Source organism: Phalangium opilio, unplaced genomic scaffold (assembly GCF_054372755.1).
Source record: "Phalangium opilio isolate 3A_F unplaced genomic scaffold, DU_Popi_V2 ptg000043l_1, whole genome shotgun sequence".
NCBI classification, from domain to species: Eukaryota; Metazoa; Arthropoda; class Arachnida; order Opiliones; family Phalangiidae; genus Phalangium; species Phalangium opilio.
In genome coordinates, this window is record NW_028324167.1 from 2,506,156 (window position 1) to 2,578,244 (window position 72,089).

At 38.4% G+C, this 72,089-nt stretch overlaps 2 protein-coding genes and 2 long non-coding RNA genes across 4 annotated transcripts; 2 read left to right on the forward strand and 2 right to left on the reverse strand.

The window, feature by feature from the left end:
- The first annotated feature begins 18,129 nt into the window (after positions 1–18,129).
- On the forward strand, positions 18,130–18,681 carry LOC149677350 (uncharacterized). The gene is made up of 3 exons (XR_016366416.1): positions 18,130–18,238; positions 18,295–18,422; positions 18,505–18,681. It is a non-coding gene; the product is annotated as an uncharacterized LOC149677350 (long non-coding RNA).
- Positions 18,682–27,737: 9,056 nt separating this feature from the next.
- On the forward strand, positions 27,738–28,562 carry LOC149677351 (uncharacterized). Its single transcript, XR_016366371.1, has 2 exons — positions 27,738–27,998; positions 28,066–28,562. It is a non-coding gene; the product is annotated as an uncharacterized LOC149677351 (long non-coding RNA).
- LOC149677352 (uncharacterized) lies at positions 27,991–30,413 on the reverse strand. The gene is made up of 3 exons (XM_089837300.1): positions 29,834–30,413; positions 29,544–29,720; positions 27,991–29,457 (listed from the first exon to the last, which is right to left on the reverse strand). The coding sequence occupies exons 1-3, from the start codon at positions 30,120–30,122 to the stop codon at positions 28,103–28,105; spliced, it is 1,821 nt and encodes a 606-aa protein (XP_089693426.1). The 5' UTR covers positions 30,123–30,413; the 3' UTR covers positions 27,991–28,102.
- A 709-nt stretch (positions 30,414–31,122) lies between these two features.
- On the reverse strand, positions 31,123–32,829 carry LOC149677353 (uncharacterized). Its single transcript, XM_089837351.1, has one exon. It carries the CDS (start codon positions 32,827–32,829, stop codon positions 31,123–31,125), a length of 1,707 nt encoding a protein of 568 aa, XP_089693477.1.
- Between the last annotated feature and the right edge of the window lie 39,260 nt (positions 32,830–72,089).

Consider the following 72,089-nt stretch of genomic DNA (forward strand, 5'->3'; position numbering starts at 1 on the left):
GACTTTCCAAAAACACCCTGTATATCCAAATAATACCCAGTCAAGTTTTAAAAATTATTTGCATCAGCCGTTAAACTTGAGTAGTAACTATGAAGTTGGGTTAGCGGAAATCATATTTCCAAACCACTGGGTGAATAAAAGCGAGGATTTTAACAAGTTTGAAATTCAGGTCGTAAGTGACTCAAATCGGGGCAATTACGCGGCTGTCCGTGAACCTATTGAATATTAAAAATTAGAGTTACCAGTCCAGCGCTATGGCAAAACCAAAGAGTACGAGCTTCCTCGAGATGTTGTCGATTTGTTAAATGATGATGTTAACAGCCACCCGTATTTGAAAGGCAAATTATCTTTTAAATTAGTTAATAAATATACAGAAGGGGCGCGAGGAAATCAACTAGATACTAATTTACCAGTTTACCTGCAAGTTTTAGGAGCTGAAAATATACTGTTTAAAATACCAGGTGATTCACCCCTAGCCACCTTATTCGAATTTAAGCAGAATAATTTCGAAAACGTCCCCTATATATCCAAACTACCTTTATCAAAGCATGCTAAAAATATAACTTTAAATTACACTACCAATTATGTGGAAATCGAAATTGAGAATGTTGGAGACAGTTTTAAAAAAAATTTGATTACAAGTACGTTCCTAAGGCCGCCATTAACAAACTATGAAGTTCCGCCAATAAGAAAAAAACCTCAACCAGAATATAAACCTCTACCGCCATCTATACCTATTTTACCGCGAACTACCCCCTTTTTGCCGATACCCATTGATCCAACTACGCCTGTAGTACCGATGCAACCACAGCCATCCAAAATAACTCCTCCGCCACCACCACCCAAAATAACGCTTCCAAAACAAACCTTCCCAGAGCCTGATCAGCCAAAACCCTACTATCCAGCATTTCCGAAAACTGACCCACCTAAAACGACCACTTCGCCATCAACTAACCCAACCCCTCGAAGTTCGACTAAACCGATACCTCCAAGTTCGGATAAACTAATACCTCCAAGCTCGACTAATTCAGCCCCTATTACAACGATTAAGCCAGCATCTACCACAACAACTAAGCTAACATCTACCACAACAACTAACCCAACATCTACTACAACAACAACAACTAGGCCAACCCCGTCTACTTCAGATCCCTCAAAGATTCTGACTACAGAGCCACCAAAGGCTGAACTACCAAAGTCGAAGCCGGAGACAACGAAGTCCGAACTACCAAAACCAAAGGCTGAACTACCAAAGTCGAAGCCGGAGACAACGAAGTCCGAACTACCAAAACCAAAGGCTGAACTACCAAAGTCGAAGCCGGAGACAACAAAGTCCGAACTACCAAAACCAAAGGCTGAACTACCAAAGTCGAAGCCGGAGACAACGAAGTCCGAACTACCAAAACCAAAGGCTGAACAACCAAAGTCGAAGCCGGAGCCAGATCCCCAGAAACTTCCAGATCACCCGAAAATTCCAACTCCAGACCCATTAAAGCCTGATCTACCGAAACCCGATCTATCAAAAACCACTACCTTTGAACCACTTACGCCTACCCCCTCGCCAACGGATGTTGAGGAAATAGATTTGTTTTCAGAGCCAATCGATCCGCCATCAAAAAAGCCCGAGCCAATTGATGAAAAACCCTTGTTTCCGCAACCGGTTGATCCGCCAGAGAAAAAATCCGAGCCAATTATCCCTGAAGAGCCAGAACCAATTAACCCTGAAGATTACGATAACTATAAGATATTGTTCTTACCGCAAACTTTTAGAGCCAGTAAAACGCCCGAGAAAAACGCCGAAGGGCTTTATCGAGCCGTAGCGCGTTCTTTAGAAAGTTTAGTATTTAAAAAAATTGCCGTAACATATCACACAATAGATAATTGGGGTGATGCTATCATGTATAATTTCAAAACACCGGAATGGATCGAAATTAAATTTTCTCCCCAACTAGCTAAATTACTCGATCTTGACCCCAATAAATACTACACAGGACTCAATCAATCTGGTCCTTTGAGCATGACGTTACAAGAATATACCATAAATGAAAACAATGCGTACCTAGAATATCGAGTCAATAGAACCATAAAGCGCTATACCGCTTGGGAAGAACCCTGGCTTTATTTCTTTTTTAAGGTGTCAGGTGAGTTTAGATCGACAGATGATTATAAGATCTATGAACAAATCGCTGAAGACCTCAAAATAACTGCGCAATTTTGACCCTTTAAGATTGCAACAGGCCGAATTTAGCGTTATTAAACAAGGAGCGGAACGTTATTTTAGAGTCTATTGTCCGGCAAAAATTGAAATGCTATTTCCAAAGGATATGCGGGATATATTAACTTTAGAAGCTGAATACGTTGGTGGGACGTTTCTATCCACTAAACCTTTAGAGCGTAATTTTACGCATTTCAAAACAACTAATGACACATTCGTAAATTATCGCGTTCATGACTCGCAAATGTATCTATTTACTAAGACTAATTTCACAAAAAATCAAAATACCCGCGAGCGAATATACCTGCGATTTGACGGCGACCGGGGCAGTAATTCCCTTCTCTTTACATTTAAAAATTATAAACCAGTTATTGGGGGTTCAAGAATATATGCCTCGCCAGTATTTTAAAATGTACATTCTCAAAACGGCGCTGGAAGATAGATACTATGTTCGTCTCGAAATAGAGCCAGGTGTTCGCGTATCGGTAGCTGGACCAATGGCCCAGTTATTTAACATTCCCGAAGAGGGAGAATTTTTTCAACACAGTCACTCGGGAGTAGCTCTGGTAAATCCCCGATTAAGATCAATAACCCTGACAGCGGCTAATAATTTTTGGACTAGCGAATACGATGTTGATAGATTTCCAGAAGACCCAAATATGGCTGACCAGCGGTATTTACCCGGGTCTCAAGCCAGACGAGTTGATAATTGCGCATGCGAGATTCCTCCCGGGGTATATTATCATATTAGCGATGTTTTAAGTGCAGTGGGGTGGCGTAGCGGTTAGCGCTTTCGCCTCGCAGCAAGAGGATCCCGGGTTCGATCCCGGACTGTGGCACCGGGTGAAAATCTGGGAACAAATCCTTCTGCGTAGAGTTTGCAAGTTCTCTCCCCGCTTGTTAAAGGAGTTTTCCTCCGCGGTCTAACCCGGTTTCTCCTTTCCATCAAAACTTGCAGAGGTTAACGGTAATAGTTAGTATAGGGCGCTGTCGGTTAGCTGTGGCATAGGGGCTAGCCACCACCCCTCTATGCATTGTAAAGGGACCCACCTGTAAACAAGCCACAGGCTTAGTGTGGATATCCCTTCATAGGCAAAGCTTAGATTATTATTATTATTATTATTATTATCGATCCGGCTACGGCTTTGGAAGACGCCAATATTAACAAGGAAGATAATGGTATTGGTCGTCGCGCTAAACGCGTGGCAAAATCAAAGACGTGCGATGTAATAGGTGAATTATTTTTGGATATGTTTAAAACGCCCAAATTCTTGCTAGATATTATCGAGGTGCGAATTAGACTTCATCGAAGCTCCTCGTATTTTGCTATTATTCACAATGAAACGGGCAAAAAGTATAAGATTGATTTAACGGAATGCACTTTGTTTACGCGCGAAATTGAGGTTAATCCCGAACTGCAGCTAGCTCACGCGCAGATGTTAAATTCGGGAATAAACGCTCGCTACGAAGTAAACTCTATTGTTATGAAAAATTTCTTAATAACCACCGGAACGCAAGATTTTATTAGGGACAGCTTGTTTACTGGACAATTACTCTCGCGAACTGTCGTGGCTTTCGTTACTAATAAAAAATTTGTAGGGGAAGCAACTTCTAACCCCCTGGATCTCCAACACTTCAAGCTCGATTTCATGCAATTCTCTTTAAATTCTCAAAATTACCCTGATATCCCCTTTACGCCTAATTTTGACGACAATCAATACGTTAGATGTTACAATTCTTTATTTGAGGGGCTCGAAATATTAGGTCTTGACAGAGGAAATATTATTTCTTACGATTTATATAAGAAAGGCTTTTTTGTCGTTGTTTTTGATTTGAGTAGAGAACATCTCGCTTCGTTAGGTCTAAATTCCATGCCCCAGACTGGTAACTTGCGATTATCGTTAAGATTTAGCTCTCCGCTAACCGAAAACGTCACGTGCATTGTCATGGCCGAATTTCCAAACAACCAATTAATTATATCTAAAAACAGAGAAATTATTTATAATCACCCCAACGTATAAAAGACTAAAGCTTTATAAATACAAAATCAGTCGCGCGTCAATATGCATCAAGTACACACCGTCACGCCAAAGCTAGACATTTGCGTCATTGAGTCAATTGAACCTAAAATTTTAATTCAAAGATCGGATACGCGTACAAAAACTACATTAAAACCTAACGCTTGGTACGCTTTGTTTCGGTTTCAAAATGAACTCACGTCTTTTTTGACGGAAAAATACCTCGTTATCATATTTGGTTGCCCGTCAAAGAGCGCATCAAGCTGGAATGCTTCGTCAATTCGAAAGATGAACGTATAATCGATCTTCGATACTATGAATGAGGCAGCGGCAGTCGTTATTTCCTCAACTTTAGTACCAGCGAAGGATTCAGCCTGAACAAAACAGGATGGCAGACATTGATTGATTTAAAGCCGCTGATTGACGAGGCTCTCAAGGCTAAAGGGATAGCTGTCTGTCGCATGCGCGAATTAATTTTAAACGAGCTCACCACCCCTTTGTTTGACGTCACTTCCACTTGCGCCAACGTCGAGTGTCGAAAACAATTATGCCACTCTCAAAGCTGCTCGGAATTTGACACAAATTTCAGCGATCGAGTCGAACGTAATTTGCACGAAGCGTTGCCTCAACTGGACCGAGAGAAAATTTTGCATCAATTTGAGACTGACCATGGATGGATTGAAGATCAAGGGGATATTTACGCTTATTTTGTCAACAGTTTTGCCGATTTAAAGAATGCCTTGATATATGGCTAGTAAAAAATGTACTGATATATAGTATTTGTTTAACTGATATTGTTTTTTATAAAATACCTTTGTGTGTATTAAATAAAGTTGTTTATTGGGAAACCATTTAGTCGTTATTTACACTTGTTAAGATATGGACGCTAAAATTAGAAAAATTTATTACGATGTGACTAACCCAGCCGCCTATGGATCGATAGCGAGGCTACAAAAGGCCTTACCGTACGTGCCAAAGCAAAATTAATCGCCTTTCTCGAGAAACAACCCGCCTACACGAAACACCGATTTCGGCGCTTCCGATTCAAAACCAATCAGGTGTACGCCTCGAGTATCGATGACGTTTTTCAAGCTGATCTGTTGGATTTACCGAAATTAAAACGTTTTAATAAAAATGTTCGTTATGTTTTGTGCGTCATTGACGTCTTAAGTCGCTATGGATGGACAGTACCTCTTAGAAACAAAACATCTGGCGAGGTTATCGAAGCTTTTAAAAAAATATTTCGAGAGAGGTTCCCTTTAAAAATATACACTGACTACGGTGGAGAATTTAGTTCGCGCAACTTTGATTCCTTCTTGTAACGTCACAATGTGCAAATACATTTTGCCTGGAGTCAGCATAAAGCCAGTCTAGCGGAACGTTTTATTAGAACAATCAAGGAACAAATTGCCCGGGTTATTACGGCCACGGGGAATAAAAATTACGTTAAATATTTACCTTTAATTACTCAAGCCAATAATGAACGGGTTCATTCAACAATTGGAATTTCACCGGCTCATGTTAATATAGATAACGAACCAATCATTTGGAATAAATTGTACGGGAAATCTAACGGAATTAATCGATACGCACCGACCTTTAAAGTTGGCGACCACGTCCGTCTCTCTATAGCTAGTCGGGTATTTAGAAAAACCAGCTCGGCGGCACGTTTACTGACGAAATATTTCGCGTTGTTGATGTCATACCAAGGTCACCACCCGTCTATCGCGTAGCGGATTTGAAAGGAGAGCAGATTCAAGGTGTCTTTTACGGTGCTGAACTACAAAAAGTCTCATTACCTGAGACGGGAGTTGTCAAGACTAAATTATGAAGACTTCGCAAATAAACGCTCTTTTAACTTGGGATAAAAGAACGCGACCCTCCTATTTAGGATGCTTTCCAGTAGATAAACTCCCCCCGCATCCAAAAAGACCCAAATTTTGCTTTATATTCAATAATGAAGCAGCTGGAGAGGCTGGAGAACATTGGATAGGAATATTTTGTAACCATGACACGGTAGAAATGTTTTGCACTTACGGAAAGTCGCCGCGATACTATAAAGTTAATTTAAAACGATACGGGAAACGAGTTGTTTACAATAAACAACAAATTCAACATCCATTTTTTCAACTGTGTGGTCTGCATTGTAGTCTGTACCTAGTTCTTCGCTGCGAAGGCGTGGCTAGAAAGACGATATTAGACACCATCTATGACCAGAATCTTAAACTTAACGATTATGTCGCTTTATTATATTTATCTTTACATTTAAAAAAACATGTACACAGATATTGTTCGAAATAAAAACAATTTTTTATTTGTCTTAATATTACATTTTTTATTAATCAATATCACGCCATTTCCCATGTCGTTTTCTCTGTTCGCCAGGTGGCAACAGTGGACCTAGGTTCTGAAGCTCATTTTTTTTCTTCCGAGGTTTTTTTTGTTTTTTTTTCTGTTTGGCGGAGACGCTATCAAACAGGTTTTTTATGTCTGTTAAATTGTCTGCTTCTGCTCTATTCTCCTGTTCATCGACGATTTCTTCTTGAAAAGCGTCGTCCGGATTTGCATAACCGACAGCCCCTTCTGTTTCTTCCTCTTTTTTCGGCGTAAAAAATGTCTTTTGCAAACGATTTGCCAAAACTTCAGCTTGCCGTTTTACCAGATCTCCAACATAGGTTGGTCCATATTGATGGTAAAATTCTTCTTGTGTTGGTGTCCCAACAGCCGTTTCGCTTTTAAAAACTTTTTGTCAAGGCTCGGTTCGTTTAGGCGTAGTGAAAGAACTGCCCGACGTGCTTGTTGTCGGTGATGACGTTGCAGAGCTCGGCCATGAAAATTGTTTTTTTCGCGGCGGCGTTTTAGGTGTGACCGATAATAGCAACGCGGTGCTAGTCGCCATTGCAGGTGTTACGACTTCAAATTTAGGTAAAGGAATTTGTTTCTCGATACTTAAATATTTCTTAAAGGCGTCTAAATATTTATATAATTTATCGTAGGCATTCAATGCCGATTTTAAAACATCCTCAATCTCTCGGTCCAAGACGGAATGTTCTTGGGCAGCTGTTGAAGTTACGGCGGTAGCCGGTACAAGTACCGTTTGTTTCATAGTTTAGCAGCTATGGCTTGGACAATTGAGGGCAAGATTGCGCCAAGTAGTGTCGTAAGAAAACCACCTGATAGCTGCAGGAGCAACTTTTTTTGCTTTTCTACGACAAGGTTTTTGATCCGAGTTGTCTAATAATTTTCTTGTACTTTGCTAGTTTTTTCTTACGGTCTTTACTCAAATAAATGCCCCCGCCCTTTAAATTCTAACAAATTGTCTGAATGCTCTTTAATTGAGGCGCGCTACTATTGTTTAAGAGGGTTCGCCGTTGTTTACAGCTAGTTTGACGCAAACTCTGTAAATTAGGGACAAATTTGGCAAACTTGGCTGAGGGACGCGCTACGACGAGTCGGGAGCGTTTTCCTGAACGACGTTTAACGCGCGGTTCCATTATTCAAATGACAATTAAATTTAATCGACATACACATACATAGGCGATTCGTGAGGTAGAACACGCTATCTTAATCGTAAGTTTTCCGGAGTTTCTTGTTTTAAATCAATTAACAAATAGCTATAGGGTTCTCTAGTGGCTAGTCTGTACGCGTCCGTAATACGCTTTGGATTATCTGGACTAATTTGTTGCGCTAAATATCTAATAGAGGCAACATCTCGAGGATTTTTCATTATTATAAAATAGGAAGAGTTTTGAGAAATTATCCGCGACTGACTACCCTTGGGAAACAGTTGTTGAGAAATAATGATGACCGTATACCCTACATGATGCGACGTCACGCACACTAAATCGGCAATATGAGCTTGCTTAAATAATTGACTAGCCAAATCGTCAAGTATCAGATAGGAATCGCGATGTGTTTCCCAAAAGTCCGGATCGGCGGGTGGCAATCCTTGAATAAATTGAATTCCCGTAATCAATTGTTTCAATTTTTCGTAGTTTGGTTGCCAGGCCGCGTAGCAGTAAATAACTTTTTTATGAGGTGGGTCAAACATAAGCTGATGATTTTGCAATAAATTACTAAAAAGGCTGCTTTTTCCCGCTTGCGTCGGCCCCACAATTAGAAACTGGGCTGGTGTTTGAAATTTTAAAGAATGCGAGACTGACTCGGTTGGATTCATTTCGAATAATAAACATTTATTAAAGTTGACATGTTATTTCTAATCATTAAACAACATATATTTATAAAATAAACAAAAATTATAAACAAAAATACAATAAACCCAAAAACCCTTAATAAACATAATTAAAAAAAATATAAAATATTTAAACAATATAAACAAAAACCGTCTACCCAGAAAATCCCCTATTAATTAATTGTTTTTTAAAAGTTTTTTTTCAAAGTCCGTAATCCGTTGCCGAAACCGTTGGGCATTCAGGAGGTCAAAGTTTACGCGAGACTCGGAGGGTAGGATGTAAACACGCACTACAGTAGCAAACACGACGGATGGATGCGCACGCGCACTTTTTCGTTTCCCGACCGCTCTTCGTTGGTGGTTGGGCACGTTTGGAGGTCGCAAACATCCGTGCCCTCGCTGGTCGGGAAGTCGGGAAACCCCTGACGCAGTGGTTTGTTGTTGCACGGTTTCCTGGAAACCATCGGACACGATGGACTGTGCTTCCGATGTTCCCTCGATGGATGGTCCGTGCAACGCCACTGGTACAAGGCAATACCGCAAAAGGCGCAGCGCGTCGTCTGTGTTTCTACATCTGCAAGATAGAAACCGTCTTTGGCAAGATTCCCACAAACCCTCAAAAGTATGTCTCCGCCTGGCCTCGTAATTTATGCGAAAGAGATGTTGAAGCGGGTGTTGCCTCTTTGAAACCGTACGGACGACTGGTTCGCAAATCGGCGTTCAACAATCTCTTATTCGAGGTTTTGCGAAATCTTTTGGTGATTTTAACGGCCTCTAGCTGCAGCTTGTATTTATCCCGTTTAAAATTAAAAGGGACATTTACTGTAACTTCCTTTTCCGGATTCATCGCCACACTTTCAAAGGTTTCAAAGTCAAGTTTTTCCAGATTCTCTCGGTTTAATTTTTTTGGCTTCTTTTCCTTTGCTAGTGCGTAACGAGTAACTTTTGGCGCCGGTACTACAAAAGGAAATTATATAATCACCGCCGAGTTCGTCCACCCAGCAACCAATATGATTGCCAGTCGGTATGTCAAACTCTCCCGGTAGATGGCGGTAGATTATCGAGTCGGTGTCACAATACAAGGCTGCGCGGTCTAATTGAAGCAGCATCTTGTTCAATTCGAGTCGCCCGTAGCACGAGACAAAGCTACCCACGATGGCCGACCCCAGTTTATAGTTCGAAACGTAATCGCTTTTGGCTTTGTACGATAAGAGAGCGATCGACTCCGTGATTGGCCGTAAGTCGACTAACTCCAGAGTGTAATCGCTCGCGTATCGTATCAATTCGTAATAATTGTTGATAAAGATGCTGCGATTCATTCCCGTATTCAGAGCCATGCGACCCCAAAGAGAATTTAAATTAATTTTAGCGATATTACGCAGAGAAGGATTTGATTGAATATCCGCTACGGTCAGCGAAAGCTTTTCATTCGTGTTTATATCGGCGATATACGCTTCTTTTTGCAGAGGCGTTTGCGCGTGAGCGGGAAATCCGGAATTCTTCACCTTCAAGGCGATAAAATCAGTCATGTACTGCGCGAAGAAGTATTCCGTTTTTGGATAATGGTAAACTTCGAATATATCGAGGAGTTTATAATCATGCTCCATAGCGGCAGAGACTTCTACCGTAGGCCAGACTGATTCGAAAGCCCGTTCATTGACAGTGTGGTCGCAGATTTCCGCTCGCAATTCTAAACACGTGCGACAGAGGGCGTAAGCTAATTTACCACCGCTGCGAAAGGGAATTAAGGGGATGTGGAGATCTTGGGGAGCCAGCAAACGACAACTCATAACGCCAAAATACCATCCTGGCGATTTGTCAAAATCTCTGTTATAGATAATGGGGTGGCCGCTAGGGTACGGACAATCGCGACAAACTTTCGGGTACAAAGAAATAATATCCTTGTAGAAAATTTTCTCGTCGCCTTGCACGTGGCAGTTAAGAACAAAATTTTCCGTTCGTCCCCCATAGAGAGCGCTACGGGCTGATATTTGAGGTCGAAAAGTTAAACTTTTGCAGAAAGCCTTTGCTTCAGCGTTTTCTTTTAAAAGCTTAGCAAATTGACACTCAAAGATGGAGGTATATTCATAGCCGACCATCTTCTCTTTAATAAACAGCTCTCTATCTAGAGTCCGTTCGTACAGAAATCTGTTTCTGGCTTTGAGTTGGGTATTGTAGGCATTAGGTTTTTGGCATGGACAACCGTGAAAGTAGCAACCGTGAAAATCGTAAAATTTGGGCGGAGTTTCACTATAGCCGTCAACTAAATAGCGACCCACCCGATATTCACCCCCATAGCTTAAAGCCGTTCGCAATTTTATATCCTCTGTTTTTTCCACCCAAGCGAGATATTTTAAGCTAATCTGACTGTGATTTAATTTTGCGTTATAGCCGTTAGAAGGAACAATGCCCATGCTGTAAGGTTTATAGTAATTGTTAAGATAGATAGTGGTTAAATCACCCGCCAAAGTAATATTTTTTAAGCAAAAAGGGTCTAATTTTGTTAGATCAACGTAAATTTTTCTAAAAGCTTCGACGCCTTGTCTAGGGACTCGGACATCTTGAATGCAATATTTAATAAGCTCCTCTTTGATGTTAAAATAGATCCTTCCATTGACGCGTACCAAGTTTGAAAATCCCGATAATCATTGGCCTTCATTTGAGCCACGTTAAAGTACGAAGTCTCAGGGATGACGCCAATGTAATTGAGATTTTCTTCGGTATGAAAATCAAATGGAAAGAATCCTTTCGCCACATCGCCGAGGTTAAACATGCTGGTGAAGTTACGCAAAGGCTGACTAATATAATTAAAGCTATCGAGAAATCTAATTTGCGGTCCCTCGAGATGAATCATCAAAATTTTACTGCCGTCAAAGATAACGGCAGGTGTGACGTGTCTATGAACTAGAGCGTTAAGAATTAAGAAGTTATCAAAAGCTTTCGCGTAATGAGCTACTACTTGCGTGTTAGTAAAGCGCGGTTGATACGTTTTACGTTTTTGTCCAGTTAAAACTACCTGCTCTACGCTAAATAAATAATTTAAAAATTGCTCGACGCAATTGGCACAGGGGCCAGGAAAAAAGTAGCGGTGGCATTCGTCGCAACGTTTTAAAACGTCCTCGTTGGTTAAATGAAAAGCTTCTCCTTGCCACCGAAAACATATATAGGGTTTTGTATCCTCGGGGTATTTATGCTCTTTTAACAATTCGTATTTGTAAAAAGATTTCAAGCATAAATCGCAAGAAATACAACCGCCCAACATGCCGTGCCAAAATTTCGCGGGGTGGATATGGTCGCCAATTTTTAATAGATAGATAAATTTAGGAGCTTGGGGTCCTTTGAAAAATATGGTAAAATTATTCGCAGCTTCAACTATTACGATCCGATAATGGGGAGCTAAATAATTTTGAAATTTTTGAATATCTTCTAGAGTAACGTAACCCTCGGGGACTCCGGCTTTTCAGTGCAAGATTTTTGCAATATTACCCACAAGGGTGCTATTACGTTTCAGTTTTTCAAAATTGTTCTGGTTAAAGGGCGAACCTTGCTTATTTTGTTGATAAAAATTGCGATCGGCCATCTCTTTACCCAAAACTAAACTCCGAGCAAAACAGAGGTTATCATTGTTCTCCATAAAAATAAATTGGTTATTTTGTTTAACGAAATAATCCAAATTAACCAACGTTCTATTTTTAATGGATTTATAATAAGTCCCTATATTTGCATCCAAGTTTAGAAAAATTATGTCAAACTGAAAATCTTCCCCATTAAAGACAAAGTCCCGGCTAGATCGCGTTACTCAATAGATTGTGCGCATAATTCACTTACTAGTGAATTTGTCAATTTTTATAAATTTAATATTTACGGGGGTTGTCAATAAGGGGGAGCTTAAAACAAATCGAACTCGATTATACCCGGGGTTCTCGGTTACTAATTTGCGTATAACTTCGTCGAGAATTTTTCGAAAAATTCGAAAATAATCTCTTGTTGGGATGTCTTCCAGATTTTTGAAAGCTATACGCAAATCGATTTGTTTACAGAGCCACTTGCGACTCGTTTTGTCTATTTGCCGCTTAATTGTGTAGTACCGTTTTACCTGGGCGTGTTCCTCCCTCTCACTACCCTCCGAGTCGCTGCCGCTGCTGCTGCTCGAACTCATTTTTTAAATCTCTATCAGAAATAAAAAAAATTAGAACAAAATTTTGGTTTGTAAATTTATTGTTAATAAGATACTTACTTTGCTGGGCGGCTGCTGTTTGGCTTCTTCGTCTTGTTTGACGACCTCAACAAGCTTCTTGAAGGCGTTAAGGAATTTAACGCCTTCTTTGTTGTTTTTTTAAGACTGTCTTCAGTCTTTTGTGATCGCACTCCCAGACCTTATCAGTCTGGGAGTTTCTAATGTCCGGAAACTTACAGACCGCGACGTCTACGTAAAAATCCCCCTGGCGTGGGGGGACTTTTGTCTCGAAGTACTGCCCTTCTTTTCTGAGGCGAAAGGAGCCCTCAATACCACTGGACCCAACGATGTTTTTCTGCAGGACTTCCTGCACAAATAACTCGTCGTCCGAGTCTATCAGTATCTCCGGGGCAGCCGGTGTTAGAAAATGGCCTAAGGAATGACGACCGCTACTCGGTCCTGGTCGAGCACCGGGAGACGTTGACGGTGAATCGATAAGTGACTGGGAGAGGGACTGTGATTCCTGATACTTGTTCATTGTTGATAGTTCGATTGTGAAAATCCAATGCCCATGCTCGAGCTTTTATACCAAAATCTCAGGGCCATTTTTTTAGAATACAGGCCCAGACATGTTTTTTTTTATAACACAACCTTATTCTATTCTTATTAAGAGTTTAAAAAAAAATAATTATGTCTGATACGCTATTTTTTAATTTAACCTAAAATACATTTTTTTATTGCGGAGTTGATACTAAAGATTAAAGAGGACATTAATATATCTATCTATATAAAAAATAACCTCTATAGTTTAATATTAATATACATTTATTTAGATTTAAATCATGTTAAAAAACAATTTCCGTCCCTCTAAAAGTAATTAGTTTTAACCTTAACTAATAAATTGTTTTTACCTCTCCGTGTGACGTAGTCCAGGAGAGGTTCTGTAACGGCCGTGTCTGTGTGTGTGTCTGTGTGTGTGTGTGTGTGTGTGTGTCTGTGTGTCTGTCCGTTGTTACACCCACGTGACCGCGTTCGCAATTTGCGTATCGGAGCAAACGTGTTCCCAATTTCCGGACCGCATTGACAGGTCACAGAAATTTAGAAAATTGTATTTCTCTCCGTTGGCTACTCTATACTTGAGTTCTCACACCACCATGTTTGGTCTTCGTCCATCCCTCATGGTCACCAGTCTGTACATACTGGCTTCTAATCACCACCATCTACTGGTCTTCGTCCATCCCACATGGACACCAGTCTGTACATACTGGCTTCTAATCACCACCATCTTCTGGTCTTCGTCCATTCCACTTGGACACCAGTTTGTACATACTGGCTCCTAAACACCACCATCCACTGGTCTTCCGTCAACTCCACATAGACACCAATCTGTATCATTGGCTTCTAACACCACCATCCACTGGTCTTCCGTCTATTCCACATAGACACCAATCTGTATCATTGGCTTCTACTCCATTATCATCGTTTGGTTTTAGGATATACGCGGCGATCAGCTAGGGTTTCGAGAAACGTCTAGCCTCCCTAAGGTGGGATCGCCACCAAAGGTTTTCGCAATTGCGCTTTTTCCTTACTATTATAATGGAAACGAATCGTATATATACCCCATAATTTGAAGAAAGTGGGCAAGAGGGGTACCCTTCACTTTAAACGTCAATATTAGCAAAGTTTGAGATGATAATAGGTATAACTTTATTTTAAACGATTTAACTATTATTAATGTTAATTATTGAAGATTAAAATAATTAAAAATAATTATATTTATTTAAATATTAAAGATAAACCTCTCGTGCAAAGAGAGAGATTATCATCGCCTCCTATATCTGCCAAGGCCCGTGCATGCGATATATTTCATTCATTGCCTCCTATCTATCAAGGCCCGTGCATTGCGATATATTTTTCAAAACAACAACCTAAATGGGAAGCTCCTCTCAGAAACATAATAATTTCTTTTCTCTGTATATGAAATGAAAATATGGATAATATTGCGCTCCTTCTTTAATGGTATCAATCCTTGCCTGTCTATTAATATTTTACGAAGTAGTAATACGGTTTTAGCGAAGTCTAGAGAGGATAAACATAAGCGAGATTGTTTCGGAAAAAAAATACTGCTTCCACTAATGGGTTTATACTCCTTGTTACTCTTGTTGTCTGTGTGTGTCCGTCCATTGTTACACTAGTGCGTCGCGTTAGCAGTTAGCCTTGTGTTTATGTGTTAAGAAATCATACAGAACCTTAATATTCCCTTTTTCCATAATATAAAGTGAATATGTGGAAGTATTTTTCGTAATTATGATGCATTTAGTACTTTTGTAGCTTTAAAGCTCTGTTTCATTTTGATATTCCAAAGATTTTTTTTAAAATTGTTATTTGAAATGGCTGTTTATATATTGCTTAAGCTATACTACATCTGTATATAGAATAATCCTTGGTTTAGTGATTTCATGAAGAAAACTAAGACCTAGATTCCGGCGCGTATAACAAGTATTATCCGCAATAGGCTTAGTGAAACAAAGAGTAAATAATTGAGGCCTGAGGTGAAGTTACTGAAGTAAACTCTTGGCTTTGATTTTCGTGTCTGAAATGAAGAGACATCAACGGTTCAGAGTGAGCCGAAAGTTAAATACACTCTTAAATAATAATAATAAGGTTAGTAAAAGGGCTAATGGTAAACGGGTATTAACTACAGACTTATTATTCTCTTTATGGTGCGCATTGACTATTAGTGCGTCTAGCTACAATTTAGCTTTGTTGTTATTTAATGTTAACATTCATGTTGGCAAACTAAGAATATTGTTGAGGTGAGACGAGACGATAGTGTTTACACTGCAAACCAGTTGTGAATGTAGCTTTCAGAATATAGGGTAAACAGCTGAAGCGTAGACTTCATTTCCTGTTCTTTTCCCCATTGACTTATTTCCATGTCTCCAAGATTTATCCTTATTGGATGTAAAATGTCGTCTGCTTTACTGTACATTCGCTATGTTTGGAATAATGCTTCAATATTTCGTAAATTTTTACTTCAAAAAAGTGAAATAATTCCATATCTAGGTAAATACGTTTGTAGTAGTAGACCTCTTGACACGGAGAGGTAATATTTTGGTTTTCCCAACTTGTTCTTATATAAAGCGATCCCGTGAGAATTATTCAAATTTAATTATTCGAAACACACCCAAACAAGCTTTTGCATACGAATAATATTTGTCCCCTCAGGCTTCTATCAAAGTAACTCTTTTTTAACCTTCGCTAAAGGGTTTTTTATATAACACGATCTCGTTTGAATTATTTAAAACACGCCTAGACAACTTTTTTGCATACGAAAAAAAAACTTAGACCTCGGAGAGATTTTGTAATTTTATGCCTATATATCTAATTAACTTTTTGCTATTTATTGAATTTTAAGAATCTTGAAAGTATTGGCTAGACACTATTAGATTTGACCTCGCTAATTTAGTATATAAGCCCCGTGTTTCAAAATGAAAGTTATCACTTGTTTTCTAAAGACTTCAACAGTACCTCTTTAAAATGTCTTTTTCCAACGCCTCTCGTTTGCCCTGCCTGCCTGTCATCAAAATCCATCCGGCAGCGCTTACTCCCCGTCGTGCCACTCCCCAGTCGGCCGGACTGGACTTGTATTGTCCAGTCGATACCGTAATTGATCCTCACTGTATCAAAATTGTGTCGACTGGGTTAGGCGTTATGCAGCCGGCGGACAGCTACGGTCGCATTGTTGGCCGTAGCAGCTTGACGGCCCAAGGGCTTTTTGTCGCCGAGGGGACGATAGGTATGTTTATTAGTTATTTTATAAGGCCCAAAAATATAATATTTCTTAACAATAATAGACGCCGACTATGGGGACCCCTAAAAGTGGTCATTGCCAACGTCAAGGACACCGCCTACACTGTTCGGCGTGGCGATAGAGTCGCCCAATTGATAGTTACGCCGGTTATATTGCTAAGACCGGTGGAAGCGGCGGTAAATATTTTCAAGTTTTTTAATTTAGGTTTCAACATGTAACACATTTTTTATGTTGTTTCTAGAGTCTAACCCCTACATCACGTGGCAGGGGGGGGGTTCGGCTCGACCGGTGTTTAGTCTTTTTAAATGGTGGTGGGATTATTTTTTCATGTAACTAGTTTTGTTTTATATATTTTTGTTATTTTGTATTAATCTTTTGTATATTATAATATCATGTGTTATTAAAAATCTTTATTCGTATATTTGTTATTCTTTTCAGACTTATAATAATAGGCTTATTTTCTAACTCCGCCTTAATTAACCTATCCAATGATATTATCTCTTTACTTACGCTCCGACTAATAAGACAAGTATGAACCAATTAAAACTGCCGCTTAACTCGCTAGTATGTTACATATAGCACGTACTACCTATTTAAATATCATTTACTATCGTAACAGACTTAATATGCTGTGCCTCATTTTCTTTTTTGTTTACGGGTTAATAGTCAACGTTTTGTTAACTCTTTACGAAATTGAGCGGCGAAGCAGAAAACAATTGGAAAATAAACCACGACGCCGTCCTACTGATCTCCCTTCCGAGTCAAATAACGATACGGGGTCAACGTGAAAAATTAACTCATTAAAACATGTATGTTTATCTCTGCTAGTTGTTGACTATTTTGTAATATATATTTTGTATTTATTTATTACACATATCTGTACAGCTTATAAAAAGTAAATATCTGATGTCTTAAAATCTGTGTTTTTATTAACTTTAGGCCTACAGAAAGCTGCCGCCGTATTCTGCAGGCTTAGCCTTCCGCGCCCACTTGGATTCTCGTCGCTCATTGGTCCGTAAAGGAACTGGATTCTGGCTTCTTATTGGCGGCTTAGGTTTCGACTTTCAAGACGAAATTGAATTGCGGATGTCCACCAAATTTGAAATACGGTTTTTCGATTGGTAAATCGTTCAGCGTCATCAATCGGTTAACTCACCGGTGCTTTTGGTTTAGTTTCTGAGGCTGAACGTAGCAGACTACACTTCATCATTGTTAGAGGCGACTTGGGTACACCGGTATGGTTAATATTTTGCTAAGAACGGATGCCTATTTAAACTTTTTGAACAGGTATGCTTTTATTTTATCAATTGCAAATTATCTGTGACAATATAGTTGAATAAAAGTAAACGTTCATTTATAGTGTAAGACGTTTCAGCTCGTGATCGAAAATTATTTCAACCAAGGCTTAGGTGTTATGTAAGTTTAATCATTAATGTGACTTCATTTATCGTTCTGCTTAGGTGTTATGTAAGTTTAATCATTAATGTGACTTCATTTATCGTTCTGCGTCGTTATTAAATAACATGAGCATCGAATGAGCCAACTGACCATTATTAAAGCCATTCAATTCTCATAATAATTATATAATTAATGCAATATAGAATATTAATTATAGTATATAATATTATCCTACTGATATGCTGAAGTGGGTTCACTCAAGGGTAATGAGACAGAAACGTCATTCAGTATAACCATTCAAAGTATCACAGCCCCATAGGCAATCCTACCCCAATGGGATACCATTGACTGTACGTGTGATATAATCAAAGAAAGACATTATGATAGATGGGTTTAAAAGTAAATGTTGCAGTACGTTCAACTGGTAAATATGGTTAATGAAGTGTCTAACAATATAAATGAGTTTTTGTTGTGCTAAAGATTTGGGATAAAACAGTGGTATAATTGACAGTGTCACACGAATGGGCTACTACAGTCAATATTGATAACGTCCACGCTTCAATCTATAATACATACTTGAAATTGTTATAATTAACATCAAATACCATGTATTTACCACTTTATTTAGAAAATATTACAAAAATTTAATAATGTTTTAAGGCTTCACAAAGGTTTGATCTTAATATACAGGATTTGCACATCTGGAGGAATCATACCATTTACACCAGGAGGACAGAAACCCGTCTCTTTTTGTCCTCCATGCAGCCCGGCCTTCTGGTGTAAGTTTCATTTATGCTCCATTTGTGTAAACTATCTATATACAGGATTTGCTGCTACTTAATGTCACCTCAAATGAAGTAACATCAGCCTGCTTGTGTTTGAAGGTACATTTGGATGCAAAATGTTATAAATAAACAATTGTATGACAACGGCAAAAATTTGCTCTCTTGTCATGAGAGTAGCGACAACGTTTCTTCATAAACTGGTCAAAATAAAGCAATATGTTCTGAAATATCGTTCTGTATAAATTTATTATAATTTTAATTTTAAATTAGATTTTTGGTAGAAAGTATGAATAAAACTGATTGAAGCCAACATATTACAAGAAGCTTCCTGTTTCGCCTTTTTCGTTTGCCAAATTGACCATTTAGGCAAATCTTAGATTTAAGTGATAGTAGAGTGTAAGTTTGCCTAATATAGAAGTGTGTCGTCTTTATATGTGAAACTGGAGAAGCTACATCGTCAGTTAAATCGTTAGTTCAAAAGCCAAAATAAGTTGAACGCAATCAATAAGATACGTTTCATTCAAGGTTATACCATAGAGTGTGCGACACTATCGAAACAGGGTGAAGTCTTAATGGTGTCCTTTCGTTCTAGCATTTATATGTCGAATGTCATTCATGTAATTGGTAATCTTCACGATATGTATCACTTATTATTGGTACAAGTACGTGTATTGATATTCGATCAAGGTACTCGATACCAACAATTAGTACTCATCCAGGACTAACAGAAATTAGAAATGCCAAGATTAAACCCGGGAATTATAACCGAAAATCTATTGTTTTAGGCTTCTTCAACCTACAGCAGCGTTTTTACGCTCGTTTTTCTCAGCTTATTACTTGGTGACATGATACATTCTACCCGTGAACTGGAATGGTATATCAGAACAGTTACGTCTTCAATTTCTGTGCATTGGAATCTCTCTTTCATAAAGACAAATAGGCTCTCTAAAGCCTAACCAGTGTATTGCGCACAATATATCTTAGATAGTCTTGCATGGTTCAGCTACACACGCCCCGTTTAATGATAAAACACCTCTGCTACAAGGTTTTTGACGACAATGCTATATTTTATTAAAGATTGTGAAGTTATATTATTAAAATGTAAAATTATACTTCGTCTACCATAAAGTGCACTATCGTTACACATTAAATACTTGAATAAACTTCCATTCCAGAGTCATGTTACCGAGATACAGTACACTAACCCTAAACATGTGGGAATTGGGGAAAATAGTCTGCTATTTGAAGGTTCACGAAATAGATGGCGTAAAGAACCTAAACATAGAGGTTAAAGGTTATTGCACTGACCTTTGACGATAACCGACACAAAATGCTGACATTACACCGTACGTTCAGTGTCAATTGAAAAGCTAACTGAACTGAACCACTATCTTTCCTTGCTTGCATGAACATCCAATCTCAGCCCAGAATCCAATTTCGCCTCGAAACCTAAGCCACCAATCAAAAGCCAGAATCCAGTTCTCCATGGACCAATGAGCGACGAGAATCCAAGTGGGCGCGGAAGGCTAAGCCTGCAGAATACGGCGGCAGGTTCGGGCCAGCAAGCTAAGGATGACGTCAAGGTTGAATATAGCTTTTAGTTTTGGTTTAAGTTAAGAAGGTGATGTCATGAAACTAACAGGCAGGAGCTCGGGCTAGTCCAGACTTGTCTGGAAAGTTTGGTTTGAGTCTGGTGGATGAGGGTCTGGCCGCCATCTTGGGGTGGCGGCCATCTTGGATCTCTGCGAATCTGTACAGTCCCTACTACTATAGCAGACGATGTTTTTGGTGGACTATATCTGGCACCAAAGTCTGCTCGGAATTTTTTTTTTGTAATAACGGACTAACGGTGGATACTGAGGTTCGTCTTATCCGATCGCGACATAAATATACACAATATAATTAATTACTTTATTCAAACAGCTGTAACCGTTGGTATTAAGATAAAACTTCATTTTGTGACTTCAACCCACTAAATAGTCAATACCCAGGTAAGCCAAGGCTTAATTAACAATCTGTGCCCACTGGAATGATTGGGGTCGGGTTTTCAAAAGATGAAAGCAAGGTTTTAAAAGATGCCGAAACACAATGTTATAAATGTGTTTTAGGGCCAAAATATTCCTTATTTCTTTTGAATTAATTGACTGCTACAAGAGGTTGGAAACGAAATCACCGTCTCTTACTTTTTGGGTTTTAAAAGATCGTGAGTGATTTCTTTTCCCAACCTCTTGTAGCTATCATTTAATTCAAGAAGAAATTTAGAAAAAAATTGGCACTGAAACACATTTTAGTTTTTTAATAGTGTACATACGTTACTCGCTGGGTTTTTCATTATCAATTTTAGTCCCAAAAAAGATTAAAAAGCCGTTGAAATCCATTTTTAAACTCTAATACTCGTTAAGCCTAGGCTAATTATAAGCAGACGATGCGTATTTTTAAAAAGAGTTTCCAGACGCGATTTCCCAGATCTCCTTTCGAGACTTTGCAGCCACGCTATTGGTTGGAAAATAAAGCTCAAATTTCCTACGAGTGGTGGCACTGGCGTAATGATTTTGGTTAATAACCGTGACGTAAGCGGGTGCCATTGCCCTCTATATTGTGGAAGCTAGCGTCCAAGACTCCTTTGTCATCTGCTCCTGGTTCTCGTTGTATAAGGACCTGAACAAGGTATAAAGTGCTCAACAGTCAACGTGCTTTAATAGACGATATAGAGACTTCAAAAAAAAAAAACTACCATAAATTTGCGACAGAAAGGTAATTTATCCGTTAATTAATCGGTAATATATAGTTAATTTATCCGGCAATTTATAGGTAATTTATCCGGTAAATCATCGATAATTCGTAAGTAATTTATCCGGTAACTCCTCGGTAATTTATCCGGTAACTCATCGGTAATTTATCCGGTAATTCATCGGTAATTTATCCGATAATTAATCGGTAATGTATAGTTAATTTATCCGGCAATTTATAGGTATTTTATCCCGTAAATCATCGATAATTCATAAGTAATTTATCCGGTAATTCATCGGTAATTTATCCGGTAATTCATCGGTAATTTATCCGGTAAATCATCAGTAATTCATAAGTAATTTATCCGGTAATTTATCGGTAATTTATCCGGTAAATCATCAGTAATTCATAGGATGATTTAGGGATCCGCGACATTTAGGCGTCGAGACATTTACGTGACAAAACCTTTTCCACTATTTCTTCTAAAAATCCGTAATGACCTCTCAATTTGGCAACCCGTGTTTTGTCACTGTGCGTCACGGCATGACTATGTTCGCAATCCCCATTAAAGGACACGAAAACGTACCTGATTTTACAAAACATATCCTAAAATAATAAAAAAAACATACCCTAAACTAAGTTTTGAAGTCAATGAATATAAACAACAATAGTTTGGAAAAGGCATATTATTTTGAGAAGTCAAAGAAGATAAACAATAATTTGGAAAAGGCATATTATTTTGGGAAGTCAATGAAAATTAACAACAATATTTTGGAAAAGGCATTAATTTTGGGAAGTCAAAGAAGGTAAACAACAATATCTTGGAAAAGGCATATTATTTTGGGAAGTCAATGAAGATAAACAACAATATTTTGGAAAAGGCAAAATATTCTGGGAAGTCAATGATGATAAACAACAATATCTTGGAAAAGGCATATTATTTTGAGAAGTCAAAGAAGATAAACAATAATTTGGAAAAGGCATATTATTTTGGGAAGTCAATGAAAATTAACAACAATATTTTGGAAAAGGCATTAATTTTGGGAAGTCAAAGAAGGTAAACAACAATATCTTGGAAAAGGCATATTATTTTGGGAAGTCAATGAAGATAAACAACAATATTTTGGAAAAGGCAAAATATTCTGGGAAGTCAATGATGATAAACAACAATATCTTGGAAAAGGCATATTATTTTTCGAAGCCAAAGAAGATAAACAATAATTTGGAAAAGGCATATTATTTTGGGAAGTCAATGAAGATAAACAACAATATTATGGAAAAGGCATATTATTTTGGGAAGTTAATGAAGATAAACAACAATATTTTGGGTAAAGGCATATTATTTTGGGAAGTCAATGAAGATAAACAAAGATATTTTGGAAAAGGCATAAATTATTTTGGGAAGTCAATGAAGATAAACAACAACATGGTTGAACTCTGATGTCAGTTGAATAAAAAGTATATAAGCCTAAATGTACTGGTTTTGTTCCTTTATTAAATATCTCAGATCTTTCACGAACATTTTACGGCAATGTCGCGGCGCCTAATTGTCTCGGCGCCTAAATGTCTCGGTGCCAAATTGTTGCGGAGCCTAAATGTCTCGGTGCCAAAATTGTCGCTGAGCCTAAATGTCGCGGCACCAAATTGTCGCGGAGCTTAACTGTCCCGGCGCCTAAGTGGCGGTGCCTAAATGACCGGCGCCTAAATGTCGCGGAGCCTAAATGTCTCGGTGCCAAATGGTCGCAGAGCCTAAATGTCTCGATGCCTAATTGTCGCGGAGCCTAAATGTCTCGGTGCCAAATTGTCGCGGAGCCTAAATTTCGCGGCACCTAACTGTCCCGGCGCCTAAGTGGCGGTGCCTAAATGACCGGCGCCTAAATGTCGCGGAGCCTAAATGTCTCGGTGCCAAATGGTCGCGGAGCCTAAATGTCTGGATGCCTAATTGTCGCGGAGCCTAAATGTCTCGGTGCCAAATTGTCGCGGAGCCTAAATTTCGCGGCACCTAACTGTCCCGGCGCCTAAGTGGCGGTGCCTAAATGACCGGCGCCTAAATGTCGGGGCCCGTTCCGCTTCAAAACGCATTGTACATCCTTTTAAAGAAAATGGATAGATTTTGACGCGCTCCCACAGCAGTTCAAGAAAATGGGGAAGTTCCAAGTAAATATCCACATATTTATTATGGGACTCAAAATTTTAATTAATGGTTTAGAGTTAATTTAAAACGTATTTCAGAATGCAAATCTGTTTTCCGGACGGTAGCGGCCTTCTTAAAGATTATGGTGTTGATATAGTAAGTTACGAATATAGCACGACAACGTCATTTTCAAAAAAAAAAAAAATAAGTCGGTGCATGATTTAGTTTTACCAGGAGTTCATAATATTATTATGAACTCCTGGTTTTACTTATGCCTTAAATATTACATAAAGCTCATAGAGTATAACATATATTTAATTTTAATTATAAATGATCTTTAATTGAAATCTTCGTATTTATTTTGAAGAATTTACTCGTTTTTTGAGATTGAAAAGAAATATATTATTACTGATTTTAAATTGTTTCTTTATTTAGGAGGAATTCCTTCATTACATAATATATCTAATTATGCTGAACTTGGTTTATCGAGCTCTGACATACGTAATCCTGTCAATCAAAGTATCCTGGAGATAAGTCTTTCAGATGAAATATTTATTAAAATAATTAAAACGGCTTACTCTGTCTATATTATAAATAATATTTAAATAAACATTAAAAAATTAGCTAAAAGAGCAATAGTTTATTTATTGGTTTTTTTGTACGGAGTTGCATGAACTCCAAGGTCTGTAAATGCGCAGAAAAATTGCACTATTGCTCTATCTCTCTTTCAACGTGGCGTTTTAACAATGAATTTGATGAACCTTTATTTATGTGGTATCTACAAAAATTAAATCCTGGAGTAAATTGTTTATTTGATTTAATGTTAATTTTAAAGTTTTTTGTCACATATTCTGAACAAGTTTATTTGTTAAATAGCAAAAATGTGTCCGGGTGAGGGATTTAGCTTTTGTTTTGTAACCCGGCACCGCTCAGAAAGAGAGAACAAGGATTGTCAGAAGAGTTTTTATTTATTTTCCTTTATAGCCACATCGTTTAGATTATACTTTGCTTTTACACATTTAATGTTTTATTCTCTCCAATCTATAGATTTGAGAAAGTGAATTGTTTGTCTTTATGTGTGTTTTTATACACAACCACAATTCGATACAGAATTTGACCAAACTATATGATTGATATTAGTAACCCTATGGGAAGGTCTTAGGAGTGGTTTGATTGCATTACCTTAAGTTGGGTTACCCCTACCCATTAAGTCGCTAAGTTCGCCTTATTCCAGACAATTTAGCTTTATGGTTGATTATCTTTTTCTCTAATTTCAAAGTTGTAAAAAATATTACTTTTTAAAAAACACAGCATAATGCTGGTATTTCAAACGGGTGGGTATAACTACTGTTTGGTGTCTACATAGGCAAGAAAATTCCTGGGGTGCGATTCAGCAGGCATGCGTTATGGCTTTAACGCAAGAAAACTTGCGTTATGATATCACTTTGCGTTAAATTTGAAAAAATGCGATTCACGTGTCGGCGTTACTATATCACGCGTTATCATAACGCCAAATGTCGGGGATATCGTATCGCCATCCGTTTGCTGGCGTTATAGGTTTATCACGAACGTTATAAACGTTTTCCCAATATTTTACCCGCAAAAATTCAAAATGGCTGCCCTCCGTGATGCTTTTTCAATTATTGGGCGCTGATTAAATTGAGGAAAGAACAAATTTAAATAGAGAAAGAGTTGTTAGAGATGATACCCAAGCGTTTGAACTGCCGAAAAAACTATTTTCGAATGCTTTTTCGGTTAACTTACCACTGACTATAGTTTAATTGAGGCTCTGCGAGAGTTTTACTGAGCCAAGGCCCACAATTATTTCAAACGATAGTAAAGTAAGCATTTGTTTTCTGCCTTTATTGAAGTGTAAGTTCAATACTTATAATCGATTTAATATGTTGCTATTTTATTATAAGAAGCTATTTATTATAGTACTGAATAATAATTCCGATGCGCATATTACATGCAGGGAAACAAACTACCAGGGACAAGCCTCCATACTAGATAATTACCCTCACGCCTAGAGACACCGCTAGAGTTGGCTAGCCTCTCACACGCAGTGAGCTTGGGATGCCACTAGTGGTGTCTCGTGGCGTGAGGAATATTGTACAGCATGGAGGCGTGTCCTTGAAAGTTTGTTTGTTTTGGCATAAGTTTATAAGATATGCTCCATAAGTATGACACTGCCTATACTTCTTAATGCTATACGGGATTTACGAGATGTTTTCTGTGGGCGCTGCCATAACCTGTCGGCGGCCTTTAGTTAGTGGCTGACATTGCCTGTCGTCGAACGCGCTTCGTAGCCTTGGCAGAACAACTCTCCGAAAAGAGGGCGTTAACCTCGTAAGTCCCATATGCTGAGAGGTAGTTCGAGAACAACGTGAGAATTGACTACACGCGGTTTTGCAGTCCATCTTCATTTTTAGTCTGTATAAAGCCTTTGACAGCCCTTCACCAGGCGTCGCTTTACGAGAATCTATGAAGTTTCCCCTACGTCACTTCATGACAAGCTTTCAGTAACCAGTGACAAACTTATAGAACATATCTTACGAACTTATGGTATTGGTTAATAGTTTACTTTTTTTCCACAGCTGCACTACCTTCGTGGCGCAGTTTCGTTGCGGCATAAGCGGCTAAATGTGCGTTTGTTTTTGTTCAAGTTTTATCAACTGAATAAATTTCCCCATTTACGGATAAGTTATTACCCTTTAATGTGGCTTCCTTTTCCAAATTAATGCTAATTAGCTCATTTATTGCAACACTTTCCACAATGTTGTTATTTTAGTTTTTTTTACACTAAAAAGAGGCGCACTTTTAGCCACTCGCGTTGCGACAAGCTGATTCCATCTTTAATCATAATTAATTTTCGAGAATTTAAAAGTTCCTATTACTACGTCTTTATTTTCTTTCCTAAAACTTAGCAACATATTCAGTTGCACTTCATAAACCTTTTTCCCACGTTTTCTAGGCATTGTTGGTATTTGTAAATGTGGTTATTCCGTCAATATTGTTGAAATTTTCGCGAGCAGACGACAAAATTCAAATTTTTGGCGCCCTAAATTATTTTCTTTGTTTACACTTTAAGTTATCCCCGCTAGATAGCGCAAAGGTCGTTGAATCGCATTTCAGAGTGATATTTAAAATTTGCGTTGTGAGGTTTGCGTTACGAGCGTAACGCTGAAAAATCATAACGCGTGATATAAAAAATTTATCACTGTGCAGGTAAATCGCACCCCTTGGTTTCTTTTCCATAAATAGTTAAAACACATGGGTGAACCGGTGGCATAGCTAGTCCCATTAGTATTTAAAATAGTTGTATAATTATTTGTTTTAATTGAAGGGAGAAAATATAAAAAATTGAAACCTATACTTGACGCATTTTTAATGTTATGTATTTTAGCGCCAAGAAGTAGTGAATGACTGATTCAGAAGGGATTCGAGGAATGACGTCGGGAAATTTTAACAAGTCAGCCAAGGTATCGAAGTACTTCTAGGTGTCAGTAAAGATAGAAATTTTGACAAGATAAAACATGAAATGCTGAAGAAAGCCAGCATCCACAAACTCCAGTACACTCTTGGAAATGTACGCTCCTTTTTCACGGAGTTTCCTAAAAATAATTCAGAATTGTCCATTTATTATTAAGTAAAAGTCTCAACGGACTGTCTGGCAATCAACGCTCAGCTCGAACCGCTCTATCTTGGAAGCTAGAATTTGCCAGGTACGTTACTCTTTAGTATGAACAAAGATCATCTCGAATCGGAGACCATCTTTAAAAATTGCGGTCAGAATTGTAAGAAACATTCTATACATATGAAAAAGATAAAGTACATGAAGGGGCATGTCAAGACCAATTTTTTCAAGTAGTAGCAGTGTCTCTATTTTTTAGTAGTTTTGGTCAATGTCGTGTGACTGTACGCGTGGAACGAGTCGTAGGGCAGATTTTGCGGAAATGCCGATGCCCATTCTCAATACGCTGATAACGCTACCAAATTCAGGCATGCCTTTTAGAGCTCAATTTTACGCAAAATATGCTTGATATGCTTAGGTTAGGTTAGGTTAGGTTAGGTTAGGTTGGGTTAGGTTTGGTTTAGCTATGTTAGGTTGGGCTGGGTTAGGTTAAGTTAGATTAGGTTTGGTTTGGTTTGTTCTGGTTGGGTTAAATTTCGCTGGGTTAAGTAAATGCTGAAGGGGTGATAATTTCTTAAAACGAGACTTTCGTGTCCAGAGAACAATTTGTCCCGAGACCCAATTTTTCCGGGACCAATTGGCCTTATTCCTGATCAGCGCCACCGAGGCGTAGCGGCGACTTTTGGAACTATAATAATACGGTAGCCAATCAGAGGTGGCGCTGGAGTCGATGGACTCTGATGGAGATCTGTTATTTTCCCGTTTTTGATTATTACCGCTTCAACTTCAAAACACATGTTTAAACTAATTATTATTAACCTAATAATCTCCAAATAGACCAAAATCGAATGAAAACTTACTCCGAAAGTCTTATTTCATAATATTAGACAGAATAAGAAAGGTAAAATCAACTTTTAATACTTTTGAAACCATATCGCTTGTTAAGCCTTGGCTATTTATTTTGGCAGTACATGGTTTTATTAATGGAAGTTAAAATCAAAACTTCTATTCCATTGCTAATACATCTTTTGTAAGTTTACCAACATCATCTGATGGTTTTTCAAACATTTCCTTGGCAAAATAAGGTAATAGATGCATATAATATATGCTTGTTAGTTTTGGATATAAAACCTTATTTATGAAGTCATTATTTTTCGTTATCATCAATATTTCAATGTTTTCTGGTGGTACATACACGACGAGAAAGCAAACAGGAAGATTACACACCAGTAATTGTCCTTGAATTTGGTGGTACACATCAGAATTTTTATGAAGCTCGAGCTCGCCAGTCGTTTCATCAAGATAAAGATAAAAACCTCCAGACGCCGCTTTATTTTTAATGTTTTCCTTATTTTTAAATATGGAATACGGGCATTTGATTTCCACAATATATATTTGGTCTTCAATTTTAATTAAGCGATCGGGGCTGGCTCCAAGAAAATAAAATTTTGGATTAACAATCAAACCAACTGACGTATTTTCTTCCATATTAATTTTCTCTCGAAATAAAGCAAATGCAGCAGATTCATATTTCAGGCCGTGGTCTAAAGACTTAGCTGTCACGAAAGATCGTTTTTGGAGGAATGTTTTTACAGGATCTGTTGTTTCCTTCATTTTTGTGAAAGTTCCATACATAGAAGCCGTAAGCCTGTGACTTCTTTGCTTGTGCCAGTAGTTTGATTTACTTTGCAAGCGAGTTTTGACCTCTACGTATTTAGCACAAGCCAAGTTGACTTTTATACTGTTTAAAACCGCGAGTTCATTTTCAGTCAAGTTAACTACGCTTTCGTTTCTTTCTCTGTCAGCTGTTTTATCAATTTGTTCCCATAAACTGTCAACTAAATCAGAATTTTGGCAAATTTTAGGTATAACTGGAACACATCCGTTTGATTTGATGGTGCCGATAACAGGGAGATTTAAGTTCATTTTTTCAAACAATTTCACAAAGTTTGTCAATTTTTCTTTAGATATTGGTTTTGCGTCAGCAGGCATTACATTGAAAGTCCTAATCGAGCTGCCCAAAACGGCTTTGTTCATTTTACTGGACTCGTGTTTCACAAATTCCAAATCACTAAATAGAAGAGGCTCATCGCTTTGCGGTTTTTTCACATGCCACATCTGAAGCTTGCTTGTACAAGTACCCCGTAATGGTAACTTCTCATCTCCTGATCGTATACAATCCAACAACTGGTACAGTAAAGCAACGGAATGCTTGCAATCACCATTAACTCCAGCTGGGCATGAGCATGTTATCCATTTAACTCTATTAGGATCGCTAGCAATGACGAAACAGGCAAACATATTGTATGTAGTTGGCCTCCGATCAGCATCACATGAAGCTCGGAAAAAAACCAAGTCCCCTAAATCGGTGAAAATTTAATTTATAAATATTACCCCAAAATGTTTCTTTCGGCAATATTGGATTCTTGAAACTATGATTTGCTACCTCGAAGGTTTGACTCGATGCCCAAAATTTTCTCTTCTCTAAACAGCATAAAGCCTTGCTGTCTTTCACGTTTAGTGAGAGCATGGCTTTCAGCTACGTTGTCCGACAAATCTGAAAGTTCGACTTTATTTCCCCAACCTTCCTTTGGTGTAACCCGTCCCTGGAGACGAAGCAATCCTTTATGCAAGAAGTTAATTACTCATCCTTCGATTGTAACAAGCATTAACAGACTCCCAACCATGTATTTACAATGGGGATCTGTTAGTTTTCGTTTTTCATAGATTTTATACCTTCTTTTGACATGTTTGGGTTGATTGCCATTATGTCGATGCACGCTGAGCATAACCAAGATTCTGGTAGCATGTTGAGCTTTTCTTCTTCTTCCAAATTTACACATTTTGGATGATACCACTCCATGCAAGTTTCACACTGAATCATTGTTTGGCAATCGTCTTTTGGCTGCTTACAAAGGCAAAATAGCCTCTGCGCTGACTCTTCGGAAAATTTCCTGGAAGCTACAAGACTGGTTTTGTTTTTGGGCTTTACTGAAGAATCATCTGCTGTTTTACGCTTTGACATTTTACACTTTAATCTCTAGTTTCGTGAAAATACTAAGATTTATTTAAGAAGATAGAGCATGTTGTCTCACTCTTTCATGCAATGGCATTTATGATTTAGCAGAAGCATATTCAGAACATAAGAAAAATAGAAAATAGGGAAACTGTCCTCCACCAGGGTAAGGGGATTTTTTTAAACTAGACATCACAACCAGGGTGAGAAATAAGGCGGTGTCACTGGGCAAATGACCAGTTTAAAAATTGCTTTGACCAGTTTATTTATTAAATGCCTGGGGGTCCAGTGGTCACCGTGACCACTTCTTAAATTCCCCATCTTTAGTAAATAATAAATTCCTAATAGTGGGTTATAGCAGAAGTATAAAACAAATAGACAGTATATAAAACCTAGAACCTTTTCAGGGCAGCTCTGACTTTATGTAGAAATATTAAGTGGTCATTGACCAGTTTTTTAACTGAAACCCTTGGGCTCTACTGGTCAAATGACCAGTATAAAAAATTTCCTTATTTCTCACCCTGATCACAACTTCACAAGCAGGGTGAGAAATAAGGAAAATTTTTAAACTGGTCATTTGCCCAGTGTCACCGCCTTATTTCTCACCCTGATCACAAGGAGACGAGAATCATAGCCCACTTGATCATGCTCCTCCTAGACCTATTGTTGGCAACGTTCCTAAAAGTTAGCACAATATAGAGTGCTGTCAGTTGTGACGTCAGATCCAAGGTTAAACGTCACGAGTCTGCCTTTAGCAATGGGCGGCCATGACAGTTACCGTTTTTTCTCTATGGGAAAACAGCATCGGTGACGTCACACCGGCGCTTCTGACAGCACTCTATACTATTGCTACTACCAACTACTACCTCCCACCCTAAAAGAAGCTTCTAAACATTCAATCACGAAATTTAAATTTATCGATTTTGGTCAAACTAGTAAATGATCAGTAAAACGCTTAACTAAACTTAAGCACTTGTAAACATTTATTTTTCGTATAATAAAGAATTATTTACAATATTTTTGCGACTAAATGTCCAGTAAAATTTGACAAATGGCAACAAACTACAAAAAATTTCTCTAACATTGGAGATAAAGTCAGAGGAATAGGTCCTTTTAAAATTTTAAACTCTTTTATCCTACCAATGGCTCTTTCCACGTGAATTCTAGCCTCAGCGACACTGCGGCTGTCAGAGAGTTCCTTTGAGGTAAACTGATCCCGTTGTTTTAAAAATTCTGGAATGATTAGTTCTAATTCTTTATTAGCAAGTTCTTTGGATATATCAAAACCTCGGTCAGCCATCACCGCGTCGCCTTTTTCTAGCATGTCCAAAACACCACAATGTAGAATTAGCTTCTTATCCGAAGTTCTCCCAGCGTAGAGATTAGAGCAGTAAGTAATATGGCCTGACCCTGCCATCCCAATAAGAGCTTTAGCTGTGTTACAGTGTTTGTAAGAACTAAATGATTCCCTCTGGGCTTCAGAGGCGGAAGGTTTTTCCAGATAAAACTCTGTACAGTCAACTATGAGCCGCAAGTTTGGATATTTTTCCTTCATTTTTTTCGATGTTAACTCTTCAACTCTCTCTTTTGATGGCCAAACTGGGAAATGCATAGCGCGCTCATATAGGAATAAGATCCATGTATTTAAAATTTTTGATACATGGCCTTGCGACAGATTGTACAAATATGCTAGAGTTTGTTCCTCCTCTCCTCGCCTTAACCGCATGAGGGTCATGAAAAACTCTTCAACAGGATTTAATTTTCTTGGCTTTCCAGGTTTGACCACGAATGATTCCTTGTCCTTGTTGCTAGTCATTTGAGACGCTTCTTGCCCTACATAGTTCAGTCTACTACACTCTGGCAATAAGAGTTGGTAGAACGCCCAGAATACTTCATACGAAGGGAAGCCCGTGAAGTATTTGATTGCTTTATCATCGTTTACAAACTTTGTTACAGTAAACTTCTCTTTGCTTCGCAATGTTAACAATTCAAGTTGTTTTTGTACAAGTTCTACTTGGCCTGGAGTATATGGACTATAAGATGATTTTAACGATATTCCGCTACTCGCTGGTGATGATGATATTAATGGCGTTCCATCGTTTGGCTGGTCTGTGCCTTCTCTTAACATTAGTGGTAGAGGATCTTCCGGATAATCATCTCTTGGATACAATGTCTCTTTCAGAAAAGTTTGACTAGAAATACCTTTAGTGTTTTCGATTTGATCACTACCCTCTTCTAAATTGCTCTCCTTGGGAATAGTTTCTGAAACAATTTGACTAGAAATAACTTCTGATATATCTGAGGGATCAAAAACCTCTTCCAAGTCAATTTGCACTGCTCCCTCCTGTTCTAATAAATTGGTTCTCTCATCTGGGCTCAAATGATAAAAAGTACGTTTCACCAAAGTTTCGTCGTTAATAGTATCTGAAGATACATCGCGCGCCACTTTTGTGTTTTCAAATATTGAAGGAACAGCGAAAGGTTTCAGTCTTTTGCGGTTTAAAGTGTTGGTGTTGAAATAGTCAAGTTTCAGAAAGTGTTTAGAGCAAACTCTTGAACTGTTGAGATCAAGCGGATTGGATCCCTGTGCTGCGGTAATGGCATCGAACCATTTCTGCCTTAGAATTTTATCCTTTGGATAAAAATGATAGGAAAGCGACTGATCCTGGTTTTTACATATTTCTACGCAACAAATGTTGGTAACTTTTTTGGCCATGTGTAATCTGTAATGACAAGTAATCCGATATTGCAAACACGATTAATGTAATAGTTTTCATGGCAAATGATCTTTCCAAATCATGTGAATAGCCAAGGCTTAACAAGCGATATGGTTTCAAAAGTATTAAAAGTTGATTTTACCTTTCTTATTCTGTCTAATATTATGAAATAAGACTTTCGGAGTAAGTTTTCATTCGATTTTGGTCTATTTGGAGATTATTAGGTTAATAATAATTAGTTTAAACATGTGTTTTGAAGTTGAAGCGGTAATAATCAAAAACGGGAAAATAACAGATCTCCATCAGAGTCCATCGACTCCAGCGCCACCTCTGATTGGCTACCGTATTATTATAGTTCCAAAAGTCGCCGCTACGCCTCGGTGGCGCTGATCAGGAATAAGGCCAATTTGTCCCGAGACCCAATTTTTCCGGGACCAATTTGTCCCGAGACCCAATTGTACCGGGACCAATTTGTCCCGAGACCCAATTGTACCGGGACCAATTTGTCTCGAGACCAAAGTGTCTCGAGACCTTGCTCCGAGACCCAAGTGTTCCGAGAGCGATTTGTTACTAGACAAATTTGTCTTAAAACCAAATCTGCGGGGACAAATTGTCGCGGACCGGCTTGATATAGGCCCTGCCCCAAAATAACTCGTAGTAAATCCCTTGAATTTAGTATTCTGGTTTACTCTCTCATATCTTATGGATTTCAGAGTTGAACATGACGTCTTCTTCTAAAATGACCCGTAAAGAAAAATAATGTCCTGGCAAGCTAACAGGCAACGCCGGATCTTTCTAGTGATGCTAGTGTCTTAACACAAGTTTTTTACTTACGATTAATTATAAAATCACGGTTTGGATGAGAAATTACGACAGAGTATAAAACGTTCAAGTTTGGGCTATTTAGAGACTGGCGAAAAACTGCCAAGACTAAAGCGTGAGAAGAAACAAATTCGTTAAGACACATATTTAAATAATCAAACTATTTCAGGAACTTTTCATCATTAAAACGTTTGTTCTTTCTCACGACTCGAAATCTGTGTTGTTCGTACCTTGATACAGTACAATGCCAAATATATTTAGAAAGTGATTAAAAGCTGTATATTTGGATCGTGGTCTCGCAGATAACACCAATGAAATGGTGACCATGGAAAAAATCAAGTACAGCCAAACCTGTTATGAATGAGAATTGTCTTAATACAATCATATCGTGTATTTTACCGGAGCCTCCGAAATGATCTAAGCCCGTTCCGATCGCGATTCCAGAATATATTTTTAACTAATTTAGTTCGCCGTGTTATCTACCTTGGGAGCGCTTTTAGTATCACAAACTAAAAATAAGTTCAGCCGTGTGATCCCGCCGACTGCTACAATATAGGGGCAAGGCTTAGACGTAGAGCGGTGAAGCCAAGGTCACGGATAGTAAGAAAATGTTTCAGAAAACTTCCGAAGACCTTTATTAAACAATCATGTTCATAAAGTAAAGGATAAAAAAAGCTAAGGTTAAAAGTTGAAAGGTTACGATGGAGTAAAAAAAATCCTCTTATGGTAATATAAAACTGAGAATAAGCAACTTCAAGCAGTTTTGTTTTACTAAAAAACAACAATGTTGAAGTCTCATAATTAATTTTGTTGTCCACACAATCTAACCAAAAGATTCAATAACAAGTTGGAAAAACCAAATTATTACCTCTCCTAGTCAAGAGGAGGACTACTACTACCAACTTATTAACCTAGATGTAGAATTATTTCTCTTTTTTTTTTAAGGAAAAATTATCGAATTATTAAAGCAGTATTCCAACCAGTAAGCTGAACACATTTTACACCCAATAAAGATATGTCTTGGACACATGGAAATTAGTCAATGGGAAAAAATAAAGGAAATGAGAGATATAACCTTTATGTATTTGAAAAGGCCCAATTGTCTACGCCTCAACTGTTAACCCTATATTCTCATAGATACATTCACAACTGGTTTGCAGTATAAACACTATTGTCTCGTTTCACCTCAACGATATTCTTAGTTTGCCAACACGAGTGTTAACGTTAAATATCACCAGAGCTGATTTGTGGTTAGACGCAATGAAAGACAATGCGCATCATAACAAGAATGAAAACTCCGAAGCTACAACCCGATTACGATTAGCCCTTTTATTGATCTAATTGCAACCACGGTGCTTTCTTCTATTATAAAATTCCAGCCCTTATTATATAAACGTGTTAGACCAAGAGCCAAAGGCCTGAATCTTACCTCATAAAGTACGAAAGGTCTGACTATTGGAATGAGTTTAGTTTTGATGCTCATTAATAAATCTGGCAGACTTAGGCGTCACAGCTGGGGCATTTGAGGGGGGCGGGGTCGTGTTTGACCCCAATGAGGTATGATTTCTTACCTCATGAGGTACATGAATAAAAAAGGTGGCAAATGATAGAGCTGGAAATGGCGATTCCGAGTATATGAAATCTGACGTCATCAAAGGGGGCCATCAATAAATCAGACGGAGGTTAAAATGGTTGAATGAGGTATGATTTCTTACCTCATGAGGTACATGTATGAATCCGCGGTGTTGTTTGATAGATCAGGTCGTACTAAATAACAGAATATAAAACCTGACTGAAAAATACGCGGGTTAATCTGACGGCCTGATTCTTTCGTCAGACTAAAGCTAGGTTCTCACTCGGCAGAAAACACGACGGAAACACGGCAGAAATGGGTTCGACGGAAATTTTCTTACGCGAGCTCGACGGAAAATCGGAAATGCTCTTCGGTCGGACAGAAATAGTGTTCCATTTTTTTTCCGTCGAGCCCGGCGTAACGCTGGGGTATCGTCCAATGAGATTTCGAGCTATTGATGATGGACAGGCTGTTTGGGATGGACTTGGGTTTAAACATATTGCAAAATATTTTTTATTGTAATTTTTGAATGTGGGAAAACCTACCCCAGTAGCAAAATCGACGTTGGGCCAACGGAGTCGGATCGAGATTCAACCGGCACTGCCCTATACTGCCGCAAAATGGTCGGTAGACTTTCCTTTTGACAGTCGAAATGTACTTCCCGAAAATGGGTTGGTCCGGCGGTTTTCCAGCCTTTTCTAACGTGCACGGAAAATTTTAGGGATTTCCAAAATGAGGTCGGGATTATGTTCTGCAATTAGTCGGCTTTGTGGATAGCTCATTGTTGGATAACATTATCTACAAGTCGGCTTCTTTTACTTTGCCGACTATTATTCGTGTCTTATCCGACCGTCTACATGCGGCTTTTCCGTCGATAGAAGTATATTTCGCCGTCTTCTTACTACTCTGTTTATGGTTGGCTATCTCGACCAGACTGTTTAATGGTCGGATTGATGATGTGTTTATGGTCGGATGAACGGAAAATTGATAGTTGTCATGCTTACCAGACTATGGTTGCCTTGCTGTTGGTTTACGGGCGTCTTAACTGATTTATAATGGGTGGCTTAGTTACGGATCAGATTTGTTAATGGTCGGCTTTAAGGACTTATATAGGCTGGTTTGCAGACCAGATCTGTTAATGGTCGGCTTTATGGACTGTTATTGGTTGGCTTGCAGACTTGGTTTGCCACGGGTCGGCTATATGTGTTATGATCCTTAAATGTTGGGCTTGTAAACAAGATTTGTAAATGGTCGGGTATATGGATTATTAATGGTTGGCTTGCATACCAGGATTATTAAGGGTCGGCTAACGGGTCAGCAAACGCTAGCTCGGCTGAAGGACTAATAAAAGCTCCCAGATAAAAATTTTAAATGGCTGGCTTACTGGTCTTTATATGGTTTACCAAAAATCGAATTAGTGAAGTTTCGGAGAAAAGAAAACTAGGTTTTACCCCCATTTATTTATTTTCCCTTCGTTTGTATATTTCCAAACGAATACATGATTTAAGGAAATTATTTAGTAAAAAACACTTTTAGTAGTACATTTAGCCTTATATCTATTCAGTGTCCCTAGCGGAGGGTCTAGAAACTTCTCTCATAAGGCCAATATTTGGAGAATCACCGCCAGGCGGCTCGGGCACCACAAAATATCTGACGAAGATTCTGCGAAACTTATTCCTAAGATATATGATCCTTATGGGAGTAGTTTCCAGACATTAAGCTAGAGGTGCGGAATAGATATTAGGCTAAATTAAAAAATAAACGTCTTTAGTCATAGACATCACTGTCTAAAAGCTCTCCAGCTTCGGATTCTTAGCAAATTATACAACAAGCGCTCTTTCTCCATCAAGAGTCCAATACAATCTACTCATGCTTTGCTTTTGCTAGTTTTAACACAAAGTTCAAGTTTTACCCCCTATTATTGTTACCAAGCGATCCCCAATATTCGTTACTCCGAAGTTTTAGGACTACAGGGCCAGAGGGCCTTTTAACATCCTACTAACAAAAACCATCCGTCGAACCTTTCAAATGCATTACTATAGCCTTTACAATAGTACAGTATTTCTTAGCAATTACAGGCCGTGCCATACGACAGTTCTTATTTTGGTTTAGAGTACAATGTTATCTTAAAGGTCTTTACATATAAAACATATCAAACATAAGTATTCACTATAAGTAAACCTTAACTAATCTTAACTAAACTGTATCTGAACTAATTTCGGACCATAAAAACCCATAGCTTCTGCTTATGGGAAAAAAGGTCCTGGGAAAACCCCAGTGGGGAAAACCATTAATTTCAATAATTATTTAAGTCAAAATGACTAGGCTCGTTGTGGATCGCCGGATTCAACAGCCCTCTTTAAACTACTCCCCTATCATAAGCGACTTTGTAGCCATCTATGATGGGTGGTAGAGCGGCGGTGCTCTAGCGTAGTGGTAGGTTGTAGTAAGTGGGTTCGAACCCAACTGCTGGAGATTTTATTATTTTCTTTAAAAATAGTTATTAAATTATTAAAATATTTACATAATTTCACCCAGTAAAAAACTATTTGAATATTCATGTAAATTCACTCATTATTGTACTGAAGAAAAACTATTAAAACTAAATATATAATTCACTCTACACAGCTATTACAAGTGAAGTTAGGGCAGTACTTTTGGTTGGTAGCCCATTTACATATTCATGTAAATCCACTAATTATTTTACTATTGAAACTATATATATAATTGTAATACTTAATATTAATTATAAATCTCTAAGTTACTAGATGTCGACAGAGCCGCATGGTCATTGTAGCCGTAACAGGCTGAGAAATAAGGATTTTTTTAAACTGGACATTTGGCCTGTAGAGCCCAAGCACTTTCATTTAAAAACTGGACTTTGGCCACTTAAATTTTAAACCTTGAAATAATGAACTTGACAGGTTAATATTTGTCAAGGGGCCAGGCCACCGTCTTATTTCTCAGCTTGAGCGGTAATATTCACGCACAGCCATTTTGAGTGATGAGAGTGAGATCGAGTTGGCTACGTTTGACTAACGGTTTTGTTTGGTCCAGCCAAGGAAATAAGGTTTTTTTTCAACTAGTCCTCGGAAAAAGTGACCCCGACATCAAAAATATTCAAACAAGTCCCTGAGACCAGTTACCCCTGTGCGATTTTTTTTACTACTGGTCCCACTTTAAAATTATTTATATATATAAAATTACATGATCCCAAATCTTTTTTAACAATTTTATTTAGCCATCTTTGACTACATTATCGTACGAAAGTCGAAAGATTATCGATTTTCAACCAAAATTATCGTACACTCCAGCGGTGTTCTGATTGTCCTTGTAATTATACTAAAATCGGTACAACTTACAAGGGTCCTGAAGGAGATGGAAAACTAACGTCTCCAATCGTTTCTCTCATCCTGCCTTTGGACTTAAACATGAATAATTTCATCCTATTTCACCTTTTTCTTCCTCTAGCGAGCCTTTTGTGTCCAGATTAGTTAGATTTCCCGCTAACTTATGGTACAATTTTCGTACGCCGAAGCCGAATTATCTGGGTGCACGGCAGTGCACCCGCCAAGTTCTCGTGTACTACCAGCAATCCTTTACCCGTAACATTTCAGCCTCATTTTGACCCCCTTAACTCGGTACTGGGGAATAGTACACCACTCATATTTGCACCTCAAGGGCACAGTGGTAATCCTAGGAAGTCCTCCAACTTCCAGCTTTCTAACTCATTTGGTTTCTGTGATAATCCTATGTGAAAATGACACATTATGAGACTGACTGACTGACTGACACATCATCAAAACCTCTAGGGCATTTCCGGTGGTGCTAGAATGATGAAATTTGGCATACTTTCACCACTAAGCATACAAGCAAAGGGAAAAGTCCCAAAAGCGGGAGTTTCCCCCTTTTAGCCCCTGAAATGGGGGTTTAAAATTAGAGTCATCATCTAAACCTCTAGGGCACTTCCGGTGTTGCGGGAATGATAAAATTTGGCATACAAGTAGGACTTAGCATACAAAGAAAGGGAAAGTCCCAAAAGCGGGAATTTTCCCCTGTTAGCCCCTGAAATGGGGGTTTTATAATTTATATCCCCTCGTAATAGGACATTATAATTTAATTTTTTCGTCTTTTAATATTAATATTTTTTACTAATGTGATTCTTTCGTATTATTGCAAAATTTATGTTTTTTACATAATGTTTTAGTAATTAAATTTTTTACTCATTTCCTTTTCATTTCGTCTGAAATGGTTCTAAGCGTGTTTTGATTCATTTAGTTTTTCTTAAATCTATTCTGTTGATTAAAAGTGTTACTTGCCACAATATTGTGTTCTTCGAATTGAAATACGGTTAACAATTATCACAGCCTGAGGAAAAAAAAGAAAGTTGAATGCAAAAAAGTTGAAAAAGGCAAAGCCAAGTAAAACTCTTGGAAAGAACAAATAAAAATCTTAAAGTACAAATGTTTATTTCACTTCATAATCCTACTTCTATAAATCTACAAGAACATGGACGTACAAAAAGGAGTGAAATCTCACCAAAAATATCTCTGTAAAAATATGCCAAGTTGTTTGGCCGTAAAAAGAAGTGAGATCTAAAATACGGCCAAGTTATTATCTCCAGGTGAACCAACATTTTATTCGACTAAAAACTTCTCAAGAATGTTTTTCTGACTTGGCCAATAGCATTCCAAACTTGCATCCTTCTTCTTTGCACCCGTGAAGGTTAATAACGGAAATTACAAGTTTAACCACAAAGGCTTATCAAGAATATTTAACCAATTTGATTTAATATTTTAATTTCGATCCATATCTGGAATTAAACGAATCCTTGATATGCTAATGGCCAAGTCAGAAAAACATTCTTGAGAAGTTTTAAGTCGAATAAAATGTTGGTTCACCTGGAGATAATAACTTGGCCGTATTTTAGATCTCACTTCTTTTTACGGCCAAACAACTTGGCATATTTTTACAGAGATGTTTTTGGTGAGATCGAATTTAGCGTACTAGTACAGCGTCATAATTATCGTAGTCAAAAAAACTCTTAAATTTATCGCACTGTACTATAGTTATCGTACGTCTGGCAACGCTGTACTGATTACTACTAACCTGACACTACGACTAGGAGTAGAGAATTAGGAAATAAGAAGACTCCTTGCAATGAGAAAGGAGTCGAAATTTGACGAAAACCTTGAATTAATAAACTGGTCACTTTTCAATATTTATCAAAGTTTCGAATAAATAAACAAGTCCCTAGGACTCGTGACCCTCGGTTTTTGAATAAAAAACTATTCTGAGTAATTAATAAAGTGGCTTTGGACCTGTAAACCTGTGTTATTTCCATGGCTGGTTTGGTCTGTCTCTTTCTCTCTCTCTGACTTATTGTTTTGAATTATTGCTTGTTGTGGAGCGACTCTTTGTGCAATTTTGTTGTAGATTATCGATTCTGGAGCTACTCTCAAATCTCAATGCAATTTCAACATTGAGATAAGCGATAGTTTTTCTTCTTTTACCTATTTTCAAACATAACTGATTCTTGTCTAGAACTGTAGAACACTTAAAGTAACAGGCGGCTCCATTATCACCCCTAACATGCTGGCTAATCTTCTGGACACGAATTTTACCTTGCCAAAGGCAGGAACCAATCAGACCTAATGCACTAGGTCCCATTGGTTCCTGCCTTTGGTTTAACTAGCCTTTGCCAAGCTTAGCCAACGTGTAGCAGAAAAGGCATCTTTTAGGGGCATCAACGGAGCCGCCCTTTGCTTTAAGCGTTGGGGTAATCTTAGGCCTTTGTCAACTAAGGTGGGACTCCCACCGTGGTGGCCGTGGCCCGTGGGAGTCATACGACTCCAAACCTGACATGTACATTGTTTTAAGAGTTCAAACAACATTTTAACATTAATTTGTATTTAAATTTATTCTCTCCTGCGGTATAAGAAGACCGCATAATTAAACATTCATTTACCAATATTTATTCTCTCCTGCGGCAAACAAGACCGCATAAATAAACATTAATTTATGTTTATTCTCTCCTGCGGTATAAGAAGACCGCATAGTTAAACATTCATTTATATTTATATTTATTCTCTCCTGCTTAATAAGAAGATCGCTGGAAGGCGTTCATTTATAGTATCTAACTTATATTCGTATTTTTTCTCAATTTATATTTATATTTTTTCTATATTATTCTATATTGCGGAATAAGAAGACCGCTGGAAGGTGTACATTTGAAATAATTAATTTTCACATTTTTTATCTCCTTCGGTATAAAAAGACCGTTGGAAGGCCTACATTCATCCTTTAAGCATTAATTTAAAACGTTTATTAAATCCCAGAGGATATTAATCAGTTTATTAGGTTTTTTAGGTCTTTGCAGAAGAGCCCAGGGAATCATCACAGTTTATTAGGTTTTATTTGGTTTTTTTAGGTCTTTGCAGAAGAGCCCAGGGAATCATCACTGTTTATTAGTCTTTTTCTGATCTCCTGTGGTGTAAGAGGACCTGATCTGTAAAAATCAAGTTTAGGCCTATATTTCCATTTTTGCGCAATTTCCCACCTTAAGCCATGGCAGTTGTATCTCGGTTTTTGTTGAGGAGATATTTTTTATACGATTTCAATATTAATTAGCAATGTTACTGTATATAAGTAAGGCATTAATTATACAGTGTCTAAGTATAGTTTTTGCAATAATTATCCTTTGCTATTATATCAATATGGAGTTCATTATACATTGCTAAAATACATTAGAAAGCGCAACAAAATTGAAGGGTTTCCCTCGGAACCTCTTGTTTTTCCATCGCTTCATTCTTCCACCATTGCGATCACACTTGTGCTTAAGCCATTTTGTAACCACCGATTCGACTCCATATTCGGTTACTTTTTTCAACTTCGGATGTGCCATAACTGCATCTATAATTCAAAATAAGTTTTTTTTTTGGTTTAGGTATTTGTTATTGACGTATCCCTTTAAAGAGATAACATACCGACATTCTTCAAAGTTAATTTGGCAAAGGCAATCTTTCCGTTAGCACCCTTCCAGTTCATTTTCATAACTAAACTGTGTTCGAATGTTTTCCGCTAAGCTCATCTAATAACATCATCGGAAGATCGATCATCCCAAGTTTTAACCAAAGCAATCTAGTTATACGTAAAAGTTTTTTTAGCTGGAATTAATAGATCCCGAATCTGAAAATTCCCGTGTACATCATCCACACTTACTGCCTTGCTTCTTTCCTCTTCATTTTGAAAGAGTTCCTCTACTTCATATAACGCCTCTTCATCAGGAATTGGTAGCCGCAAATTATTTACTTGCGCGTGTGCTGAATTAAATCCAAAATTTTTAAAAGACCTTTTGGTATTTGCTCCGTTTTCGTATTTAAGTCAGTTAGCATTAAAATAACAGTTTTCTGGAACATTTCTGTGTAATGATAGTTTTTTTTATGAAAGACAGCCTAATTGAACCCAGAATTTAAACAATATTCATCCAGATCTCTAGCACGTTGCTGACGAGACAAACAATACGTAATTTAATAACACAATGTTCAATTATTCGCTTGGGGATGAAAGCGACATTCATAATGTTAAGGCTGGTTTTCAAAGGCGCATGTTTAGGGTAAAAACCGAGTGGGTGCCACAAAAAATGAAAAGTCGGATTTCGAATTTCACGTTCATCCTCGCACCTGCTCAGTTTTGACCCTCGACACGCGCCTTTGGAAACCAGTTTTACAGTTGAGTACGGTCCTAAAAACGAAACACTAAGAATAACCTATCGTTATTGTATTGAATAAACCATATTACCACGTCTTTGAGGAAGAGAGATTTGAAAATTAGGTAAAATGTGGCTCCTTAGAAGGGTGGATACAAAAGTATATGTTTTGTCCCAAAAACCAGTTTTTTCTGTAATTTTGTGCATAACTATAATGCTCGACAGTTTTAATATAGAAAAATGAAGTCATTGTCATTCCTCACCTTGAGACATTAAATTTCCCGTTGACACGTTTAGGTCATCATCACTGTCTTTATCCTCAATATTCACTGAGTGGCTTGTTGCGCATCTTGGCGGTGACAACGAAAACGCAGTTTGGCATTGTCAGGTGGCTTCATATATTATTTCCAGTTCCCTTACGTATTGGTGTTCCCTCTTGTACCTTACGACGATATACTGTGGTTCCAAATCTAATACCTGAACAGTTACTTGCCATATTTTTCTTAATGAAACACAATCTGACTCGTCACTGACTGGACGGCTTGAAGAGTTACTAGCGGGACCGCTTGAAGAGTTACTAGCGGGACGGCTTGAAGAGTTAAGAGCGGGACGGCTTGAAAAGTTAAGAGCGGGACGGCTTGAAGAGTTACTAGCGGGACGGCTTGAAGGGTTACTAGCGGGACGGCTTGAAGGGTTACACTAGCGGGACGGCTTGAAGTGTTACACTAGCGGGACGGCTTGATGGGTTACTAGCGGGACGGCTTGAAGGGTTACTAGCGGGACGGCTTGAAGGGTTACTAGCGGGACGGCTTGAAGGGTTACTAGCGGGACGGCTTGAAGGGTTACTAGCGGGACGGCTTGAAGGGTTACTAGCGGGACGGCTTGAAGGGTTACTAGCGGGACGGCTTGAAGGGTTACTAGCGGGACGGCTTGAAGGGTTACTAGCGGGATGGCTTAAAGGGTTACTAGCGGGATGGCTTAAAGGGTTACTAGCGGGACGGCTTAAAGGGTTACTAGCGGGACGGCTTGAAGGGTTACTAGCGGGACGGCTTGAAGGGTTACTAGCGGGACGGCTTGAAGGGTTACTAGCGGGACGGCTTGAAGGGATACAAGCGGAACGGCTTGAAGGGTTACTAGCGGGACGGCTTGATGGTTTACTAGCGGGACGGCTTGGAAGGTTACTAGCGGGACGGCTTGAAGGGTTACTAGCGGGATGCTTGAAGGGTTACTAGCGGGATGGCTTGAAGGGTTACTAGCGGGATGGCTTGAAGGGTTACTAGCGGGACGGCTTGAAGGGTTACTAGCGGGACGGCTTGAAGGGATACTAGCGGAACGGCTTGAAGAGTTACTAGCGGGACGGCTTGATGGTTTACTAGCGGAACGGCTTGAAGGGTTACTAGCGGGATGCTTGAAGGGTTACTAGCGGGATGGCTTGAAGGGTTAAGAGCGGGACGTCTTGAAGGGTTAAGAGCGGGACGGCTTGAAGGGTTAAGAGCGGGACGGCTTGAAGGGTTAAGAGCGGGACGGCTTGAAGGGTTAAGAGCGGGACGGCTTGAAGGGTTACTAGCGGGACGGCTTGAAGGGTTACTAGCGGTACGGCTTGAAGGGTTACTAGCGGTACGGCTTGAAGGGTTACTAGCGGTACGGCTTGAAGGGTTACTAGCGGTACGGCTTGAAGGGTTACTAGCGGTACGGCTTGAAGGGTTACTAGCGGGACGGCTTGAGGGTTTACTAGCGGGACGGCTTGATGGTTTACTAGCGGTACGGCTTGAAGGGTTACTAGCGGGACGGCTTGAAGGGTTACTAACGGGACGGCTTGATGGGTTACTAGCGGGACGGCTTGAAGCGTGACTGACCGGACGGCTCGAACTGGTGCTTGTTTGTTTTTGGCTTCTGTCGCTACCTATTTTGGAGCTTTTCAAAATACCACCTTTTTTTGGGCTTTTTCTATTATCACCATTTTTTGGGCCTTTCGCGGTGCTAACATCTTCGCGGCTCAATGCACTTCGGCCCGATGAACCATCTGTGGGTATGAGCGTTGACTTTCCATTAAAAGGTTTACAATTTAATCCAAATAATCTCAATTTTCTTGGGGAATTTTTTAAAATCACTTTCATGATTAATCCTGTCTTACGTGAACCGTCCATCATAACTGTTCCTGGCTTTTTAATTTGACTTCCCAAACAAACATTTCTGGCTTTTGTAAATGTCTTCTTTACAGTTGAATTTAGACTTTTTTCAACTGTGTTTTCATGTTCCATTCCTTGTATGTTGCTTAGACTAGAGAATGACACGATGTTTGAACTTTCTTTAACATCGCCTTGTATTTGGTTGGCAATTATGATTTTTTGCCGTTCGGTCTCTTTAATCACTTCATTTAAAACTGCATCTTCTTTAGGATCATTATATCCTTCCACCTCTTCAGGATCATTATATCCTTCCACCTCTTCAGGATCATTATATCCTTCCACATCTTCAGGACCATTAAAATCTTCAATATTTCGAGGCTCATTTAAACCTTCAATATCTTGAAATTCATATAAACCTTCAATATCTTGAAATTCATATAAACCTTCAATATCTTGAAATTCATATAAACCTTCAATATCTTGAAATTCATATAAACCTTCAATATCTTGAAATTCATAAAAACCTTCAATATCTTGAAATTCATATAAACCTTCAATATCTTCGGGTTTGTTTAAACAAAGAGAATATATATTGGTATATTCTCTTTGGTTTAAACCTTCAAGATCTTTTCGTTCATTATCACATTCAGTATCTCGAGGCTGATTAACACATTCAATTACTTGAGTTTCTTTAGCACCGTGACATTCTTGAGGTTCACTAGCACCGTGACATTTTTGACGATCATTGACACCGCCAACTTCTTGAGTTACGTCATTGTCATCGTCAATTTCTTTAAGTTCATTAAATCCGTCAAGTTCTTGCTGTTTAATGAGATTGGGCACTCCAGGTGGCACATCATTACCTATAGTCTTATTCTGTCCATAAGTGGTATTGCCAATGATAACCTGAGGTGGTGCTAATGGTAATGAGTTTATTTTTTCCATGAAATTTTCTTGCGACGTAAAATTGGATGTGTCGTTCATAGCTGTAGAATTTTCTCGATTCAAGTTGGGTATGTTTTGATTTTGTACTATGGGTTTCTTGACGTTCTTGGATAAATGCAGAATATTTTGCGACTTGTAACTCTGTTTTCCATTTGAAACATATCGTTTTGAACATGTTTTTAAAGTAGTGGGATCAAATTCTGGAGGAGGTGGTAACTGAATTGTGGAAGCGTTCTTTTGTTCACGTGATAACCCTATAATTTCATAAGAAACGTATGTGATCAATCTCTGCGTCGTTTAATTTTTATGTGGTTTTTTGATTCCAAAACATGCTGAGATTACTATAACACCATAGAAAAAAATTTAAATTTCATGAAATTTGTTTCTCTAATTTCAATACAGTATATACTTATTTGGATCAATTCGAGGGGCTATTCGATCCGAGTAATCGGTGTATACGGCTTGTACCTTTGACTATACTAAAATTATTACGCATAATATTTGAAAGCCCAGCCTTTCATAGTGATAAAACAATGCGTAGTTTTTCTTCGGCCTTATAATGCCACCCATGAAAAACTAAAAACCCTCTGATTCAGGCGAAGGAAAAAAGAAATTGGATGTGAACAAGGAAATGTAAATAGAAGAGGTTAGAAAATATCCATATCTCCATAATTTAAGCCATAAAGAATACAAAGATACAACTCTAAAAGAGGAGCGACGGAGCGCTATTGGCTCGCTTTTTAAAATATCGAGTAAGTAAATAATATGAAAAGCTTTAATAGAATTAAAAAAATTAATAAGTGTTTATCTAAGAAACTAAATTGAAATTGTAATTGCTTAAAATACTCAGATCATCACTGACAAATCCTCCATATTCGTTTTCTCTCGCCAGACTCGTATCTGACTCTATCTCACGGCTTGTCGCCAATTTCGCGAAAACGAGACAAGATACTTTCCGTCGAGTGTGAACGGTCTGCCGTCGGAGACCGACGGAACTTAAAATTTCTACCGCCGGCTTCCCTAGTTCTGTCGTAACTTTTCTGCAGAGTGAGAACCTAGCTTAAGACAACTTCGTGCCTCAATACTCGATCGAAATATTCGGCGGAAATCACACAGCTGACGGTAGAAATTTTAACTTACGCCGGCGTCCGGCGGTAGACCGTTCACACTACGACTGAATTTTGAGTTTGACGGTAGATATTTCTGGGTCACGTGACAGGTTAGAATGGTTTCCATAACATTTTTTTCGCACTCTGAATTGGTATCTCCGTCCCATTGTCGCTTAGATCGTACAAGGGATATTATCTAACCTCCTCCATAGAGTCTTCCTCTCGCCTTACCCCCCCCCCGAATTGAAATAGCTCTATTATTAAATGATGCCGATTTAAGTTCATCTCTATATCACAGTCCCAAATATTTTACCACATTACCTCTTAAGAATCAGAGTCTCAAACAAGTTAAGTTTAATATACTTGACATCAGTGGGGCAGCTTTTACAATATAACACCTGCTACATTAAAGCTAGATTTCCACTCGACGGAAAACACGACAGAAACCAGGCAGAATGGGGTTCGACCGAAAACTCTTTAGGCCGAGCCCGACAGAATTTCCGCTCGGCCGGGCGTAAGTTGTTTTCTATTTTTCAATCGTGTTTGGCGTTACGCCGGTGTCTCGGGCAATGATATTATCCCACTGACTGCGTCATAAATTTGAAGAGCGCACGCATACGCTAGATAGATTGATAGCCGCCATGTTTTTTTTTATTTCGGAAACATGCCACGAAGGAAGAAAAATGAAACTAATGGAAGTAAATAGAGGTAAGATGTTAATAAGGAAGACTTTATAGAGGAGGTTGGATAATATCCCTTGTACGATCTAAGCGACTAAGGGACGGAGATACCAATTCACAGTGCGAAATAAATGTTATGGAAACCATCTAACCAGTCACGTGACTCAAAAATATCTACCGTCAAACTCAAAATTCAGTCGTAGTGTGAACGACGTTAGTTAAAATTTCTACCGTCAGCTGTGTGATTTCCGCCGATTTTTTTTGTTCGATTGGGAATCTAGTTTTATGAGGTACGAAGTTGTCATAGTCTGACGCAAGAATCAGGCCGTCAGATTAAACCTTAGCGGCGTATGTTCCAGTCAGATTTTATATTCTGTTATTTAGTAAGACCAGATCTATCAAACAACACCGGATTCATACATGTACCTCATGAGGTAAGAAATCATACCTCATTCGACCATTTTAACCCCCGTCTGACAATATGCCTTTGGCATCGGTGCTAGGGCGCGAGCCCCCCTATTTGCTACTAATATTGATGGCCCCTTTGATGACGTCAGATTTCATATATTTGGAATCGCCTTTTCCAGCTCTATCATTTGCCTCCTTTCTTATTCATGTACCTCATGAGGTAAGAAATCATACCTCATTTGGGTCAAACATGGCCCCACCCCCCTCAAATGCCCCAGCTGTGACGCGTAAGACTGCCAGATCTATTAATGAGCATCAAAACTAAACACATTCCAATAGCCAGACCTTTTGTACTTTATGAGGTAAGATCCAGGTCACAGGCTGTTGGTCTAACAGACTGCTTTATTACCCTTTTCTTATTACTTTTAAGTTGAGAAACAAGATTATCTTAAATACTAAAGTAAATATAAATAATATTTTACACTTTTTATTCGTTAGTTATTCGCCTTAATCAGTGATACATTGAAAAAGAACGATTAATCATTCTTGAGAAACTTGACTAATAGTGACGTTTGGAATGAAGCATACGCCTGTTACTTCGCCTTACTGAACTAGGTAGTATATGAAGGTTTTGAATCGCAGCTATAGGGAGGAACAACGCAATTGCGTGATCCTTTGGTGGAAGCCCCGCCATTGGGAGGCTAGACGTTTCTCGTAACCCTAGCCGATCGCCGCGTATGTCTTTATCTGGGATCGACTAATCTGCTGAATGTCTGAACGTCTGATCTGCTGAAAATGGTTTAAATCCTACTATAAAATTCTCCCGTCCTACCAAACCCTAAACTGTCTGAACTTTTTTGACTATTTTGCTGAAATTCGGAATTCTGAACCGTGAACTTTGAAATTAATGAAAGATAGAGACAGTCTGAACGTTTTTGACTATTTTGCTGAAATGCTGAATTCTGAACCGTGAACTTTGAAATTAATATAAAATAGAGACGTCTGAACTTTTTTGACAATTTGGCTGAAATGCTGAATTCTGAACCGTGAACATTGAAATTAATGTAAGATAGAGACCGTCTGAAGGTTTTTGACTATTTTGCTGAAATAATGAATTCTGAACCGGAATTAATGTAAGATAGAGACCGTCTGAACGTTTTTGACTATTTTGCTGAAATGCTGAATTCTGAACCGGAATTAATGTAAGATAGAGACCGTCTGAACGTTTTTGACTATTTTGCTGAAATGCTGAATTCTGAACCGGAATTAATGTAAGATAGAGACCGTCTGAACCTTTTTCACTATTTTGCTAGAATGCTAATTCTGAACCGTGAACTTTGAAATTAATATAAAAAAGAGACCATCTGAGCTTTTCTGACTATTTTTCTGAAATTTTGAATTCTGAACCGTGATCATTGATATTAATGTAAGATAGAGACCGTCTGAACTTTTTTGACTATTCAATGTTCACGGTTGAGAATTCAGCATTTCAGCAAAATAGTCAAAAAGTTCAGACAGTCTCTTACATTAATTTCAAATTTTACGGTTCAGAATACAGCATTTCAGCAAAAGAGTGAAAAAAGTTCAGACGGTCTCTAACTTACATTAATTCCGGTTCAAAATTCAGCATTTCAGCAAAATAGTCAAAAAAGTTCAGACTGTCTCTATTTTATATTAATTTCAAAGTTCACAATTCAGAATTCAGCATTTCAGCAAAAGAGACAGAAAGTTCAGGCTCTCTCTATTTTATATCTATTTCAAAGTTCACGGTTCAGAATTCAGCAAAATATTCAAAAAAGTTCAGACGGTCGCTATCCTACATTAATTTCAATGTTCACGGTTCAGAATTCAGCATTTTAGCAAAATAGTCTAAAAGGCTCAGACACTTAAGGTTTGGAAGGATGGGAGAATCATTTAGAAGGAATTATACTATTTTCAGCAGTTCAGCAGATTAGTCTATCACCATTTCGTAATGTACTTCGTATCCATTCTGTATGAAAATCGGAATGAAAACTAGTATTGTAACGATAAGACTAAAGCTAGATTTGAGGTATAGAAAATCATATCGAATTTTAAAAATATTAGCGCATATTAACTCGTATCATATATAGTCAAGGGTTATAATGCCGTTTATCATTCTGTAATAAAAACAGCACAGAACAACGTTTTTTCGATGAATCACTCGAATAGTAAATTCCAATGATAACAAATGGTTAAAGCCATTGCCTGAACGTGTTAACGGTAAATAAAATATTTCATCAGCCCGGCAGCAATTAGGCATTTAAATATAACATAAGTCTTAATTCCTTAAGAGGCTAGATTTCTAAACTTTTGAAAAAGAGACAGTGCCAACTGAGCTGGTATTCGTTATGAAAAGGTTTGTCAACGTAATATAATTCTCAAAACAAGTCCAAACATGCGTCTTTCGCAGGAATAGAAGATTAAATCCTTTCTCCACCGATGTGTATATACTGCATAAAACAAAAGGCGTAAATGTGTATAATACCGAAATGAGATTGATTGGGTTAATTTCAGAGTACAATGATAGTACAGTGATAGAACTGTAATACCTTTATAAAAGAACCCAATTGATTGTGAAAGGCTTCTAAATAAAGAAAGCTAAACTTAGAGCAATTTGGTCCTATATGGACAAAGAATTCTAGTGCTGAAAAATAAAAATATGGATCTGTCTGAAAAGGGCTTAAGACTCTGAAGCATCGAAAAGTATTGGTCCATTTGAGCGCCGCATAGTTCTCAAGAATCTCGCGGCGTTTTACGCGAGAAAAACAAAATCACGTGATCGGCCGCCATTTACGGTGAGAGGAATTTTTTTCGAATACCTAACTCGGTCACGTCCGTGAGCGGGTGGGCCGTGGTTTTGGTAACTGATTATCGTCTGCTTCATAATTGAGAGTACTGTCTGTAGGGCACAATTATAAAATGGCAGCGTCCTAGCCTTATTCTTTACTTTTTTACTATGTTTTGTTCCACGTTTAGAAATTGAGGTTTCCATTTTAATTATATAGTATTGAAATAAGGTCAATTAAAGTTTCCGTAAACAAAAATTAACCTTAAGGGATGTTCTGTGTCCAAATACGGAATGAATAGCAGCCGACGACAAACAGACCAAAAAATACTAAGGAAATGTGTCTGGCAGCATTGCACCTCCGAAAATGGCGCTAGGTTTCGCCGCCGAAAATGAGCGACGGCCGTATCGGCGGCGTTACTTCAATATGGACCAGGAGTATTTTAAAATAATAACTCTTATCGTTCGATTATAAAAACGGCACACAACGTTTCGTCTTCTAACGTTTATTTTTAACCCCTAATTGAATACACCTGTTAACCTCACTGAAAAGATTAAAGACTTTGTGAGAATAACTGAACAAAAGGATTTGAGCATGATTTTTCTGCAAAAGCAATCTTAATCTCATCAATGTTCTGTAAAGACTGAAAGATCTGGCACGAAATAAAAAGATACACCTGCCAACTTGGTCGTAATGTTAAACCCCCAACTATTTAATATAGAGTTATGAGACTTCATCGAGCTGGAAAATTACAATATTTTGTATGATTTGTGATTAAGGTTCTTAATTTAAAATGCACTTTATGTAAAATTAAAGGGATTACAGCAAAAAACGGTTATGGGTGATCCATTCCTTTAAGAAAAACAACGTTCCATTACCGTCTTCCGTTCAAATAACTTATTTTACAGGTAATCAATTTCAAAAATTTACTTATCTCGGGTTTTCGGGCACAATTCCATTCCCCCAAAACAGTTTATCATTACATTAATTACTTTTGAGAGATAACGTGTCAAAATAAGCTTTAAAAAAATAAAAAACTGAATGAGCGGTCTGTTTAGCCATGACCAAAACTTTCAAATTAGTGTTGCCAATGTTAGAAATTGGATTTTCCCACTTCCATTTTAAAATTTCACTCATTTCCCGCATCCCATTTTTTACAGTCATATTTATCTGGCCTATTTTATCCTACTAAGCTTAATATGGAATATCACTCCGCATGGCTTTGACAATATGTACAAATGCGCCAAAATGCTATAAAGCTTAATAATTCTTTCTTTCTAACTTCAAATCAGATGGTTGTGGGTTTAGGCAATGTAGTCTAATACTTAAAAAACAAAACAAATGGTACAGATAGCGTCTCGCAGTTTATTCATAAATAGGTTGCTTAATTGTAACTTGATATTTTGTGAGTTCAAATTAAAGAAGCCAAAAGAGTATCATATATGAACTTCTAAACTAATTATCCGTAAAAATTAATAACTTGTAAAAATATGACAAGCTTCGCTTTGGACCTGCTACACGTAAAATGTTCTGGGACCCCATTTTCAACCAAGTTTTAAATAACATTTTGCACAGTTCCTTTACATAATGCATATCTTCACTTGTTTATAATATTGGTATTATTGGTATTATTATCTTATATTTGCTGTGCTATAGCTAAGAGACAATAACTTTTATATAAAGTGTATAAAATTAAAAAATATTTATACGAATCTTGGCTGTACATGGGATATCAGAACTTATACGGTGGAGCAGTTCTGTTTTTCTTAGGATCTCACTTCTTTTCATAGGTAGTTTTTTAAGTAAGAAGTAGAAAAATATTTTATGAGCGTCTGAATTGTTTCAAAGTATTGCGCCACAAGACCAATCATATTTATATGCACAAAGCGCCATAACATCTAACAAGCATTATTTCGACAAAGATTCGATACTCGATTGTGAATTATCGCCATTTAAATCGAAGTTGCCAGATTTTGAATAAAGGCTGATTACTCGTGACCTATTCATCCGAATTGAATTTGGTGAAAACTTTTCAAATATGAATCGACCCCAAGGAATCCGAAAATCGCATTTATATCCTCGAGAATCCAATATTTTCAAAGTTGATAATTTTGACATTTCCGGTTTCCTATATAAGTATGCAAAGGACAACTGTGAAACGGGCAAAATATGAAAGAGGAATGCAAAACTTTTATAACGCACTTTATTCCAGAGCGCTAGCTTGAATAGTTTTTGAAATATAGTAAAATATGTGCGAAAACTGCAACGCCCAAAGACTTTTTTAACAGTCTGTACAGACTGTTAAAAAAGTCTTTGCGCGTTATTGATAACTAGTTATAGTAAATATTTATAAAATTTAGACGAACATTTTAAAATAACAAGACTTCCTTCGAGTTTCAAATTGAAGAATGCTCGTGTGCTTTATTGAACTATTTTATACAAACAAGACAGTCACTTTCAGCTTGAATTGTTGCTTGATATTTTATTGGACATCCCCTAGCCCTTGAAGGGAGGATGAAGAGGACAATAAAGTGATTTTTTTATCGATTCTTCTTCTAATTCTAAGACCATTTTGCATAGTGAAACATCCAGGAAATACCGTCTGCGTTCTTGAACTATCTGTTTCAAACAAGACTGTCACTTTCAGTTTCAATTGTAGCTTAATATTTTACTTAACCTCCCGTAGCCCTTAAACACATTTTTAATCTTTTATTAAATGACAGACATAAACGCTAAATCGGGTTCAAGTCGGGCCATTCCAAATCGTTAATTCCTTCGTTCTCCAAAAATCTTGCAACGAGTCGGGACGTATGGGTTATACAATTGTCCTACTGAGCCTGAAACCATACACTAAAACAATGTTTTAAGTTACTCAAGAATAACTATCAGGTTATTAATATTAATACCGGTCACGACGTGGGCTGGTTACTCATACGGAGAAAAAAATACCAGCGAACAGGGCGCATCTCTATTTTTAATATTACAATTCTTTACCTCCTAATTTCATTAGAGTTTATGTCTGTCTATTATAGTACGATTAAGAATGTGTTTAATGGGAGGGTGAAATGAAAAATCAAATAATTTTTTATCGATTCTTCTACTAATTATAACACCATTCTGCATAGTGAAACATCCAGAAAATATCTCCGAATGGTTTTGAAACTCCAATTAGGTTCAGATTTTACGGAAAATTTGAAATAATGACCTCCGACTCATCGCGTAACGCCCTGCCTTCCTATTGACAAAATTCTCGTGGCACGCTCCATGCCGAATGAAATTTATCGCGAGATTTAATAAAAGTTGCTTGCGATGTGACTATCGTGGCGCGAGATATAGAGCGTGCAACGGAAATTTTGTTAACAGGAAGGTAGGGCGTTAAGCTATTAGTCAGTGGTGCTTATTTCAAATTATCTTTAAAATCTGAACCTAATTTGAATTTTAAAATCATTCGGAGACTGTATTTCCTGGATGTTTCACTGTGCATATAATGGTCTCATAATAAGAAAAATCGATCAAAAAATCACTTTATTTTTCCTCTTCATCCTTCCTTTAACGACTAGGGGATGTCCAATAAAAGCAACAATTGAAACTGAAAGTGACTGTCTTTTTTTGTAAAAATAGTTCAATAAAGCACAGGAACATTCTTCAATTTGAATTTCAAAGGAAGTCTTGTTATTTAAATATTTTCGTCCAATGTTTATAAAAAAAATTCAACTTTTAACTAAATATTAAAATTTATCCAAAGTTTCTTTAAACAGGGTCGTTTTTTCTTTCACAATAAGTCTTAAAAAGTTAAAACACAAATGGCCTAATATCCCAATACATCCCAAAGTTAGTATTTTTGCCATAGAAAATAAACGAAAGGAGTAGCAGACCAGCAGCGCAGAGAGGCCAACTTCAAGTGTTTACCGTTCGGGTTCGTTTTAGCTGTTAGCTGTTATTTTCAGTTGTGATCATTCTTACCGGCATTCATTTTTTTCATTTAATTTTTAGGTTTTTCCATCGGTAACTTTGAACGTCAGTTGTGAAATTCGCCTTTGCCCATGCTTTGGTTGTGGTCGGCTTTATTATTAAGCCTCAATAGAGATAGATTTAATTTTAGAAGCAGGATTCGAGAACGGTTAGTGTTTAATTCAGTCCGACTCATTGCCCGCGTGATGAAAAGTTTAAATTTTCGTATTGCTCAATTAAACTACGTTTTGCTGACGTTACTGACGGGATCAGCAAAAAATACGTTATTCCTTTTTACCTTTGTCGCTTTGACACGCCTCTTCTTTCATACCCCTCCTTTCCGTGGAAGGGGGTCCGGGAATTTGACGCGTTCCTAGATTACTCTATTCTCTATTCCCACTTCTAAAATTAAATCTATCCCTGGCCTCACATTTGCGCTAAACGCGGGAGGCTATAACCAACCTCAGGCTCCGTTTAGCGAAGCTCAATCGCGTAGCGAACATTCCTAGCATAGAAGTCCTCTCCTCTGAAGTTGTTTCTTATTTGGAATAGTCGAATATGTCTATTTGAAGGGATCTCGTGAAGCGCATACGCCATCACGAATGAGATTTTCTCTAGGCTGCAATGAATCTTGCTGAAGACCTAGACGTAATTAATATGAGTTCTAAATATTATGATATCATGGCCCAAATAACAAAATTTTCAAACCGCTTCTCCTCTTCAAAAGACGCGAGTTTTCTCTTAAAGGGAGTGGGAAGTGGAAAATAAAGTGATTTTTTTTATTGATTCTTCTACCATTATGCATAATGAAAAATGCAGGAAATACCTCCCATTGATTTTAATATTCAAATTAGGTTAAGATTTTAAGAATAATTTCAAAAAAGGAACTCCGACCAATCCCGTAATGCCGTGCCTTTGCGTTAACAAAATTTTCGTGGCACACTCCATGTCTCGCGCCACAATTATCACATCGTGCAAATTTTTTCAAGTCTCGCGATAAATTTATTCAACACGGAGCGTGCCAAGAGAAAATTTTTGATAAAAAGGCGGGGCGCTACGCGATTGGTCGGAGATCCCTATTTAAAATTATCCATGAAATTTCAAACTAATTGTCGTTTAAAAATCGTTTGGTGTTATTTCCTGGATGTTTCACGATGCAGATTGGTCTTATAGAAGAATTAATGAAAAATTACTCTATTTTCCACTTCACCATCCCTTTAATGAACGTCTGATTTGTTTCAAAGTATTGCGCCAAAAGACCAATCATATATATATGCATAAAGTGTCATAACATCTAACAAGCATTATTACGACAAAGATTCGATACTCGATTATGAATTATCGCCACTCTAACCAAAGTTGCCATATTTTGAATAAAGGCTGATTACTCGTGACCTATTCATCCGAATTGAATTTGGTGAAAACTTTTCAAATATGAATCGACCCCAAGGATTCCGAAAATCGCATTTATATTCTCGAGTATCCAATATTTTCAAAGTTGATAATTTTGACATTTCCGGTTTCCGGTATAAGTATGCAAAGGACAACTTTGGAACGGGTAAAATATGAAAGAGAAATGCAAAACTTTTATAACGCACTTTATTCCAGAGCGCTAGCTTGAATAGTTTTTCAAATATTGTAAAATATGTGCGAAAAACGCAACGCGCAAAGACTTTTTTAACACTCTGTACATGGGATATCAGCACTTATACGGTGTTGCAGGTCCAAAGTGAAGCTTTGAATATTTTTGAATGTTAGTGTTTTTCTTAGGATCTGACTTCTTTTCATAGGTAGTGGGAACTAGAAAAATATTTAAAGAAATTGGAGTATTTTTAAAAATTGTCCTTACTTTACAAATTAAATACTAAATAAATCTCAAATTTTAGGTTTCTACCACTTCTAGAGGTACCTTAGGATTTTCATGATCGGTCAGTGAAAATAAAGAAAATTTGTCTTAAAATATTTCGTAAACTATATCACCTACAAACTTGTTAATTCAGCTTTAGAGGTAGGCCCAGTAAGTTCTATTAGCTAACGAAATTACCGAATTTATCTTTTAAAAAACGAAGATACCAGGGCTTAAAAGTTTCTAAGTTGCTAAGAAAAGTTTTTTTAAGTGATTTGGCTAGTGCACGGAGTTCTTAATTTGGCGGACCCACAGCTGTATATTTTTCTAGGGGCCCGACCTATTACCATTCCCGGGGCCCGCAAAGTCTCTCGACGGCCCTGCAGAGCAGGAACCCCCGGTTCAATCGCAATAAAACCGTTTATTATACCTGAATTATAACGCGAAAGTCGGAGTATCCCAAATGAAGCGACCGCTGTAGCGTCTCCCGAATCGAAGTAATTTTAAACTACTTTACTATGTAGCTAGTTTATATGTTTAGACCCGCAATTTAACTAACCGCATCGCCAAATCTTTTCTCCTCTTCTTTGCAGCCACTAGAAAGCGCATCTCTAAATTCTTCTCTCTCTTTATCTGGAGCTACGAGACAGCGGAAATTATAGCGCATCGTCAAATTCTTTTCTCTCTTTCTTTGCCGCCACGAAGAAAAACGTCGAACACTAACCGCGCTTGTTTTAGTGGTTTTTTGGATTGCGGTAACATGTAGGATAAAACTCGGGTACTATCTATATATTTACTTGAATTGCTTAAAAACATGTATTTCATTTTTATTTTATTTTAAATATTAAATGTCTTGGTTTTTAACTAGTGTTGTAGACTTACTATTTTTATAGAAATCCTAAACCGCAATGTAAAATTCCCGTCTTGGAAGGATACAGTCAAATGGAGGAAATAGCACGCTGAAAGGTACGTCCGGTCAACCTTAAAACACCTCGGTTATCGCAAAGAAAACCCTGCCTTTAACCAAGGACCCATTGACAATCTTAAGAGAGCCTCTGTTTATTTTAATAAAGACACCCGGAAAGGTTGATATACCCGTATTTAAAAAAAGACGGCCTTGGAACATCTACATCTCTGATTAAAAATGACACTCTCCGCGTGGGCGACACACTCGGGCTAGTTTTCCGTTTACACAAACTTGTACAACCCAAACAGTAAATATTTTCTATTTAAATTTTTCGTTTTTCACTCTTTAAAGCTGACAAAACGATTATTCCGTCCCCTTGCAGTTGGGCGCCTTTTTCGGTTTTTTGGCTAACTTTTGGCTTACACTTTAGCAGGGCGGTTTAACTTATCTCGAAGAAGGTTTTTTCCCGTCTTAGTGACGGGGAAAGAAACCTTCTTCTCCGAACACTGATTTTTAGCGGCCAATACGAAGCACAACCAAAATAGCGGGAAAACTGAAAAATTCTAGAGACGGGCGAGCCTAGGCAGCCCCTGGCCTATTTGGCCCAATTAAATGGACTACTTTTCATTATTGGCACGGCCAAAGGGGGAATAGCACTCTGGAAAATACGGCTAGGTATTTGTTAGCCCCAAAGCTATTTTATACATTAAAGGGTTGTTGATGTTTCAATTGCTTCGGCAGAATTTGAGCCCACCTCCTCTGGGCTATTATTAACGCCTCAAGAAATTGATTATTTTGTAATAAATTTTTTGTATTTATTTGTTACTTAAATACACCTTAGGACTAAAAATATATATTTTTTTGAATTTTTATTTTTTATTTAACTTTCTACATTTTAGGAGGGCGGGTTTAACTTAACTCGAAGAAGGTTTTCTCCCCGTCTCGGGGAAAGAAACCTTCTCCGAACACTGGTTTCTAGCGGCGAATACGAAGCACAATAAAATTTGGCGGGAAAATTTAAACAGTACCATTCTGAAGACGGGCGCGCCTCGGCTGGCCCGGGTTTGTTTTGGCTTGTTTGGGCCTATTAAATGGGTGACGCCAATTAAGAGTAGAGTCAAGGGCGGACAATAGCACACTGGAAAGCAGGGATTGAACTTGTTTGGGTCTATACGACCCTTAAATGGGTAACGCCCATTAATAGTGAAAGGTGGCAAAATACCACGCTGGAAGGCAGGGATCCAACTTGTTTAGGGCTGTTCGTAAACGACCCCTTATACATCAACGAACCCAGGCTGGTCCGGGCTTGTAACCAAAAGGTGACGAGTTCGAATGCTGGCAAAGCCATCGAATCATTGACAATCTTAAGAAACACTCCGTTTATTTTCATCAAGACAGCGAAATACTCTTGGTAAGCCTTTGCAAGACATGTTTTAAATTTATGCTTTTATTTAACTTTGGCTTACGTTGCTGGAGGGCGGGTTTGACTTATCTCGAAGAAGGTTTTTTCCCCATCTTAGCAATGGGGAAAACACGGGGAGCCTAGGCTGGCGCGGGCTTGTTTGGGCCTGTTTGGGCCAATTAAATGGATTACTCTCCGATATTGGTACACTCAAAGAGGGCAGCTGCCAGTCAGGGCTCGAGGTAGGTTTTTAAACTTGGCGCCAATAACCTAGTTTTAGTTTACGTCTGGGGAAATTACGTCATAGCCGCCAAGGTTGAAGCTAGCACGCTGGAAGACGACCTTGGAACATCTACGTGGCTGATTGAAAACGGCGTGGGCGCCCGCTCCTAGGTTTTTATTATATAGACTTGCTTATTATTAATACAAAGGGAATACCAGGCATGATAACTGTCCGGGGGTATTAAAAATGGGTCATTCCCCCTTAATTGCATGCTGCAAGGTAGAATAAGGTAAGATATTTTATATAGGGTGTCAACATATCTGGGGTGGATGACGTCATGGCGGCCATCTTGGATCCTTGCATATTTGTATAGTCCTTACTACTCACGGAGAATTGATGTAAACTGTATTTGAAATATCAACATGTGCGACCAGCGGCACTGAATAGTCTCTAACCATTGTTTGAAACTAGAGAGAGAAATAGGTGAGTAGCATTAATCATGTCCTGAGCTATGAGAATGAACAGTACGACTGTTGACTGAAGTACACTAGACATTACATCATTTTGCATAACCACGAATAAAAATCTTACTGTCCCTACTTAATTTTCCGCCATTGTTTTCAACTGTTCCACTGCGAAGCATGCCCGGCACAAATGGGGGAACCTTTTATAACTCAATGTCATACACGTTATGTAATGATAAAATGTTTTGGGGGAATGGAACTGTGCCCGAAAACCCAAGATAAGTAAATTTTTGCAATTGATTACCTGTAAAATAAGTTATTTCAACGGAAAACGGTAGTGGAACGTCGTTTTTTCTTAAGCATGCCATTAAGTTTCAATTAAAAAGAAAACTTAATATCTGAACGTTAAGTCAAGTGATAACCTCAGTCTTATCGATACATTTTGAAGTCTTGATTCTAATCAAGACATTTTTGATTAATCTAAATTGAATTTATATCAACGCTCAAAAACTTGTAAACTTCATGAAAGTGAAGCTTTACGTAATTGGTTAAAATTTTATTGTGGAAATTAGGAAAGAAAGTAACAAAGTTACACGTAATTGACAACAGAGAAAATATTTTTTTCATTTGATTGCTTTGTTCCGAATAATATTTGGGTTCTCGAACTCAGAAAGGGGTGCGAAGTTGCAAAGGAATTGAAACGATCTGTGGTTAAAACCAACGTTATAAGTGAAAAATCTCCTTCCAGTTTATTGGAAATATTTACGCAATTATTATTGAATAAAATTGATCAAGAACGAACTTGTATTACTATAAAAATATGGCAAGACTTGGATTCTAAACGAATCCTTCCATTTATGTGGCATTTAACCTCGGTATAAGACTCAAAGCCAAATTATTTTCTAATCAGCACGCCTTAATTTTACTCACAACAACTAAACCATAAAATGACACAATGTGCTATTTACACTATATCAGCCTTAACACATAACCTTATAATTTCGCTACAAAGAAGATAAAACCTTGTGAACATATTCTTATTATTGACAATGAATTTTATGTTCAGAATATATTTGGAATTATACAATTTCTCTGGAGCATTCCTAGTAGCCCGTTCCACGAATTATTAACTTTCGATTCCGCAAACTTATCAACATTCGGGATAAAAGTAACGCTAAAAACCTTTGCATGATGCTGGTTATTATGTTTATCATAAAAGCTGACAACTAATTACTTAATATTGTGAAACATTTGCAAAACATGCAGAAATTTGATCATGTAACCAGATTTCTCTCCTTGGTCATTTAAAATCAAATATGGTGGAAACTGGTAAAAAGTTAATGTACTTAGCTGAAATGTATGAAAGGCAAAGGTTGAAACTAATCTAGTGAATTATCTTAGTTCAAAGAAGTCCATGCAATTTGACTAGTAACAATATCTTTGAACAACAGTGAATTTTGAAATGTTTTACTTATACTTTACCAAAGTGTGTTCTATATTATTTGCTGTTTCGTCGTTCATCATTATTAATTTTTAATTTCCCATTGTAGTCGACGCAGTATCGTACAGGGACAATTGCAGAAGAATGAACGTATTCAGGTAATTTTATTTCTTCTCAAGTTGCGCCGTATTTTAACATACAAAACCGCACAGTATTCATATTGCGTATAGAATTTAAAGATTGCGCCTCGTACAACGTGAGCAACCACGAAAATAATTTGAAGGAAATCTTCATAAAATCCTTTGCGCGTTTCAACTCGTTTTCCGAGCTTTCTCTTAGGTATGTTAGTTTTAATTTGCCGCTTGAGTGAATATTGTACCCCGTTGAAACCAGGAAAGTCCTTAAGTGGTTTTCCTAAGCAACGAAGGAATTAGAGCAGGAATAATGGCTCTGTTTTTCTTCGGAGGAGAAACATATTTCGGGATCGATGACTTGTCGACTGTTTTTGAAACTCCGAGTCTCTCGTTGCTAAGCAACCAGTTTTTAGTCTCATTAGTTTTTGACGATTGTAACAAGTTACATTAATTTTAAAAATTATGTTCTACACACATTGGGACTATGGGAGAGTTTCAGGGCCGCAGGTCGCACATGATGCAATTTCAACTCCAGTTTACATCTATTCTCCCTGGTCGTGCTAGTAGCAGGTTAAGCTATAGTTTGCTCAGGTCCGGTTAGTCTAAAAAGGGTTATAAAGTGCTTGTAACTTTTAAAAGGTTGTTGTCATGGCTAAACAGACCGCTATTACAGTTTTTTATTCTTTTATAGGTTAGTTTGACACGGTATCTCCCAAAAGTAATTAATGTAATGATAAAATGTTTTCGGAGAATGGAATTGTGGTCGAAAAGCCGAGATAAGTAAATTTTTGAAATTGATTACCAGTAAAATAATTTATTTCAACGGAAAACGGTAATGGAACGTTGTTTTTTCTTAAGCATGCATTTAAGTTTCAATTAAAAAGAAAAATTAATATCTGAACCTTCAGACAAGTGATAACCTCAGTCTTATCGATACTTTTTTGGTCTTGATTCTAATCAAGACATTTTTGATTAATATCTGTTCCTTCAGTCTTCATTTTAATTAAGAATGTTAAGAAACTGATTAACAATTTCAAAATCTGCACTAAGCAGAAACATACATAAAGGGAACCATAACTTTAGCTCAATCAGACATTTATTTATAATGATAGTTCAAAAATAAAACGTAAATAATTAAAAGTTTGTATTCTTATTGTAATTAACATAATACAATTTTTTACAATCATTTATTGAAACGCGAGGCGCCCCCTAAAAATTCCAGAAATAGGACAAAATTGACAATTTTACAAAATTTTTAAAAATGCTGATTTATGTCCGTTTAACATTTAGCTCAAAATTGTCATAAGCCAATATGAAATTCGGATATCCTTAATACTTCACACAGACGATCCGAGATTGTCAATTTCAAACTTTTTTGTAGCATAAACTAACGTCTGTTTGATTTTAAGCTTAAAACCTTAAACAAAATATTGTCAGGGCTACCCTAAAAGTTCACAAAGATGATCCAAGATTGATAATACGCCTAAAAAGTGCCATCTTCAAAATATGTAGCCGGGGAAAAGAGAACGTGATCGAGTGGGCTATGCTAGTGGTTGGAAGTCGCGGGGGTTGGGACAGGGATAAGGGAGTTGAGATGGATTGGGAATGATGATGGGCGACCTAAGGCACCGTATCTCTCCCAATGTACCTCGCGTACGCCCCTACCCTTCAGTAGGCGATTGCTAAGTGCTGCCGCGAAGCGCCATTTTATTTGTATGAGAACTAGCATCTATTTTTAAGATAGAGGGAGCGCCCTTTACAATTTCGTCCAGTACGACCCTACCTAACCGCTGAGGATGCTGGGAGGACTATGGTGCCGTAGGTGGGGGTACACAGGCAACGCTATAGGTATGGGGGTTTCCACTCCATTCCTCTCTCCTTCAAGGTTGGGACTCCAGGCAAAGCCGACTCCATCACGCACTCGACAACGCAAAGCAACTCGCGCCAGCGTGGGAAATAAGGCGGTGACACAGGGCAACTGACCAGTTTAAAAATTGCCTGGTCCAGTTCAAAAATTAAATCGGAGGGGAGTCAGTGGACTACTAAGAAAGTTCAAGGGTAACCAGAATCCACACATTAAAATTCTAATATTTTAATTATCCACTTCTTTATCTTAGCAGACGACGTGCTCTGGTCAATGGTCACGGACCAGTTTATTTATTTCAAGTCAGGAATGTCGCGGGCCTAATGTCCAGTTTAAAAAATCCTTATTTGGTCACGGACCAGAAAACTCACATTAACGCGACGCGAATGACGAAAACTACGTATTTTCCGACTGAGGAGAGGCGAAATAGCCCGTCCCCCCTTTTATTTTGAAAGTGGGACTGGGACTATGGCGCGCGAATACTTAGGCATCTTATACCTTACCCCTCGTAAACTAGATATCGCTTCTTGGTAAAACTTTATATAACTAAATCTATAAGTTTATAAGATATGTTCCATAACAAGGTTCATACAACTTTTGTAAAACAAATTTCCCTGAGATTTCCGGGCTTTTCCCCATATACCTCCCTGAGTTTTCCAGGTTTTTCCCGTATATGTAGTATCCTATGGAGAAAATGTTAACGAAGGAGGGAAGGGGCAAATAGGTCTATTACATAATCAAAGGATATCACCTTATCTCTAATATAACCAGAGTTACGAGCTTCCAAAATTTAGTGTAATGTTAATCCTATGGAGGAGGCAAAGTACCTACAAGTACCCGGGGCAAGTACCTACAAGTACCCGGGGCAAGTACCTACAAGTACCCGGGGCAAGTACCTACAAGTACCCGGGGCAAGTACCTACAAGCAACCGGGGCAAGTACCTACAAGCACCCGGGGCAAGTACCTACAAGCAACCGGAGCAAGTACCTACAAGCAACCGGAGCAAGTACCTACAAGCAACCGGAGCAAGTACCTACAAGCAACCGGAGCAAGTACCTACAAAAACCCGGGGCAAGTACCAACAAGCACCCGGGGCAAGTACCAACAAGCACCCGGGGCAAGTACCAACAAGCACCCGGGGCAAGTACCAACAAGAAACCGGAGCAAGTACCCACAAGCCTCCGGGGCAAGTACCCACAAGCCTCCGGGGCAAGTACCCACAAGCACTCGGAGCAAGTACCCACAAGCACCCAGAAGCACCCGGGGCAAATACCCAAAAGCAACTACAAGTACCTACAAACACCCACAAGTACCCGGGGCAAGCACCCAGAAGTACCCGGGGCAAGTACCTACAAGCACCCACAAGTACCCGGGTTCAAGTACCCACAAGTATCTACAACCACCCACAAGTACTAACAGGCACCCACAAGTACATACAAGCACCCACAAGTACCTACAAAAACCCAAGAGTATAAGCACCTACAAGTACTCACAAGTACTCACAAGTACCTACAAGCACTCACAAGTACCTACAAGCACTCACAAGCACTTACAAGTACTCACAAGCACCCACAAGAACCCACAAGTACCTACAAGTACCCACAAGTACCTACAAGTACCCACAAGTACCTACAAGTACCCATAATCGTTAATCTAGCTTAATTGGCTGTAATCGCTAATCTAGCTTAATTGGCTGCAATCGCTAATCTAGCTTAATTGGCTGCAATCGCTAATCTAGCTTAATTAGTCATAAACTTGTGCACTAACAGAATTCATACATGTCATAGACTTGGGCAATGCTGTTTCTTCTATAAGTAATTAAATTAGGTTTGAACCGAGCTTATGGACTCGCTAACTATTCAAAATATTTTAACTTCAATAGAGCATTTCATCCATTAAACTTGAAATAGAATCACACCAAATGTTATTCAACCACTAAACGCTAATAAAGGTGAGTTTCGAATGTGTTGTCAATTTCTAATAAAACAGTGTATCATTGAAAAAATCGCTAATCTAGGTATTTTTGAAAAATTTAAACTAAACATACTTAACTATAATTTTTGTGAATAAAAAGTAGAAAAGGACCTAATATAAAGATCATATGTTCATTTAAAAGCGTTTTCAATCCTAAGAAATGTATAGTTTTTGTTGTATACGTTCCACAATTTAGCCTTTTTTATGAAAAATCCCATGTTATTTCTATGGGAATTTTCCAGTTTTTTGCCCAAAAGGCTGATTAATTTTATGTAAATGAAAACCACCCTTAGCAACTTTATTTTTTATAAAATAAACTATTAGATGAATCTCTTTGAAATTCTAAAAACATATTAAGGACCCGGATTGTAGTTCTGTGGAATGTTTTCAAAACAGTTAACACAACACAAAAAAAGTTAGAGCCAATCAAATAATCTTCCTTATACATTAGAGGCAGTATGAAGTCTTATCTAAGAGAGCTACCGCTCTCCTAGAATACCGCTCCTGAACCAGTGACAGCGGCGTGGAAGAAAGGGGATGGAAAGGCAAGAGCTTCGATGGCATTACTCATGGAGGATAATCAGCTGTTACTCGTCAGAGATAAGACAACAGCTAAAGAGGCGTGGCAGTCTATAAAAGATTATCATCAGAAAAGCACATTGTGCAGCAAGGTATTTCTATTGAAACAGCTATGCAGAAGCCAGTTATGCGGAAGAACACTTGGATCAATTGTTAAACATTGTTGACCGTTTGCGAGGGTTAGGAGAAAACCTGAAAGAAAATCTTGTTGTAGCATTATTGCTTTGTAGCTTTCCAGAGAGCTATGAAATCCTGATAATGGCATTGGAGTCAAGAGACGAAACTGATTTAACACTGGAATTAGTAAAGGGTAAAATAGTTGATGAGTATAAACGACGAATAGGATCTGGACACTTTTTCACTGACTTGGATGACACTTTCAGTGAGAAAGTATTTACGGCGCAAGGCGTAACGTTAGACGCTACGGGAAGAGGATCAGCCTTACTAACGTGTATGACTGGAAAGGAATCGCAATCGACAGCAAATGTTGAAAACATTTTGCTGGTCCATGACCTATGTCATGTTATAAATATCTCCCGCTAGGGGTATTGATAGTTCTGATAGGATGTTCTCCCGCTAGGGGTTCTGAAGCGTGGTGTGAGCTTGACAGGAGAACGGCAGTTGTTGTAACGCGCTTGAAATGAGTAGTCACTTTTAATAAAGGATAAATTAAGTACTCTTAATATGGCAGTTTAATAAACACAACATGGTGATAGAGGTGTTCTCGAACTTTACGCTTTTAAATCAAACCAACGGCTGTCTAGATTAAAACAGTTTTTACAACTTCGTTCGTTCGGGCCTTGGACATGACGTCATTCAAAAGCCCTTCAGCTTCAACATGGGCTGAGTATAAGGAAGGATTTAAATTTATGCCGACGCAGCCAAGTTAAGTACTGAAACTATACCTACGCAACGCGCAACATTTCTGCATATTTTAGGCCCAGCGGGGCGGCGTATATACAAAACTCTCCCAATCTATTAGGTCGGCGATGCTCGTACCCTTCAGGTTATTCTTACGGCTTTTGACACTTTTTATCAACCGTATAAGAATCTAACCTATCTACGGTACTCATTTTTCAAAGGAAACAATTACAACTAACATTTGACCAGTTCCTTACCGAACTTAAAACCAAGGCCCGAGTGTGTGAATTTCTCACGTTGACGGACTCTCAAGTTTGCAACCCAAATAGTCTGTGGTCTTCGTAATGACGTGACGCGTAAAACTCTCTTAGCAATCCCCGATTTAACATTAGAAAAAGCGATCCAACTCTGCCAGGCAGAAGAGATTTCTACGTTCCATGCTGGTGCTATGGCTAACGGGACTGCAAAGACTGACGATAATGCCATCACTATTGATGCTTTAAACCGTAAAGGACCCAATTTTAAACAATCGCGATACCCCGTTTCAGTTTCGCATCCACAGGCTAATACAAATAAGTATAACTCAAGGACCAACGAATCATACCGTCCCAATAGAACACTACAGTATCAACAAATCCAACCGCGTCCAATGCAATCACAACAACATCGCTCGCTACCAATTCAGCACCTTAATAAATGGCTAAACTGAGGTCACTCAACCCACAACTCAGGTTTATGTCCTGCCCGTATGTCCATTTGCTTAAAATGTGGGCGTAAAGGTCACTGGGCCACAGTTTGCCGCTCAACCAATGCTATAGAAATTCAATCAGGGGTAACAAATTTCCAACACAATTATGATTACCAAGAACAAGACCAATACGAAGGCCAATATGAACTCACTTGCTTCGTATAGTATAATACTTTATCAAGAATTAAATTAGTTACAAACTGACCCCTCCACTCAAGAGACAATAACACACCAATACAGGGAAGATGAAATTTTTGATTAACTGTACCTCGTTGATACAAAGGTTCAGTTCAAAATAGATACGGGTAGCCAAGTCAATATTATCCCGTTAACTATGTATCTAAACCTACCCTGACGTCCAGAATTGCAAGCTCCTAAGTATAAAGTAATGGCTTATTCCGGCCATCCAGTCCCGATTGCAGGGGTTATTGACGTTGTCTGTTCATCTTACGCAGCCAGAGGCACATTCCCTTTTTATTTAACAACTGAGAAACGGATCCCTATCATAGGAGCCACAGCTTCCGTTCAACTGGCAATAATCCAACATCACTGTTACCCACTACCGCCCCTTCAAACGAAAGAATTATATACAATCACATCAGTACCTACAATTAAACAGATACCACAAACACCGAAAGAAATCGTCGCGCAGTTCCACGGTGTTTTCGACAAAATTGGTAAATTGCCGGGGCAACACCATATAGAATTGGAAACCCATCCAATACCCTCCATTAGCGCGGCACACCAAATTCCGCACGCGCTTCGCGAACCTATTAGACTAGAATTGGATCGCATGCTTCAGCTTGGTATTATCACCCCAGTTACTGGTACTTCAGAATGGGTACACCCTATTGTTGTAACACCGAAGCCACCACCTCCTCATGCGCCACCGGATGCTCCACTTTCAGTCCGTATCTGTATGGATCCGCAAAAGTTAAATAACTCGATAAAGCGTCAACAATTTCCAGTACCTACCACCCAAGAAATGTGTGCGTCACTACAAGGTTAAACAATTTTTACTGTTTTAGACTTAAAAAGTGCTTTTTGGCACATTGAATTAACGGAAGCCAGTTCGAGGTTATGTACATTTGCGACACCCTAGGTACGTTATAGATACCTTCGGTATCCTAACGGGTTGGTTACTGTCTCGGAAGTTCGCCAACAAACTTTAAGACGTTTATAACCAGTCGATGAGTTCCTGCAAGTTCATATATCTACACATGACTTTCTCATCGCTGATGTAGATATTTCCTCGCATAAAAATACTTTATAATGCGTTCTACAGCGTGCTTCAGACTCCGAAATCTGTTTCGGGCGAAATAAAATGTTTCTAACGAACTATGAAGTCAAAAATGTTGAATACGAAAACACGTTAGCTAATTTGAAGAGAGACGCCGCTCTAATGATCTTACAATTGCGAGAAAAACACAAATTGCCACACAGTGTTTCTTCAAGTATATAAAACAGCTTTGCGGGACTATTAGAAAATTGCATAAATGTTTGTATCAAATTCAGTGTTATAACAAATGTGGATGTATAGGAGAATATTTTGGAAAAGGTGGCAGCTGATTAATAGGAGAATATTTTGCAAAAGTGGGCAGCTAATTAATAGGAGAATATGTTGTAAAAGGTGGCAGCTAATTAATAGGAGAGTATTTTAGAAAAGGTGGCAGCTAATTAATAGGAGAATATTTTGGAAAAGGCGGTAGCTAATTAATAGGAGAATATGTTGTAAAAGGTGGCAGCTAATTAATAGGAGAATACTTTTTAAAAGGTGGCAGCTAATTAATAGGAGAATATTTTGAAAAAGGTGGCAGCTAATTAATAGGAGACTATTTTGGAGAAGGTTTCAGCTAATTAGTAGGAGAATAGTTTGGAAAAGGTGGTAGCTAATTAATAGTAGAATATTTTGGAAAAGGTGGCAGCTAATTAATAGGAGAATATTTTGGAAAAGGCGGTAGCTAATTAATAAGAGAATATTTTGGAAAAGGTGGAAGCTAACTGTTAAGTCGTGAGTTTATTTAGTGAGAACTTTATTCATAATGAGTATCTACTATCAGTTTGTTACAATTTACAACTCGTATTTTAGCTCATCTTAGTTTTTTAGAGGAATGTGTTCTTTATCTATAGATACATAATCCTTATCAGTCTTATGTCTATTAGACTATGTAACATGTTTTCTTTTTTTTTTACAATTTTAATTAAACATTTGATTGAGAAAATGATCGAAGCGTTGTGGGGGTTTGCTGAGGCGTCCGCTTCTCGTCATTTGGAGGATTTCTGAGTGAATACGGTGTTGTTCTGGATACTCTGGTTTTCTGTTACTGGGTGCCGCCTGGCTTGATTGACCCGGCCGGTCAGGTTCTGGAACTTCCTTTCCTGCATGTCTGGAAGGAGGTGCAACGGTCTCCGGTTGTCTGAGGGAACTGGCTGCTGCAATCTTCCATGGACCTGTACCTGTACCTGTACCCCATAAGTCGGTTCCTTGTGGTGGTCTTTGTGATGTGGGGGATATTGTGTTGATGTCCCTGATGGTATTACTGGTTTCGCCGATCGTAGATGGATAATGTTTCGTCGATATGTCGCGCCATTTTCTGTCGCTATGATGTAAGATTGTGGTTGCCTGGCTTGAGCAATGACTCTGGCGAGTTTCCATGTGCGCGGGGCTACGTAGTGTCTGACCATCTCCCCAATTTTGAATTCCTTTGGTGGTAATGTTGGTGTAGGTGAACATCATGATCGATCGTCGGGCTTGAAGCGCTTCGATCGTGTTTTTTATTGGAAATCGTGGTCTGAGCGCCATGTCTGAAGTTGTGTTGGGGGTTCTGATTAATCGCCCCATCAACATTTCGGTCGGAGCTGTTAGACCTTGTAATGGCGTCGCTCGGTATTCCAAGAGTACTTTGTGTATGTCATGACCAGTTGCTGCTGCTTTCGCCATTAGATTTTTTATCGTTTGGATGTGACGTTCTACCATTCCATTTGACTGTGGGAAACGTGGGCTTGAAGTTTCGTGGTGAAGAACGTTCCATTGTTTCAGGAAAGTGGAGAATTCGATTGAATTGAAAGGAGGCCCAATGTCAGTAATTATCTTCTGGGGAACCCCATGGCGTGCGAAATGTGGTGCTAGGGCCTTAATAAGTGCCTTGGCATCACATTTCCGTAGCTCATCTACTTCGACAAACTTGGAATGGTAATCGACACAGATTAGCATCGGAAGGTTGTTAAAATGGAATAGATCTATGCCGATGGTATGCCACGGGAGAGCCGGTACTTCATTAGGTTGTGATATTCTGTGAGTTTGCTGTTTGTCGCGGCTACGGCAAGTGTCGCAAGATTGTATAGCGTTCGTGATATCGGTTGTCATTCCAGGCCAGTAAACATGGAGACGAGCCTTCCGGAGACACGCATTGATACCTTGGTGGGCTGAGTGAAATTGGCCTATTATCGTGGAACGCATCTTCTTAGGAATTATTAGTCTTTGTCCTCGATAGATTAAACCCTTGTCAGTGTGCAATTCTTCTTTTATTATCCAGTAGGGCTGCAGGCTAGGGTGGATTTTCTCTCTGCGCCTGGGCCAACCTTTCGTTGAGTAGTTTATTAGGGCTTGCATCTCTTCATCCTCAGCTACGCTTTGATGGTAAGTTATGGTCTTGTCGTCTGACATTACTGTCATGGCGTGGAGAGCGGTGGTTGGCCCTTCCAAGTATTCAGTATTAACATCTGTTGTTTTTGCTGGTGATCGTGATAAGGTATCAGCTATGTACAGCTGGGCGCCGGGAACGAAGTTTAGTGAAGGGTTATATCGAGAGAGGCGGAGGACCAATCTTTGGAGACGTGGCGATAGCATGTTCAATGGTTTTTTCACAATGGCCAGAAGTGGTTTGTGATCTGTTTGTACTATAACGTCCGTGCCCACCACGTGGTAGTGGAAATGCTCCAATGCGTAGACGATGGCCAAAAGTTCCTTCTCTATTTGAGCGTAGTTTTGCTGGGTGATGGTAAGCGTGGTTGAGGCATACTGGACTGGTCGATTCTCCTGTAGAAGGACGGCACCGATACCATGTTGACTGGCATCGACAGATAACACAGTTTGCTTCGCAGGGTCGAAGAAGGCGAGGACTGGAGCTTGCATGATTTCGTGTTGTAGTTGCTCAAATGCCCGTTGAGCGATAGCGTCCCATATAAATTCGGACGTCTTCAGTAGGTTCCTGAGCGGTGCCGCTTTTTCTGAGTGGTGCGATATGAATTTGCTGACATAATTGGTTAGTCCAAGAAATCGTTGCAACTCCTTTTTATTCGTCGGTGGGGATATTGCTAGTATGGCTGCAACTTTGTTAGGATCAACCTTGACTCCATTTTGTGACAGATTGTGACCCAAATACTTGACGGTGGGTAGAGCCAGCTGTAGTTTCTTTACGTTGAATTTAATGCCAACCTGGCGAGCTCTTTCTAAGACAGTACGTAAGAGGTTATTGTTATGTTGTATTGAGGTGGCTGCCAGGAGGATATCGTCGGTGGAGATGTAGACGCTCGGGATATCACCGAAGATTTCATGCATGACTCGTTGGCAAAGTTCCGAAGCAGTTGCGATGCCATATGGGACACGCTTAAATCTGTACCGTCCAAAGGGTGTGGCAAAGGTGCAGAGTCGGGAGCTCTGTTCGGTTTATTTTATCTGCC

Bases quoted from the DNA above. Each gene is read 5' to 3' on its own strand.
- LOC149677352 (XM_089837300.1), bottom strand. From the start codon at position 30,122: ATGTCAAAGCGTAAAACAGCAGATGATTCTTCAGTAAAGCCCAAAAAC. The intron at 29,721-29,833 runs GTATAAAATCTA...TCTTGCATAAAG, and splicing joins CCCAAACATGTCAAAAGAAG to GATTGCTTCGTCTCCAGGGA. The intron at 29,458-29,543 runs GTAGCAAATCAT...TCACCGATTTAG, and splicing joins CATCGAGTCAAACCTTCGAG to GGGACTTGGTTTTTTTCCGA.
- LOC149677353 (XM_089837351.1), bottom strand. From the start codon at position 32,829: ATGGCCAAAAAAGTTACCAACATTTGTTGCGTAGAAATATGTAAAAAC.